The sequence below is a fragment of the Eleginops maclovinus genome, chromosome 2 (genome assembly GCF_036324505.1).
Source record: "Eleginops maclovinus isolate JMC-PN-2008 ecotype Puerto Natales chromosome 2, JC_Emac_rtc_rv5, whole genome shotgun sequence".
Taxonomy (NCBI): domain Eukaryota; kingdom Metazoa; phylum Chordata; class Actinopteri; order Perciformes; family Eleginopidae; genus Eleginops; species Eleginops maclovinus.
This window is the reverse complement of record NC_086350.1, coordinates 12,732,298-12,794,529: the sequence shown is the minus strand read 5'-3', so window position 1 is coordinate 12,794,529 and position 62,232 is coordinate 12,732,298. Positions and strand designations below refer to the sequence as shown.

General features: G+C 38.7%; 2 protein-coding genes across 2 annotated transcripts; one reads left to right on the top strand and one right to left on the bottom strand.

Annotated features, from left to right (window-relative positions):
* Nucleotides 1-3,379: 3,379 nt before the first annotated feature.
* On the bottom strand, nt 3,380-33,859 carry slco3a1a (solute carrier organic anion transporter family member 3A1a). The gene is made up of 10 exons (XM_063907706.1): nt 33,230-33,859; nt 27,674-28,130; nt 9,846-9,944; nt 9,483-9,755; nt 8,791-8,955; nt 8,502-8,700; nt 6,388-6,556; nt 5,722-5,894; nt 5,548-5,612; nt 3,380-5,181 (listed from the first exon to the last, which is right to left on the bottom strand). The coding sequence occupies exons 1-10, from the start codon at nt 33,386-33,388 to the stop codon at nt 4,829-4,831; spliced, it is 2,112 nt and encodes a 703-aa protein (XP_063763776.1). The 5' UTR covers nt 33,389-33,859; the 3' UTR covers nt 3,380-4,828.
* A 15,223-nt stretch (nt 33,860-49,082) lies between these two features.
* On the top strand, nt 49,083-50,870 carry si:dkeyp-59c12.1 (Ras-related and estrogen-regulated growth inhibitor-like protein). Its single transcript, XM_063899326.1, has 4 exons — nt 49,083-49,217; nt 49,309-49,362; nt 49,447-49,523; nt 49,869-50,870. The coding sequence occupies exons 1-4, from the start codon at nt 49,169-49,171 to the stop codon at nt 50,292-50,294; spliced, it is 606 nt and encodes a 201-aa protein (XP_063755396.1). The 5' UTR covers nt 49,083-49,168; the 3' UTR covers nt 50,295-50,870.
* Nucleotides 50,871-62,232: the final 11,362 nt, after the last annotated feature.

The following is a 62,232-nucleotide window of genomic DNA, read 5'->3' as shown; positions in this document are numbered from 1 at the left end:
ATTATTCAAGATTAAATCATTAAGTCCCAATGGTTTTTGCATGTAAAAACTTGTCTGCAGTTGTTAGGTCCACCCAAAACTAATTTCCCATCCAAACTTCTTATATGATTTCATTTTAAAGAACCATTGAAGACCCAAATAAGTCAATTAGTTAATCATTACAAAAGAGCAACAAGTAGAGAAAAGCCAATAGCAATTTGTGTTTCAGAACTTTTTATTCTTTTGTTTTTCCTCCAACCTTTCCAACCACTCATTAATCATCCCACAACCCCCTGACATTTATTTTGTGACCCTTTAGAGGCGGTCGCACTACTTCATTGGGAACCACAGGACTGGATATAATGTGTTTAAAACTAGCTCTGCCTTGACCAGCTACAACAACACGTTATTTTGGCTGATGGCACTTTCTTTGGTTCAGGATTATTTTTTAAATATTGGTTTTAGTATTTTCGTCCATCCCTGGAGCAGGATTTCTGAGCAGTGGTTAAACTACTTTCTAGTAAAACTACACTTGAAAAGTCATACATATTGGACAGCACCTTAATTTAGAAACATTTTTTTAGCTTTCATTTTTCAGTTGTGTTTCATCACTCATCATATTTCAGTTCTTTTCTGGCAGAACTGCTGATCTGGGAAAAGGAAATGGATCACACCATCTTTGTATTACTACCACCGGCTCTGCTGTGTCTACCATTTCTTTGATTATATATTTTCAAAGGCTAACGTTTTTCCGGAAAAAGCTGGCTGGGCATGATTGCTTTTTCTTGCAGTTTCCGTCAAAAATGTCTGCTACTCCTCTAATACATGAATGTAAATGTTGGAGTGATAACAAAAACACATTTCTCTCAAACATAAAATATACATTAGAATTCACTAATTGCTGCTTAATTAACTCGTGCTCAAGCAGTGCGTAAACATTGCTTCGCAAGTTATTTTGCACAATGACAGTTTTAATTACAACAGCTAAATAACTACACTTGAAGCCATTTCTATAATTATCTAAAATGTTTGAGAACATTGTTGTACCACATTACAGTGATTATTGTGTCAGTAGCCTATCTATATGATGCAGTTCTTACAGTATTTCATAATTAGAGTTTCCAGATTATATAATAGATTTGCAAATAATGATCCTCATCCTTCAGGACTTTTCCCTAGTCCTGCGAATCCTCATCCAAATATAGCACAAATATGTCTCTTGTCAAAATTAGTATCAAACCTTTAGCTATACTGTATTAAACTTTATTTGTTTCTATTTGCTGATAATAATTAAAAATACTAGTGGTGCACTAGCACATGTTTGGATTTGGTTTAGTTTTAGGCATCAATTAGTGAAAGCAACTATAAAGTGTCAGCTCTATCTGATTTCAAATATCATGCATATATCATCTACACAATTGCATTTCACAGACATGGGTAAAGGCCAGATTAACATAAAGTGAAAGGTGCAGCTGGAGCCTTAAGATAATTATGAGCCATAATGACAAGACTCATAATCAAATTCATCCTTGCAATAATATCTAAAGCTGAAATGTATATTCTTCATTTATATACAAGTGATGTGATACTTAATGTATATTGTAAAATCTGTCAGGCATCTCACATTTGCATTCATCTCCTAGTGTGTGATGTCGCTTTTGTCACTCTCTCTCACTCACTCACTCACTCACTCACTCACTCACTCACTCACTCACTCACTCACTCACTCACTCACTCACTCACTCACTCACTCACTCACTCACTCACTCACTCACTCACTCACTCACTCACTTCACTAGATTAATATTCATTGGATCATTGACAGTACATCCCTCAACAGTCACAGCTCTGGGTGGAGGATTTATTGCTTTATTTTTTCCACTGGAGTTGTTGTGCAACAGTTTGACTAGAGCACCCATTAAGCTAATTGAACCTGCTTGACACTCTCATTTTTTCACTTTTGCACTCACATGAGCTTAGAAATCATAGTTACTTCGACATGCTGTTTTCATAAGAGGCTGCTTCTTTGACTGCTTCAGTACACAAGCCAAAGATTTTAAATAAAGTTGTGATTTATTATTTATTGTTTACCCGGTTTGAGTAATTTATTTAATCACAATGATATCTTTGATTAACTGAAACGGTACTATTCATTACAACCCAGCAGACTGTTTTGTTGTATTTGATAATGTTAGGATCTGACTTTTTGGCACTAAAAGAAAAGCTTCATTTTTGGCTCAGTTTTCAGAGCTGCTGAGGGACTTCACTGTGGTAATTTTTAATCATTTAAACATTTCAAGTGCAAGCTTCTTTTATCAGTCTTCACAGCAAATATTCACAGCACATACAATGTGCACTGTGTAAGAGCAACATCGCTACACACAATAAACCAACACCCCCCCCCCCCCAAACTCTGCAGCTGTGACAGACAGAGGTCAGCCTCTAATGGGCGGTGTGCAGGTGTGACAGGTTATTTATTGAAACGTAGAGGGCGGCCTTTTGAAACCCTTTGGAAGTCTGGTTGTTGGCTACAAAGAAATGTTATCTTTTATATCTCTCACAAAAATGCAGTCAACATTTTGATGAAACAGTATTTGTTTGCTTCTTTGCTCAACGGCAGTCTCATGCTCATGTTTCCATAAAAAGTTCAGATTCACATCAGTCCAATTATTGGATCTGTGAGTTATTGCAAAAAATGATTTTCAATCACTGTTGGTAAATAAAGCACTGAAAATGCGATTGAATTACTTAAGGTAGTTTTACATATTTCTTTCTTTCTTTTACCTATTGTCCCAATACCCTACAAATTCACTTTTTAGGCTGCTTCCTCTTTTGTCCTTCCCTCAGCAGTGTTTGCAAAATTGGTGCTATAGTAATAAATGCACTCTTGTATACTTTAGAGGCTCATGAAAGTCCTGCAGCTTTTTAGAGACAATTAAAATATGAATAGCAGATTGTAGATGACAGGCATCTTTGTTTAGTTAAGAATTTGTATAGTTAGATATTTAAAAATTGAGCTATTTTTTTTACAGCCTCTCAAAGTGTCAATGGCTCCCTGATGAATAGTGACTGAATGATTAAAGATAATAGCTGAAATACAGGCTGTAAATCTGCTGTGCAAATAAAAATGTCATAAGTCTGTGTGCTTATGTGGTCCATTAATGTTTTGGGTCAATACTTCACATCTTACTGAGTTATCACTCTATTGGGGAAATATGAGCCGTGAATTTTGTTCTTCCATGTCCATGTCCCTTTTTAATAGATTCGCCCCCACCCATCTTGTTTAGCTAAAGTGCATTTTTGTTTGTCAGTGTGTAGTGTGAAGGTTGGGTACGATAGAATAAAACCAAACCAAACACTTTACAGAGCAACTCTTTAATTATTCTCGTAGAAAGAATGAAAAAGTCAAATTTTCATTTATTTTCTGAAAAATAATTTATTTCCAGAGTAAAATAAACAATATGTTGCCATACAAAAAGTGTAAGAAAAGGGACAAAGTCAAAACTGTAATTGCAGGGAAATCAGTAAAGAAACAAGTCGTACAGTGTGTGCCGCGGTGCCTTAAAGACTTCAAATTCATGTCCAGGAATATATTCAGTGTGTTCTATGCTTGCAGAGTTGTTTGCTTTATTTGACCAAGGCACACACAAACTCCTGAACATTTCTATTTTATTCCATTCATAACAGGCTGTTTTATATACCCAATAATGCACCATACATCTTCCCATTTCTATGAATTGTCCCAAATCTAATGTGACATCACACAAACGCATCTCAGACAATTAGATCATATATAATTTATACTGTCCTTTCAAATACAACCTAATAAAACATCCTGGGCTTAATGACACCGATATATATTACTTCTTATCTGTTTTTACCAAACATAGAAATATTACTCTTGATCTTTGTAATTGCTTCCACTAGGTGAAAGTCAAAAGAAAATATAATTAACATTCTGATGAATCCCTTATTAAGACGCGTTAGGCTGAATAAAGTCTGCAAATGTAAATACAAATGTGGATATGGAACAAACTGCTATAATGAAAAACAAACCTGCAGTCTGACACAAAGCTAGTAATAAACATCGATGTATCAGATATGAATTGCACCTATGAGACATGACTTCACAGCCTAGTCTAAACAGTATCAAAAACAGTGCCTGTGATCCAGCAAGATATAACTGAACAGTGCATGATGACATGAAAACACTACCTTGTTTTAAGTTATTAGACTTAATATTCTGACAGTTAACACATCTAATAGGCATAACCATCTGGGTGTTTCTGTTCTCTTTTTAGAAGAAACTTTCCTGCATTGAAACAAAATGCATTAACTAATGAACTATTAGTTTGTAAACACTTGGCAACTTTTTAAATATGAATAACTGAAGATCACCCAAACTTTTAGCATAACAATCTCATTTTTGAGAGAGTGACAGACAGAACACACAGTGCACTGACTGAAAGGAAACTGTCATTTTCCACACTGCTCACTGGAGTCATGACAGACCTAAAACGAAATGGCAACTAGTTGTAATAGCTTCAAGTCGGCTCACTAATAATCAACTAGGACTGAGCCAGACAGTTCTGTAGTCGTCTTCTACCATCGAGTCAACACAGGAATTCACCGGCAACACTGGACAACACCTCGCCGATATGTAAACAACTAAAATGGACCCCTTGAAAGTTTGGTGGAGGTCAGTGAAGGGCAATGTCTTCTTAGACTTTAACGGGCCGTTAAATAGATTGCCTTTTATCAAAAAACGTTATCCTTTCAAGAAAAGAAGAAAAAAATATTCCTATGAGAGAATATGAATGTCCATATTATCTGTTTCTTGCATAACAAACTATAAAACTGACTCCATATTTTCACAAACCTCGTGGTCCTCCAGGTTATATATAAACTTTGTCCTGTCGACTAGTTTGGGGCCCTCTGTGAGAGAGGGGTAAAACTCGGTCGCCGTCATGTAGCCCTCATTGCTCTTGATGTACTTCTTGTAGTTCCTGCGCAAGCAATACCATGTGGTGGCATAGAGTAGGAAGGCGATGCCCTTGAGGATGATGGCGAGGCTCACGTACAGATGCCTGTAAGCTACGTTGTCGTACAGCAGGCAAGCTCCTCTATCCCCGCAGTCTGAGCTCCAGAAAAGGCAAGTTGAGTCGATCCCCGCACCAAAGATCAGAGGAGGGGGGATGAATCCTGTAAAACAAAAACACTGACTGAGCCCACAAACTCTTTCTGTTCCTCAAAAGAAACGTGTGTAGAAAATGTGTTCCTCAACACAAAGAATAAAAAGAATCCTCATTTATGATCTGTAAGAGTAGACATGCATGCTTCTAGATAACCTGTTTTGAGCTTTCTTATTTACACTCCCTACACGTCCTGAATGTGCGTTTCTTTCCCAATGTAGTTAACTGTACTGCTGTACAGATGATCTGATTTGTCTCCATGTGGAAAAACAAACAAAGCCTCTCAGGTTGATCGAGGCATGTATTTGTGTGAGTGACTGTGGTAAATGTTAGTATTGAGACAGAAACAAAGAATCAGAAATCAATGATCTCTTACCGAGGAGTCGTAACAGAAGAAACAACACTCCCAGAGCGTACGACTTCAGCTCAGGGCTCACAGTCCTTCACGAGAAAATGATAATTTTTTTAAGCTTATTGATTTTGTGCAAGAACATACCGATTCACAAACACTTCACACACACTCACACTCGTACATATAAATCATACATACCTGATGAGAATAATAACAGAAGGTGTCTGGGCCATGGCTCCGACCAGGCTGCAGGCGCAGATCACACACAGGAAGATGAGGAAAGCTTCTTGGCAGCCCGGCATCGGACATTTCCCTGGGGTCGCTGTGGCTAATTCACTCTCAGAGGACACACATGCACATCCCGTCAGGTTCTGTTGAGAGAAAAGGTGAGAGGCTTCATCCAGGAACCACTTTAAAAATAACAGATTAAATTTCATGGAAGACGTGTTATAACTGTAACTCACACTACTCTCACATTTGGATGAACGCCTGGTATCAAAACATGTGATCTGTACTTGATATACTTGCGGTTTAAAAAAAGTACTGCTAAAGCAGTGATAGTGTTATTTCATGCCTCTGAGCTGAGAGAAATTCTTTCTGCATGTGATTTGAATATAAAAGTCACTAATCTGCAGTCAGCATCTGATCTGAGAACAACCACAGCACCACTTAAATGCCCGGCATGTTATAGCTGACGACAGGGCTGTGAAATACTGGGACCTTTTTTCTAAAGTATGTAGGGCATTCTAAGAACTTCAATGAAAAGTTAGCATTATCTGAAATGTATTTATTGGAGATCCAGCGGCACAGTCAGAAAATGTATGTTAGTAATTGCTGCGACAAAACAAAGAGAGGGGTAAAGACCTGAGAGATGTTGGACCCGATGCGAGTGCTCCCTTTCCGGGTGCAGCCGGCAAAGCAGGCGGATAGGTAGGTGACACCGTTGGAGCCGCACACAGGGCTGATGGAGGAGGTGAAGCAGTTGCACTGACTGATGCACTGAGCTTCTGGTTTCTCGCCCACCCGCAGCGTCCTGGACAGAGAGAAAGAGGGAAACCTGAGCAACAGAAGCACTCAGTGACTCTATGGCTCACTTTTAACATCTCCATGGAAACTGCACTGCACAGATAACCTGCTCGGAGAAAGCTGGGCACAGGGTACCAGATATAAAAGTAGCAAAGCCATTAAGTCAGATTTACCACAAGACCACCATACGGACAAAAATACTCCTGAAACTAACAAGAATTAAAGACAACTGAACCACTTAGTATCAATCTGCTTTTTCAACATCAGAATCAGTCATGTATGGTTTTACAGGGCATCTGTTTAAAGAAATGAATCTTGGATTGGATCTTAACTCCTGGACAAAATCTTCCTAAAAAATCTATACTATTCAACATGGGTGCACGAAGACCTCCAATTAACTAAATAGAAAAGAGACATTTGATACATTTTTTAAAGCTTAAACATAAAGTAAACTCTACAACAGAATGTGATTAGGTTGCAGTGTTAAACGCTATGTCAAACACGTCTTTTTGTTGTGTTGCAGAGATATCTACAGAAGTAAAACATTCACATCTGTAACCCACAAAACAAACACACACTCTTTCACTAATGCACACTGTTACAATTGATTGTACTGACATTCACAATCAGTCTCTAAAAATCCCTGCTTAGCATTTAAATTGAATTAATTGGGTTCAAACGTGTTTAGTAAAATACCTTTATGTTAAAACGTTATTATGATGTATTTCCTGTTGTTGTGGCCTAAGAGCGGGTTCATAACATTCATCATTCTAAAAGTGAATGAAATGTCCTGTTACTTAAAAATGAGCGCTACAACTCTTTCATTGGACCGGTGACTGATTCAGTGAAGTCTGTCGCATCTGTATTCAGTGTGAGCAGCAAAGAGGAGCACGAGGCCACTTTCTGAATAGAAAACCTTTTTTATAGACTCCATGAGATGACACAGAGTTGTTAATAATAAAAAAGTATTCCCACAGTGCCCCAGTGACTGGCAGTGATAAGATTTTTTTTATTTGCACATTTAGACCCTCCAATAAAGTCCTCCAACCTTGGCAGCAGTGTTACCTTTCAGTGCTGTAATGTTGTTTACGGCTCATGTTTATTTATTAGAATATAATATATTTATGATACGACACAAATGGACAAACTATGGTATAAAAAAGCACTGAAGCTTCCAAGAGTATATAATAATATACACATTATCTAGAGTTAACGGTTTTAATCTATAGTCTAGCTTTCTCTGCTGAATCTAAATACCTATGTTGGTTTTTTAATTTAACTCTATTTTAATTTACTCCTGGTGATTTCCTGTTTAATCCCATTTTACATACAATATCATTATTGATCTGCTGAACAAGATTGTGGCTTTTGAGCAATAAAAAGCTAAGGTGTCAGGCTATGTCTTGAATATTGGCGAAACAGAGCCCGTTGTTAGACCAGTTTTCCAGGAAGTTAAACCTTTTGAAATCAGATGTATTTACAGACAGCCTGACCTGTTTCAGCCCAAAGGTGTCATGAAGTCACTTTAACCCTTTATATCAGACGAATTATCCTCTAATTCAGTGGTATCTATACATTATTTGGCTTTTAATCCCCTTGAAACCCAAAAATGTCATGATGAATTATTTTTCCCTAATTGTATTTGAATATATTTTTAGATTTCTAATTACATAAGTAAATCAGTAAATTAGAAGAAATAAAAAAAACAAAAAACAGCAGTGGGCTTTTTAGTGTCCTGAAATAATAAGATAATGCAGAACATTTTTAAGAGAATCAGTGGGGGGATTAAGAAAGGCTAGAACCTTAGTAAAGTAGTAGTTTAGTTTAGGAAAGTCTGTCTTTTTATAAAAATACTTAGTTCTTTTCCACTTTCCTCATCTCATAATCCCTCAGAATTATCTCAGTTCTGCCTGTTCCATTATTCAACCATTAATACAAAGCTTCTCTCTTACTCATTGACATATGGGACGGTCACTCCTGCGACGGGACCGGTGTCGCAGCCGAGGAACAGGATGCAGACGTAGCAGGCGGTGGAAATCAGGTTGACCAGCATGGCCATGCGGATGGCTCCCAGTGCTGACAGGTTCAGCTTCTTCACCAGCAGACCGCCCATGAAGATCCCCAGGCATGCACAAGGAATCGCTGTCATACCTTTGACATAAAAGTTGAAAAACCCTGTTTATCATACTGATAAACTGTATATAGTGTGCGTGCTTGTGCATGTTTGCTGTAAATACAGACCTAACAGCTGGTTCGCAGAGGTTGTGGTGAGGTTGAACTGCTGCTCGAGATATTTCCCCAGAAAAGCTGCAAAGCCAGCCACGACCGCGATCTCCATACAGGCCGCCAGGATGATGCAGGTGAACACCGGGTTGGACAGGAGGTGCTTGGTCACCTTAGGGATTACTATTTGTAAAGAAATAAGGAAAGATGATCATTAATATCTGAGCATGTTGGTTAGCAGGACAGACAGGACTCTCTTATTGTCTGTTTTGGCTTCCTCTGATCTCATTTGATTGAATGTGTTGTAGCAATTAAACAACATAACATTAACGTATCATGAGTCAATTACAGTAAATATATCATATAATCATAAAATAAACCAATTATTTGGTGGATACTAAATGGTTAAAATGCAGGCATTAAAGGTTTTATACGATTTACTTTGACTTTTTTTTAAGTACTTTTACTCAGATGTCTTAAGTTTTTGTTGTTGAATATTTTTGTGAGCTGAATACTTATAACTAAACACTGTTTAAGTTGTATCCATTTTAGAACATTTTCCGCTGTAACTAACTGTTTAATATGTGACTCCTATTTACATGACAAATATAAAAACGTAATTAATCAATAGAATGGATACATTTCAAAAGACTGTGTATTTTTTCTTGCATCTCAACACTGCAGTGCCACTTTGGAGGGTGCACACTCACCCCTGAGTTGCTGACAGCAGGTGGGGCTGTTGGCAGGCTCGTGGTTGCATACAACACCATTGCTTGGCTTTGGAGTCTCATAGTCTGCACTCAGAGAGGGAGGCAGCATAACCTGCTCACTGTCTGCCCCCTCCTCTCTCTCCTTGATCGGCAGAGACTGAGGGAAACCAAACATGAAGAGAGCCGAGATAAAGAGTAAGGCACCACACAGGAGGAAGCCGGCCCACCAGGCCCCGATCCACCGCGGGTCCTCTGGAGTGATGCCCAGCTTATCTGTGGAGAGGCACAGCAGAGGTCAATACATCACAGAGCGAGAGACAGAAGCGGGGAAATAATTCAACACTGGAGAAATATTGAACTCACCGGTGTTGATGAAGATAGCATCCACGTAGAACTTAGTGCAGAGGGAGCCGAGGATAAAGCCACAGGCAGGCCCGAACACGAGAGTAGAAAAGAGGATTCCTGCATAGAAACAAATATCTAGTTAACTGCGTTGTTTGGTTTCATTTAACTCACCCCGCGCTTTCACAAATATGTTTATAGTGATACAAAACAAGCCCAAAAACAGAGGCGGCAAGTTTTATTAGAATAGCTGTGAATAATATACTCTGGGTACTCAGTAGTCATATATGTAGTCACAATATGGTCTTTGTAACACAGTTATTGCGTTCTGGGTAAGCTATAAAACACCTTTACTACTCTAACAAGTTCTTATGTTCTCAATGGCAATAAATGTTGGGAGATTAGTGAACTAGATATTCCAACCTCATATAGTTTATTACAGATGAACTGTAACGCTTTTGTTTATTATTGCTGTTTATTGCGCTTATTGTTGAGACAAAGAGAATAATGTTCTGCTCTGATTGGAAAATAAAGTGCAAATGTTGGCATACAGTGACAAGAGAATTTGGGAATGATGATAAAAAGTGAACATTTTACTTTACATGCAGCATTGAGACACATCAAGAAATGCTAATCATCCATTACCTAATAAAATGTCAAAAAGTCTTTCAACGGTTTTCTTTGTCAAAAGCAAAAACATTGAAAGATATTTAATTTAAAATGATATAAAATACAAAAAATATGAATAATTGAGAGGCCAGAACCAGAGAATATTGTCAATTTCAGCTCTACTTTCATGTGGCCTTTCCAGCAGTTACAGTATGAAGCAAGACAGCAAACAGTAAAACATTTTGGCTGTCATGACAGATCAAATCATCCAGTTAAAAACCACACGGCAAGTACAGCAGCGGCAAGTGTACTCTTTATAATCAGATGGCCCATCCTTCTCAGGGAAACGCAATGAACAAAGAGACACACTGTGAGGACGACACCTGACAACAGAAACAGTTTGTTTTGTCCTAATCTGTTCTGACGGCCAGCTTGAAGTGAAATGTGGAGCTATATCCAAAATCCTCATTAGCGCACTGTCAGCGGAGTGAGAGCCTGGCGCTGTGACTCAGACTGCAGGCCAATAATGAAGACTCAAAGCTCTATTTGGGAGACAAATTTCTCCATGATGTTATATCCTGTGATCTGATGTATTATTAGACTCTTGGACTGTATCTGGCACACACGGACAAACCAAAACCTGCTCTAAGTTTGGTTTCCACAAAAACAGGCGATGATAACTACAAATAGCATCGAGACAAGACACCGTCATCTCTGCGGCTCCACTTCCTCCTCCGGTCCAGCAGCATTTCACTCCCCCCCCTTTTACTGGCTGCAAGTTGGCCTGTAGTTTGCTGCTATCAGCATGCAGCCTCCAGTAAGATGTTGTTTGGATGCCAGGAGCAGCCACTTAATGAACAAGCGTGGAAACTGTGACTAAGCTCTGTACGTCTGTGCTAGTCTGTTTCCCATGTTGACCACCCACATAAAGTAGGAAGGGAGTCAACACATTCACATAATTGTAAACTCATTCACATCATAGTTTATTCTTCACATAAAGGAAATGGCTCACAGACTTGTTAGGTGCGGCTACAATGTGGTATAAACAGCTTCATGTATGCAAGGCGACGAGTGAAACAAAAGAAAAAGGGGCTTTCATGTTGGAGTAGTAACATGCTTACATGCACACAGCCGAAACATCTCTGTGGTCAGACAGTCAGACAAGCATGAAAATGAACAGAGTATAGATGTGTGTCCATGAGGTGCCAGAGCATGAGAGGCATTTACCTCTTGCTTCTGAAACCTCTGAGGCATTATAAAATGAAAAAAAAGTTCCTCTGCTGACGGTGTGGATGCAAGACTAAAATCAAAGTTTGAAAATGAAATCACAAACAATACCATTTAACCTCATCTATATACAGAGAGGAAGAGGGATTCAAACACAGGAACAAGCTTTAGAATTTCATCAGTCTTTCTTTAGCATACTAACGAAACTGAGCAGTTTAAAAGCACTTTCACAACAGAGGGCTGCAGTCGCTATGTGACATGCGAGTTTGCCTGTGGTGCTGCAAACGAGGCATGTACACTCTCTGTTTCCTTAGAAACTGAATGTTGTTTTCCCATAGCAACAAAATCACCATTGCTTTGCCAACAGCAAAGAGGAAGAGGAAATTGTGTTGGTGAAATCACCTTGCAAGAAATGACTGCTCAGTTAGACCACAAGTCAACCGACCACAGAGACGATAAATGTTTCCCCAGAGATCCGTGCCTACCCCTTGTTGCTTTAAGAGCGCTGTCTCCTTGATGATAACATTGTGACACAGTGTGAGCCTCACATGTGGAAGAGATCACTAATCTATGAGGGACCGTGCCTTCTTATCAAACTGCAGCTTCTGCATGAGAAATAGGGCCAACGCTATTTGGAAGTTGGTGATAATCTTCACATGAAAGATTAGGATATTTTTGATTTTTTTTCTTCTTCTTAAGGTCAAAGCAAACAGAGGAAAAGCATGCAGCAAGTTGAGTCTCCCACAATAGGATTAAGCTGGCATGAGCCTGAACTGGAACTCTTAGTCACAACATAGGCAAAGTCCGACGTTGCTTCACTTCTTCAGCATTTTTCTCCCCAAGAACCAGAGCCTAATCTACTTATTGCGAGGTGCTCCAAATAAAAAGCATTCTGTTTACCTCTTATGGAGCTGCTATGCGGACACATGTTAGTTAATTCTGTATTACAATCTCCAGTGTGGCTTAATGGAATTATTTTGGGACTCAATTGATGCTGCTGCTCTTGCTGAGAGAGGTATTAATCTACTATCAGCAAAAAAATTGAATAAATAACAATATTTCACAACTGTAAAACTATTCTTTTAAGTTCTGCTGTGCACGAAAAACAAAGCAGAGCAAAGAACATACATTTAATGATCACAATTGTACTATATAAGACCTGGGCACACACTGACAAGCTTGGTGTAGTTATTATAGACATGTTAAACCCATCTACCTTAGTGTTACTGTTATCTTTTCTACGAATCAGATTTCAAATAATTGACCTTTGTTCTCAGGTCATACACATATGAGGAACATAACTGTATTGAGAAGTATTTCATGTTGGTCACAACAGCAGAAGAGAAACAAAAAATCTAAGTCAGGCACATTACATTTCCATGGAGGACAATACAGTACCACAGCCGTGTGTAATCTTTGTAATACACCACTTTCATAAACGGCCTTGAAATCCCTTTTCCCTTCCAGTGGTCCTGTTATGAGATAAGCACAAAACAGCTAATTTGTTCATGTTGTAGGTCACCCGAGCCTTTTAGTATCCTGTGAATTATACTCTCAGGGGAGCATGTCAGACGTAATTCAATAACAAAGCTGGGCTCTATTGTTTCTTGCCTCGCTACTGTCCATGAGGCTGTTCCTTTTGCAGATAATTATTAAGCCACAAATGCACCCCATATCCTAAGATCTACATTTGACTTGTAATAAATGTTAAATATACAAGTGCCCAAGCATTCCCTTCAAAGAACACAGCAGGATATTTGATATTGTTTATGGTGAAAACTTTAGGTCTGACTATTTCACATGTAGCATTTGTGGTTTAGCAAAAACCGGAAAGTTATTGACGTCATGCTTACCTTCTTGGCACTTCTTTATAAATTGTGCAACCACATACACGCCCCTCCATACTGTGGACTTTCTTAAATGCTCAGCCAAGCACTATGCAAAGATGAAGCCATGTCTGACAAGATTATAACTGTGACAGGATGGGCGGCACTCTTCATACAATCACGTCTGAGATTAATGTGGAGCCAGGTGAAACACAACAGGGTCCTTCACGAAATATAATTGGGATTTAAAAAAATACAGAGTTTCGTTTTATTTAGAAAATTCCCAGTCAAGGAGTCGAGATTGAAAGCCAACAAAGCACAAAGTTAAACACAAAAGCCCATGGTAATCGAAAGGTCTGATTCATTACGCCTGCATAGTCCTCAGTTTGTTTCAGGCTCTCACTGTACAAAGGGAATTCCTCCATTAATCTGGCTCCATAATCCCCTGAGCTAAATAAGAGCAGAGGGACAGTGTGATGTTTTAGGCCAAACAACAGCTTGTGACACTTTCATGGGGGTCCAGACTGAAACTGAGAAGGAGCTAAATGATTACTAAAGACAAAAACAAGAGCCAAAGTCTCAGCTTTCCAATCTCTAGCAACTAAACATGAGTTATGTGTCAGTGGGTTAATATAGAGCAGGCACAAGAAGAGTCTTGGGATGGAAAAAGCGCCTAAAGCAGACACAAGAAGTGACTATAAACTTTTAAGAGCCCACGATTTAAAGAGCTTTCAAACAAAAGCCCAGTCTTCCTTCTCTGCCATTCACAGGCCATTACATCCTCTGTGTTTTAAGAAATGTTTAAGGTTGAGGAGACTCTGGAGAACCTCTCAAACTGACCAAAGAAGTCAGACTGTACAAAGATTACTTCCTGTACGTCCATTGAATTAAGGTGGCATCACTGACATTCAGTTACAAAAAAGATTTTGACACACCTAAACTCACACACCACACCCAATAACCACCCGCTTCATCCTGGCAACATGCTTCCTCTCTCATGACCTGCAAAAAACAAGCATGCAGCTGTTGTTAAAAACTGCTACATGTTTTCTGGACTGGGCTCTAATAAGTCTATCCCCCATTTGTATCAGGTTTTCCTTGGTAAAAGAAATGCATATTCACACACTTGCTGGAATAAGGGTTTTAGTGTCCAGTTTTTATAATACATCCTTAGTGGTTAGCTGGAGATGTTTATAGAAACAGAGTACGCTTTGCAAGCTTGCTAAGGAGCGGTGGCTGAGGAATAAAGTTTGATCGATGCTAGGCTGCATGCTGCTGATGACAGCCATTTTAACTAAAAATGTTATTGATATGAGAAACAAATATGGATATTACTTTGGATGCCTGTACTGAGTAAGTCACCCAACTTTAGGCAGATTTTTTGTATTGCTAACTGGTTACATTTCTGTCCCACCTTTCAAAATTTCTCACAAATGCGTCAGCCTCATTTTCACCATGCCACTTAGCTACACTATTGACTCTCTATTTAACAGCTATGCGGTTAATATGGTTAATATTGGTTAATATGCAATATGCACTTCGGCAAAGTCTTCCAAACATCCAGGATTTACAATTTCCACATGCAGTGAGAGTGATTGGTGGTCATCAACTTGTCAGTCAATGCTCTGTTGTTAATGGGAAGGACACGGTTGAGTTATCAGCTTTGATGTTACATGTAGTGAGGCCAAACTAGCCTGTTACCTTCATGAAGGTAACAGCTATGAGCACAGAGATCAATGTATCACTGTGCTATACAAATGTATCTATACAAATTCAAATATACCACTATTTCTCACTCTGTCGAAGTAACGTCTAACTCCCTCACCCTTATAGGCCCCTGTACAGTATTCCTCTACTGATGTGAAAGTGTAAACAAAGGCAAATTTGACTTGCAGAGAGGAAATAAAATAATCTAAATTTATAACAATTAAATACAATAATAAGATTAAATTCAGTTCTGTATCCAATTATTTAATCAGAGTTTGACATCAGTTTTTGCAGAGAGCTGTTATGTAAACTTAGCCCTCCTTATGCTTGTTGGATTATTAATACAAATGTAAAAGTGTCTCTTAGGTAAAGTCTATTTTGATAAAGGTAGAGGGGATATTACCGGCTACCAAATCTTCAATGATCCATAAGTAAGTACTAAAGTCATTAGACAGCAGCTTTGACCCTGGGCAGTAAAGCATCACCCACCTGAGTGGCTTTTAGTATCAACGTCAACATTATTCACACCAGGCAAGGAGGTCTCACCGGATGTTGTCAATGTTTGTACCACTGTTCATTTAATACAATTAATATATCTTCTCTGACCTATGAAAACCAAGGAATATGGAATCATCAGTGTAATAGCCCGAAAATATTGGGTTGACTCTGATGTTTAAAGAAACAGATCTTCACAATTCTGAGGCTGGAAACAGCAGGCATTTGAAAAAATGCCAGTTTTTATAATATTTCGCTAAACAATTTTTTTTGTGATGAACTAATTCAATGTCAATTTTTTTGTTAAAGGGTGGGATAAAGACACTGTGATGGTTTGATGGTCAGCCATATCCTACAGTTACCCTGTTGGCTCTACACAACCATGGCCTAAATAAATATAAAGCCAAAGCTTAAAGTAGGCTCTCAACTCACATTCAAATGCCATTACATCAGGATCATCATGCTTCTACTTCCGCTGACGTCAAATCATCTAAAACTTGAAACCAGCCTGCCGCAAATGTTGCGCAGCGATCTGATGTCAAAACAGTGTCTTAACATCTAGTCAACTTCTAACTGTCATTGAAGCGGGCGAGTGTTTCACTGATGCCAAATAGATTCGCTATATAAAGTGCAGCCTAAGGACACGATTGAAACTATTACCATCTGACCCAGAGGATGAATCAGTCGGGTTTTCTGCGTCAATCCAGCCGACAAACCTCTTCTCAGCGGCTCTTTCCCCTCGACACCCTGTCGCGCTAAGCTGATCTTTGGCTCAATATAAGCCTCCGAGAGGTCGTGCCTGAAATGAGAGGGCAACGCCAGGGCTCTCGGAAGGCTTCACTACTCCTGATATACGTCTAGACTGCTGATAAAAACATTAATTATAAATAGCACAACAATGCACTCACTTTCACTGATCCTACTGCACATGAAGTTTTTTACTACGTCATCCTCAGTTATTTCACACATTATTGTGTTTAGCAGACCCCAGCATCACCAAACGTTTCTTTTTTAATGTCAGATGACACAAGTCTTGTTACTACCATACATATTAGCTTGAAATTCTATGTGAAGTAATATTTTGGTTAAAGTTTCAACCACCAATATTTCATTTAGGCTACTATCTTTTTCTACAGATCAGGATACTTTCAAGCTCAATAAATACACTGACTATACGTTTTGTAGTTCCCCATCTTAATTGATGTAAATGTTATATTCTTAAAAATGTAGTATATAGGCCGTCGTATAGCTCAGTGGGTAGAGCAGGCGGCCATTTACTGGGGTTAGATCCCTTTGCTGCGTGTCTTCCCCTCAGACTCCCCGTTTCTGAAATGCACTATATTAAAGGCACTGGTTGCACAAAAAAATGTTAAAAAAATAAAATAAAAATGTAGTATATAAATATATTCAGAAACCTTCTTATATTAAAACACTGAAAACCTAATAAAATAATAGAAAAAATGTAAAGTAAAAAGCAAAACAAGTATCAGTTTTATTACAGATAAAAAATATGTCTTAATTATCCAATTACTCAAACTGAAATTCATCGTCAAATACTTTCATTATTGTCAGTCTTAGTTCCTCAAACCTGAGTTTTGGCAGCATTTTTCATTTCATTGTAAATTGAATGTCTTTGGGTATAGACCAGCGGTGTCCAAACCTTTTTCACCGAGGGCCACATACATAAAAACATACGAAGGGCTGGGCCACTCAGTAGAGGAGAGGGACATTGCCTCATAAGTTCAGTACAAAGTCAATCAAATGTAGGTAAATTATTCTTGATACTTGAATATGTTCTAAGCAAAAAACAGCCTACATCACAGCTCTCCATAGGGTTTCATTTATCTGGTTAGCAGCTCATCCCTTAATACAGGTGCCTCATATTGCTGATAATTAGGGGAAATATGAAGGGTCTTTTTCATGCTTGTTACGCAAATAAGTTATCTGGGTTTTTTCTTATGAACTTTGATTTGTTAGAAAATGTTTTCAACTTTAATTGTCTGAATTTATTAGAAAAATGGGTATGATATATTTTAACTTATTTAAGAAGTACAATACAAGACAAGCACAAGTTTCATTTGTGGGCCATATTCAATTATACTTGTTGAAATAGTTGAGGGCCGATTCAAAATGGTCCGCAGGCCCAATTTGGCCCCCAGGCCGTAGTTTTGGACACCCCTGGTATAGACCATTGGTTGGATAAACCAAGTGTTGTTTAAAGACGTTGCCTTTGTCTTATGAGTCATGGACTCATGGATTAATCAATACAATCACTGATTGTATTTTGCATTGTTGTGTTATATTCATACTAGCTGTGTTATCTAAGAGGTAAAAAAAAGTAAATGTTGACTGAATATCTGCTGTGCCTGACGGATTTCTATCCTCTTTTATAATTCAGTAGCTGTGACTACCAAGCTGCCACATCCCATGACTCTGTGGATGACAATACAGAGAAAAATCACTTAAGTAAAACACAGTGGAGCGAGATGGGAAAGGAAAAAGGTTTTTATCCAGTGAGAAATACGTCAGAGCTGGAACTGAAAAACCCTGTTATGGAATTTTTTTTTTTGTGTGTGTTCTCTGAAAATATCAACATCCGGCCTTCTTGAAGACAAATTAAAGCCATCATATTAAACTTTGGGAAAATAACAAACTATACATGTGTGCGTTCATATCCTGTGTGTGTCTCATTACAGACAAACATTGGAGGGTAACACTTGTTAATAAAAGCAATGGAAAGTCAACAAACAGATGCTAGGGAAATAAAATAAATTGGGAATGATGGTTTTATAAGCATCTATATCCATATTGAGTTTTGCCTAAATCCACATGGATATGTGAGGTTCATACACATGTGGAGGTGTCCCTGCCTTGCACTGAGTTAAACTCTCCTTATGTTACTCGACTCCTTGTACTAATAAGGATGAGAAATGTGTGTAAAAAAGTTGCTTAAGCCAAAAGAGAATCGTTGAGATGATAGTCTGTAAATGTAACATAGTCTAGAGAAAATGTCATTAAGATTGTATCAAGCTATTTCAGTTTCAGGGTCTTGCTAGTTTGCATGCTGTTATATACACAATATAATACAATTTTATAATGAATGCAATTAGTAACTAAAACACTAGTTAGCTGTGTAAAAAGGCCCACATATTCCAAATCCCTATGCGGGTATATCACAGGTTTACCTCTGTGCCTTCATAACACGCATGCTAATTTTGTCGGAATTTCTACTTGTAATTTTTAGTGTTTAATTGTTATTTTTTTGCTGAAAACACTGCTGTAAACCGTTGATATACAGTGTTCTTCCTTTTCTTTCTTTGTCTATTCAAATAAACTAAGCTAATCAGAACATGTCAGTAGCATTAGGCTTCTTCAACCTGACATGCAGTAACTTAATCTTCGAGTCCAATTAACCTTGTGTCATCCCACTCGCACTATTCCAGGAAGCAGTAAAAGCCCTCATTAACCTAAATGGCATCAGTGCTAGTTAGCTCTAAATGAGTGTCCATTTGTTTTTGTTTCAAGTCCTACAGCTTTGAATCCACACTCCTAATGAATGACATGATCTTGGTTTTTAGTGACCAGACAGAAAACTGCACACGTATTTAAAATAATCTGATTAGAATGCTAATTAATGTTGTCAGTTCTTTTTCTGTACAGGGTTCAAGTTTTAAAGTGATGCAAGCTTTGACTGTTGTTACAATAATAATGATGGCCTTTCAGTGCCATAAGATTACATAAAGAGAGCAGGCATGTTTTCAAAAATGACAGTGATGTGATGCTGGAAACAATCTGCCAGCTCTGGGAACACAGGGTCAGCAGAGGGGGAAGTCGGAGACGGAGGGGAGAGACGCACGGCTGGAGTGGGAGTTAATGTAACAGAGCCGAGCCTTGTTGTCCTGCCTGCTACAGTGATCTGTTTGTAATCCTGCATCAGATGTTTGCTCTGAGCCGAGAGGGAGCGACCCACAGTCTCCATTGTTGGGAAGTTGGGTGGTAGGATGAAGGCATGGAGGAGAAAGGGCAAAAGACCAGAGAGTATAGGTCTCACGGATGGAGAGTCGCAGCTGCTCTATTGAAGACGAGGATCTCAGAGAGGTTTGGGACTCATCGACAGCAGCTGCTAACAGCTTCTTCAGCAGGTGGCTTGGCCTAATTATCAGGATAGAGATGCCAATTGCCTGTTTCCCCCCTTTCCCCAAGAACATGTGAGAAGCAGGCTCACAATATACAGACAACTGTACAACAACAAGTCTTCCGCCAATTATAATTGGGCACTAATTGTGCCACATCCTGAGGAAGAGGAGAATCGATGGGGAAGGACACATGTGAGAGGTGTTATAGGGATTTTTGACAAGTTGACATAGAAGTAAAGGGGCTTGAGGTTCAATAACAATGTATCAAATCTGTGTCTCATATCTTTTTATATCATCAGACTTCTTTTAGAGCCTATTTTAAAGAGTCTAACTAGGTTGAGTAACTAAAACACTAGCAGTCAGATAAGTAACACCTGAAAATCAAGTGTGCCTTGTAACATATAGTGTGACAAGGTGTTGATTGAATTGACAGCCTCAATAAACAGCTGGGGCATATTTGCATTAGAGAATATAACCTTCTTTTATTTTGATGCTATGCATAAACTGGGATTTTCTGACAGCTGAAAATAAAAGGACATTATGGGCTACAGTGTTAATTCTGAGTCTTGATATTTGACTCGAGCTGAATAGCAGCTTAAAGAGAGCAAATTCACATAAACCAAAACTTTCATTTTTAACTAGAAATTGCAAGCCGCTGATTGTCGTTATTTCTAATATTGAAAACGACTAAGGTCGACGATTTGTGCATTGAACTTTGCCAATTTCTTCTTTTTTTTTAACTATATGTTTTTGGGCAACCAGTGCCTATGTTGAAGTGATAGTGTTGGGAGGGGGAGGCAAGAGGGATGTGGCAAATGGTCCCGGCCAAGATTCGAACCCTGGTCCTCTGCATGGGGACCAAGCCATAGTACATGGGCTGCCAGCTCTACCAACTGAGCTACAAGAAGACCCTTCATACTTTAAAAAAATATCGAAGCCAATCATAATAGTAACAAGCATGTGTCACCCAAGAACTCAAAAATCCAGCCTGACAAACCTGCTGTTTGATTTACAATTTCAGGTATTGTTGCAGGAATAAGTTGACTTGAGTGAAGCCAGAGAGAAAACAAAGAAAAAAACTCACCTCTGAGTCTGACTAAATATTAGTTGACTAAATCAAATGGTTAATTATAATTACAGCCCACCTATTGATCAGAGTCCATTTAATTAGGCACTGTTATCCCTCACTCTCCACCATCAGTGATACAGGGATTAAGTGCTGAACATGCTTCTGAGTAATCCTAGCAGCCCAGAGAGCAACCACTTACACACCACTCAATCAATGAGGCTTGGGATTTGTGGTAAAGCCACAAGCACAGCATGAATTTGTATTTCCTGAGCAAAGTCCTTGTCCAAGGTTAGGTCTTGCTGTACACTTCAGTTGCTCATTTTTCAGAGCAGCTATGTGCACGGCAAGTCAGCGACAGGAGCTGCGCAGCAGCCATGTGTTTGTTTTTTAAATCGCTAAGTCTGAGCTGCACCCTCCACAGCAGGTCTGAGCATCTCAATCCAATAGCAACAAAAAAATAAACAACCAGCCTAAAAACTGTCTGTTTCTGTGGCAACAGCTTGATGATACTGCTGTGTTTAGGATATGTCTCCTCCCACCTCTTATCCCTATGCTCCTCCCCCAATGGATGACACACAAAAAAAATCCGCTTTTTAATCAGCAGTGACAGAGCCTGACCCAATTTAACTCGAGACGGCTGCATGGTGGCATGGCAAGGTTTACTCAAGTCACAGGGGTTCATGATGGAGAGGGAAAGGTGGCACAGGCATGTCTTGACTAAAATACCAGCTATAATGCAGCAGCTTGCCACATGGGGCACAGTTCAGCCAGAAGAGCCGGGCTCCACTACTGCAGATGGTGATCTGGTAGGAGAAAAGAAACATGCACATGCCAATAGCAAGAAGCTTCAACATACGGCAAAGCAGGCTCTGCTGAGATGGCCTGAGGGTTTCATATCTGTTATCCAATACTGATCCATTTCCTGCAGAGGTCTGACCTATTTACTGGCTTCCAAACTGACACTTTCTCCCTCCTGTTCTAGCTCAGGGATGAAAGGTTCATCATCAGTCCTGAAAAGTTGGCCTATCATCAGTGAAACTTTCCTATGTGCATGCTGAGGCCAGTTTCATAGTTATTTTAGACTGCTCTGTGTTAAACTGCTCTCAGGTTAGCTTACTTCAAGAGGCAGAAAAAAGTACTTATTTTAAGTTATCCTGTCCAACCCCAGGCTAACTCTCCTTAGTTCTGGTCTTGTAGCTTTGATTCATGGGACAGTTTTGGAAATTGGTTCCCATATGTTTCCTTCTATTTTTGTCAGTAAGCTTTCAAAAACAAAACAGGGGATTTTGTAAAACGATTTAGATGTTTATCTGATCTGCTCTGCCCAGCCAGACGTCCAACAGACAGAACTGTACAGTCTGTAGCAAAACATACACTGCCATAATTACAGCGTCGATGCATTACCATCTCACAAAAACAGCAGATTGACTGGGGGAGTTAATTCACCTCAGACAAGCAGCCAGATAACGAGTCCGTATGAGGCTACTACACGGCCTGATACACAGCACAAATGTAATAATACTAGTCCACACCCTTCTGAGGTTAATTTAACACAATTAGATAGGTTTGCAAACCCGCTCTCTCTGATTCATATCAGAATGATGTCTAAATAAACAACTCTTCAAACTGCTTTTGTCATTTACAAAAAGGCGGCTACTAAAAACCTAAAATTATTAACAGTGGACCGATTCGGTTGGTATGTTTTGTAGAAGGAAGGACTATGAGATAATGTAATTTGATTAGGCCTAAAGGAAGGACCATTTACTAAAAGGGGAGCACTGATGTGTTGCGTCTCCCTCTACTCGTTTAAAAAAAAAATTGACATGATACTTTTGGGATAATTACTGATTGGCTTCAAGACAGCAGCAGCATGTTGTTGATAATTCGGATACAAGATTATATCCTGCTCAGTGCTCTCTCTACACACTAGGAATGAGTACAGTACTAGAGCAGGGGATGGTCGCTGTGTGCGGGCCTGCAGCATAACGTACAGTAAACGTCACTGGGTCACTCAGCTTGTAGCACAGCAGACTGCTGAGCGTCCTGTCACAGAGAGCGGAAATACAGGCCCACACAGTTCATTATGGTGATGCAGAGGAGCAGTGGCTGGCTGATGAACATTGACTGCAACGCCGTTTATCATCTTGAGATAAAACAAACCGGTGTTGCTAGGCAAACGCAGCATGCAGCTTATGGCAGGGACGGAAAAACCCATTTAGAATCTAATCCTTCAAGATGACATTAACATGCGCCGAGTTTAAGTAGCTTATATAAACGCCCTGCTGCAGCAACTGTGTGGAGTCAGAGCATTTTAGCAGGAATGTTGACAAGTCTCTCGAGGATCCCTCTGAGACCTTTGTCACTGCGACGACTGCAATTGGCAAACCTGAAGCTAAATGTATCACTGCAAAGCTAAAATGAACACAACGTGAAGAACCATACTATTATGAAAATTGCTGGAAAATGTAAAAACAAATAGCCTACAAAGCAGCTGTACAGTAGCTACACAGAGCACCTGGAAATAAAATACAAACTAGTGGTTGGCAGCAAAATACTGAGATATGAGAAGCAAATGTTTTATGATTTCACTTTCCAGGTAGAGGCAGCTATCTGGTCTAAGCTCAAACCCTGAATAGAAGGACCATTGTGTTTCACCACAGCTAGTCTGTCATTCCAAGTTTGGTAGTTTGGCTGAGAGAGAGACAAGAGTGAGAGAGAGTGCCAGCTGCTGTATGAAGTTAACTCAAATCACAATGAGTCATCCTCTCTTTGCACTTAAAATCCTGTGAAGGCCTTTATAAATTCTACTGTTAACATCATTGATAATTGAAATGAAGAAAGAAGTTTTTTGGGCAAAATTAGGTCCATGGTGTCTGGTCAACCGTTTTACAGACTTGCATTTTAAGACGTGGTTTATGTGAAAAATGCCTTTTGGGCCACAGGAGGATTTGTGTTGCTGCAATACCACGACTGGCCACTGGAGACACAACACTTTAGCACAACTCAGTGGCTCTTTTTGTGTTGTGTAAATAGCTGCGGCTAATATGATTGGGTTTATGGAAAGATGTATTCTTACTATGTAGACTGAAGACATTAACACCCAACAACATTGTTTTGTGCTAATTAGCAAATGGTAGCATGTTTACTTTAAATCAGCATGTTAGAGTTGTTAGCACGCTACATTAGCATTTAGATTAAGTTGAGCTTTTTAAGGTAAAGGTTAAAGGTTTAAAGGTATTTTTGTGTCATAGAGTGCTTTATTTTATTAGAGATGGAGAGATGAAAGGGGGAGGTCGAGGGGGAGAACGTTGCCTGAAAGGCTTGCCGGGCTGTGGAGTCGAACTCACTAACTTGGCTGCAGACACTGCATATGGGCCCCCAGTTCTAACACAGTTCCTATGTTAAGGCTTGCAGAGCTGCTAGCAGTAATGAGTGCAGGATGTAACTTACTTATAACACATTCGGTATGAATGCCTTAGCTCAAATAAAAACCTGCTTCTTCAACAACTTCAAGACTCATTGTAGCCAGTAATGTAAGCTGCATTAGAAAATTGCACTTTAAGCCTCTCCTCCATCAGCACTTTAAATCTGTTAAGAATTTATACAACAAGCAAAGGCCACATGTCCAAATCTGTGAGATTTTGCTTAAAGGGCAAGGCATCAATGAATTAATTAATGTCATCCTTTCAGTCCCCCCCATATATGCAGTGTTCCAGAGGCGGTACATACTGTACATTATAGTTGCATGAAGCAATCTCAGGCTGTTTAAAAGCTTCTGAAACCTGAAGAGGCAGCGGGTGGAGTCTGTGCTTTACGATTCATGACACCAGCTCTAGACCCTTCTCTGTGTGTCCTGTACAGTATATTTGTCTGGGGTCCTGTGGGAAGAGCCAGAATTAGCAGTGGATAGTGAAAGGCCATAGAGCAGTGGGAATAAAGACCCTGTTGACGCAATCTGTCCAATATTTATTTGCTTTGGCCAGACGTCTAGACTCAGGGAAACAAATCAAAACAACACACTGACATAACACACATTTGTTAGTGTTAAACCCTGCTTGTTGATGGCATTCAGACCCGTTTCTGACAAAATTCCTTTTAAGATGAAAATAAACCACACGTAAGCAGCACAAGCTTTTAAAAAAGGAAATGACAGTGAACATATTTTAACCCGACAGAGAGAAAAAGCTTCCTAAAGAGTAACAACCAACTTTGCTGGAGTGTTTTACAGCTGTTTAAACAGTAAGCCTATCTGCCGCAGTATACACTGTCAGATCCACTGGAGGAGTTGTTTTTCACAGGCCTGTGTGGTATGCATGTGCGTCCCGGCCCACTCAGACCCACCTCATGGCTGGCTGGTTGGCATTCCTGCCTGACTCTGTAATTATGGCTCTTCTCCAGGCCTCTCTGCTCTGCTCTCTCTGCACCGCCATACTCTTAAAAGGGTGGGGCTTGCCTCGCACTTTCCAGCTGGCCAGTTGGCTCAGGCTCTAATTTTAACAATAACACATCACCAGGAGAAGATGTGCACAGCCAACAGAAGCATACAACAGTTGCCTGCAGTGGTACACATATCAGTTTCAATTACACTTGGTGTCATGTATCATGAACCATGGATAATGAATTTCAACTTGCATTGAACCTAAAAACCATAATTACTACAGAATTTAAGTGAACTGAATACTTTGCATTCAACCCTGCCTCCCATGGAGTGTGAAAAGGTTTTTACACTTAAAGTTGTGAAAGAGTCTGCAATTTCCAACACCACAGACAGTAGATACACACTTGTAATCCGGCAGTGTGAAAATGAGAGCCTAGGGGAAGTTTGACTTTACGTGCTCATACAGCACATCTGTCTGCAGCTGTTAGGAGACACGTGGTAGGTCGAGGTTTCTGGTCTCAGATTCACAAGGTGTTTTTTGCTCTAATTTCTCTGCTTCCTCAAAAGACTCCAACACATTGTAAGTGGTGGTGTGAATTGAACAAAAATGAATATTAGATGCCAAAGCCTACAGAACTTTGCATAAAATTCAGGAAATAAACAAATATTTGGCCAGGACAAAGTCTTTCGAAAGAGACTTTCAATCGCTGCTGTAACAATGTGCACTTGTTGACGTACACTGATGAATAATCCAAATACATTATCAGTATGTGAAAGGAAATCTCACAGCACTTCAGACAATCTACTCCATTCATGCAGCTGGGGGCACATGACATGCCTGCAGCAGAAGGATTAGGACGATCAGCTGAGCGCGACTCAATACCACATTGTTCCTCGCTGCTCACCGCTTGTTTTTCCTCCAACTCTCTTTGCAGCTTATCAGAGGAGGACAGAACTAAATCTCGCCTCCCTCACGCGTGCCAAACTTCAATCACTCGTAGACCACTTCCCACCATAAACTGCTTACAAGCTACGATGGTGGTGCCAAAATGTGAAAGCGTTTTGTGGCCCTTTTTCATGCTCTAAATTGTTTTAAAACAAAGCTTAGGGAGCTATTTGTAAAAACTCATGTTCAGAAAATAAAAACAATGAACGGCAATTAAGAAAATCGAGATTACAGTGCACACTGCTGCCTTTGTTTGCAGGTCACATCTGTATTTGAGGGACAAAAGGCAGCCACACAACATACTGCTGTGCGAATGTATCAGAAAAGGGTGCCAGCCTGAACTCATCTTCTATTCAGGCTCCCATTGTCTCTGTACCACACTGATAACAAACAGCACACATCTCATCTACTCCATCAAAGGCTAATGTGACAGTCTGGACAACAAACAGCAAGTCTCCCATCAAAAAAGAGAAACCTACTATTACATGGATTAGTGGCCTGGATTTTGCAGGTAACTTCTCCGCTCTTGACCAACAACATTTGCAAAATGTGCCGAAAGCAAATGAGAAAACTGCTATAAGGCTGGTCCCGGGTCAGGGAAGTGTCCAGCACATAAAAAAAAGTATTCTTTAAAACAGATTTTAAAAATTTGCAAGCGTATTTCCCAAAATGCTAAAACTTCCCTTAAACATATGCTCTTCTGTATGCAGACTATATGATTGTAGGCACTTTTTTGCTGGAAGATTAAACTGTAAAATATCGGACATCCACAGAAAAATCTACAGATGTGAAAATCCTCCATGGCTTAATGAGCCAAGCATTAAAGCTACCTTCTGCACACAGATATAGCAAAAATATACGTATCACAGCAAATACATATCCCTAAACAGCCATTGTGTATTCAAAACTTTGCACAGAAAGCACTTTGAATGCACCTTTAAACCTCAAAGAAGCCACATCAGCAGCATCTTCCCTTTGAGAGAAGATTGAGCGAAGCAAAGACATTTAACCCGCATCTGGCCTCTACGCCACTGAAATGGATGTAATGGAGATTAAAAAGCTCCAAGATCTGCTCACCTGGCACTCGCATGAACAGGCCTGTGTGTTAGCAAATGGATATGGTGTAAAGTAGAAGAGCACACATACAGTATATTCTGTGTTGACTCAAAGTGTGCAAACATCGCACCTGATGAACAAACACATAGATGTCTGTCTTTCCGCTGTACCAGTTTTAGTTGCCTTGGGAAATCAGTGTGCTGCAGCAAATAGATTTTTAATTTCCACTGTGATAATCACCTCCTTGAACACCGCTTATATTGGACACCAATATAATTCAGCCAAAGATTCTGAAACCTTCCTACGGCAATGTAATTTGGATTTGTACCACATTTCCAACAGATTAGGTATTATCTTGATTGTAACATTATGTTCTCAGGAAAATATGGATGTGGCTCACCTATATAGAGTGATGAGTCTTTCTTCTTCACGTGATCATCGATGTAGGACACCCCCAGGGGCTGCACCGGCGTGGCCCCAATCCCCAGTAGGACCTGGGCTCCAATCAGCAGCAGGTACATCATGTTGGTGTTGGCCCTGTTGCCGCATATAATGTCCTCAGCCTTCTGAACATCCGTGCGGCTGGTGTTTGAGCAAACATCCCGACCCTCTGCTGTCCACCTTGTCTCCACTATCTCATACTGCTTAGTCAGAAACTCAGGCAGAGCTGAGAGGAGGGCGCCAAGAGCCATGACGATGCCCCCGCAGCCGATCAGACGGGGCCGATGTGCTTTGGCCCCAAAGTAGCTGACAAACAGGATCAGAGCCAGGTTGCCTATCTCGAAACTGCTGGCTATCACCCCCACGTCAGCGCTCTGCAGGTTGAACCGCCGCTCCAGGGTGGTCAGCACACTCACCTGAAAGCAACAGGAGACAAAAATCAAAACAGGGTGAAGGCAATGATTAAGAGTGAAGGGACACACAAGGATGTGTGAATCTGATGCCGAAATGTATTGCTTGATTTATCAAAGATAATTATTATTAGCATTTGAACTCTATGACTTTATTTATACATGCTACCTGTATCAGGTAGCATGTATATAGAAATCCGTACCATCCGTATATAGAAAAAAGTGTGTTAATGTAAGGTGACAGTGCAGAATACATGATGATGATCCAAAATAAACCAGGTGTAAATGGGGACTATATTCTTGAAGTTTTTTTTCGTCATCAGTTTTAGAATGTGCCTTTCCATGAAATATCCTGAATAACAAGCTGTTCAGAAGTTCCACGCTGTGGCTCCTCCCTGGAAACATGCCTCTGGTTTTGATTAGCTGGGCTCAGCTACATTTAGCTTTAGTGAAAAGAAATCATCACAAGCTTCCCTCTCTTAAACAGCTGTCATCTCGCAAGAGCTGGAGTTTACCAGTATATACCAGTTGAAGACAACCTAGCAAAACTGGTTGTTTAGCCCAGTTTGGTGTGTTAACTGTAGTTGTCGCATTCTAAATAACGTAATACAATATGTATTTTCGGTGTGTGTGCATACAACATTTCTGCTGTTATCTCAAAGTCCAAAACATTTTGATAAGGGATCTGTTGTGAAGCAGTGCAGGGCTGTGTTTGCTTGTGATATGTGGGAACAGTCTCTCTCTGCCATGTGAACCACAGCCGCATTCAAACGGTTATGAAGCTATTTTGAGATCTGTCCCAAACTGTCCTTGAAAGGGCATCACAATTTTCCATTTCCCCAACGGGCTAGGGAGTTTTGACTGAACTCTAAACAAACCAAAAAAAGGATCAACACAAACATCCCTTTTGGAAAAAAGGGATTTCACTGCATGATGAATCCACTTGTGGTTTGGTTTTCAGAAAATGTTCAATTCTGTAGATGTAATGTACACAGTTGATGTGCAGAAGAGCAGCATGTTTTAACAGGCAAATGACCTTTGAGTTTCCCAGTATGTCTCTTTAACAACCACAACCTTTCTATCTGCGCACCAAAACTGGTGCTGAATCAGTAAAGAACAGTTAAGTAATTTCCAAGAGTTTTAGTTTTTTTGCCAGTTGGTTCTATTTTGTGATACTACAATATTTCCAGAAGCAGAAATGAAGCCCCACTGATACCAAAAATACGATCTGTTTCTTTAAAACTATCCAAACATTTAGCTTTTTTTCACTGTTCTCTACACTCTGTCCACTTCAAGACCATAATGCACAGCAGTCGAGTAAATGACAAGTCATTGGCAACTTAAACTAACACCAGACAGCCCGTTTGCTTTGTCATTAGGGTTAAAAAAAAAAGAAGAAAAGAAAGATGTGGTCCTCTGTGACGTTTATAAAGCAGAAGTGACAGCAGGTCGTTGCAGCTGCTTGTGAACACACAAGCTGCACTGACCTTCACTCCACATCAAAGCGTTGGGAGGATGATTGTTGGGAGCGCTTTGTGCTGGAGTCCTTCTGGTGGCATTGAGTTGATGGAAAACTTCAGAATGAGTCACAGCTCTCTGCTCTTTTTCACTAAATGTGAATACTCTGGACAGGATGTTTTTATCCAACTGGCTCTGCTTAAAAGGGATGTGATCTCAACATTGTCTCAACCACCTCTTAGAAATTATGCCAAGTCCAAACAACCAGTAGACAATGTAGCTTTAGCTCTTCACAGATAGTGACACTTCAACAGAGTATAGCAGAGCAAGTGAAGCCGTCAACAAATCCAATCACATCCCATCCCGTTGCAGGAGGTCTGTGCGAGTGACTGAGAGCTGCTGTTCCTCGCAGTGGAAACACTGATGAGTTGAGCCCTTGTGTCTAGGTTCAACATGATTATGCATTTTCACTCTGACTTAAACAGGCGGCCTTCCAGGAAGATTACAGTCTGAATAAATTATATAGGAAAATGTTAGTGGATTTCATACTAGTCAGTGGTCACAGCCACGTTTTCTCCAAAATACTCCAACTGTGGAAAGGTTTTATCTGTTGCATGGCAACAAAACAAACTTTGTCAAGTTGTGCGACACCTCATCACCAAACAGAAAATCAAGTCTTGTCTGAGCATAAGAATCCGGACTGTCCAAAGGCTTTTTTTCACCATGATTTACTGACGGTGTGTATTATCAAAAAGGCAGCTCAACGTTGACATTCACTTCGACACATTAAGGTTTAGCTCTGATGGTGAAAGTGCTGAAATGGTACTATTTGTGATGGCACAGCAGCTGTTTATATCTGAAGTTAAAGCTATTTAGAAGCATTTATATTCAGCTTTAAGAAGTGTAACCTCCTGAATGGTGGACTGAAGGTCCACCAGAGGTACTTGATCTGCTCTGAATGAGCCATTTAAAAAAGTTGTTTTGTCGGGTGTCAAAAATGAGCTACACCAACAGTGTTACCCATGTGAATGCTGTGTATTTTATTCCTTTTTTCAAGTTTCTTTATCTTTCATCCATATTTTTTGAGCACGAGTGAGGTTTACACATTTACCATTTTTTTCATTTTGTGCAACAAAAAAAAGCACTGGTCAGTTTGGATATTAAACATTTACCACCTTTTTAAGGGCACCTGAGGTCAGGTACTCTGTTAATGACCACACCTGAGTACTATTAGAGGAAAAAGGCCCAAGGCTGACAAAGCAGTAATTAATGACCTGGATGATGTATGTTTTGATTTGTCTGTATATTAACCCTTTCATGTTTAAGCTTTAAAAAATACATAAAATTACTCAATTGGTGCATAGCCTAGCTGTTCAGACTGAAATGTAATATGGTTTTAAAATGGCAATTATTTTCTGTTAAAATATTTTGACTTGTCACTCCTTCCTACGCTCAGCTGATTCAGAGCGTCCGCAGTTTGACAGGTTTGCTCAGCTGAGACGAAAACAGCCAGGTTCAGGTGTTGGTTGCACCTTGCAGATCAAGCTCTGAAATGTAAGACATTATTCTTATAAGGAAGTCTTTATAAAAACAAACCTTAAAGTCACACACAGCTTCCCAGGGCTTAATATCTAGTATCAACTCAAGCAATTAAAATGTGATGGTGACTGCAGAAAAGTAACAACATTATATGTGTCCCTGTAGCTTTTCTATATTGTAAAATGAGACGGACTGTATATTGTGTAAAACCAGATCAAATTATCTCATATAATACGGGGATCTTACTAATGTTTGTTTCTGTAACACTTGATCTCCAACCAACATTTTTTTACACCGTTGACGCAAGGTTTTGTCATTTCAGATTTGAAATCAGTTAAAAAATGCTCATTATCCAGAGACTGTTTGCTTATTTGGCTTGAAAATACAAACAAACAACTCTCAAATTAGTTTTTCTGTCGCTTGCCTGATATTTTCAGCCCTACTCTTTTATAACAAGAAGGAAAATTATGAAATGGATAAAAGTCCTGCAGTCCATAAGACATAGTCACCAACTGCTGAAACATTGTGCTTCAGATGCAGATTTTTTAATCACAGGATGCCATTATTTGAATATCATATACAAAAAAAAAAGATTATTTCTAAAAACTGAGAAAACCCCAAAATCAATCAGGAAACAATGATAAACAAATCTGTGCTTCTTTGACATTTGCCTGTGCAGGCCACAGTGTGTTCTCTTGCAGTCGGGCGGCTAAATCAGGACACCCAGCATGCTGCTAAGTGTCTTGTACAGTAAGCAGCTCAGAGAAAGCAAAGATGGCCATGATAGTTGAGTTTTGTCCCTTCACTGCCAGCAAGCTCTCTTAAATCCCATCATCCAATCAGAGATACCACAGTAGCTCATGTAGGTCGACACCAGTTCACCAGATTGTAACCGAACCAGTTACATAAAGTCCTGGCCGAAGAAGGTAAATAAGTCTCAATGTAAATAAACTCTGTTGTGTTGACGAATAAAGGCAGGCCTGAAAGCATCATGTGCTGGAGTAAATTATTCCTAACCTCACCTGGTTTATTGTTCAAACTGTTTGAACAGGTGTGCAAAACTATAAAAGCAAAACCAATATGTGTCTGTTTATCAGAAACACACAATAAAGAGGAAGGCCTGTTTAGGAAATCGTCCTGACTGAATCCGAGTTGCACCACCGTGCTGTCGCTGTTCTCTTGCTATGATGCTCAGCAGGTCCACTTAGAGAGAAGATAAGATGTTCCACTCCAAATATGGCCAAGGCATTCAGGGTTTAGTCTATTAATTGCAAGTAAGAAACGGTGTGAATATTGGAGAATAAAACATTGTTTTTGATTTGATGATTGATTGATGTCAAAACTCAATGTTCATAGTGTTTGCCTGAGGCTGTTGGGCTCCTCTGAGACTTTTTAAGGAATATTTGGAGCACTTCAAGGAGATTTGAACCACAAATTGTATATGAGTCTCTGCACTAGTTCAGATCATTATGGGTTTTGATGTTTTGATTGCAATAGCGTCATAAAGATACAAATTTAAAGGTGTTTTAGAAAGAGATGATAAAAAAGGTTGACTCGTGACACCAGATTACTTGTTGGATCCCTGTTAATAGTAAAAGTGAAAGAGTGCGTACACAGGAAGTAAGAGGGATGGGAGGGGGGTCCTTGACCTTGAATGACATTTTGGATAAAATATTCCAACTACTGCCTTCTTAAACATGATTATCAATCATAATCAATGCTAAGCAAAGCTGTAATGTTACCATTTGATTACTACTGTATGGCTAACCTAAAGGGGCTCTGTTTTGATTGTTGTACTTTAAAGTTAAAATGGACATCATGGCACACAAGCAGCTTTATATGTTCTCAAACGGTAACAAATAAGGGATAGTTTAGCAGCATGACATCTGCCCTGCAGGCTGCGGGCTACTTCAACGGGCTGGATAGAGGTCTATATGTCCCGTCATTGCCCTGCTACGTGTTACTAGTCCAAAGCATGCAGAGCAGCAGAAATAAACCCCCAAATTCAGAGCACAGACCCGGTGAAGATACATTTGAATCTGACCCACAGTAGCAGAGTCGCAGTAACAGTGCTAGTCCCGCAGGAGCACGCCTTGTGTTGCACTTACCAGGTATGCTCCTACGGTGCCCTGAGCCAACATGAGGGCGCATTCCGATATCAAAAATATCTTGATATTTGAGAAGCATGAGGTGTTTTTTCGGAGGCCGTCTCTTTCCAGCATTTCGCCACTGCTCTGGTCCGAGTCCCGGGGCTTCTTTACCTGCATCCTCCCCTCACTTTACCCACACAGCACTGCGAGAAAACGAGACACACAGGAGCAGGATGACCGCAGCAGGAAGACACTGCAGGTAGAGTGTTTCGCTTTTTCCCCTTCTGAAGACTACATTCGCTGTGCTTCTTATCGCTGTTTTCCAATAATCTCTCTTGATATACAAGCTACAAAACACACATCCAAAACTCCATGCAGTTCTGCCGGTACTCTGCGTCTAAACATTGCCTCGTCGTCGACGCGCAGGAACATGTAAACTCCCTGAAGGTGTTTGGAAAGGCACAAGTGAACTACGGGCGCTGAAATCTCTGTCAAATCGCATGTGTCCGTAGCCGGCGTGTTGAGGGTTACAGCTGCAGGTGAATGTCCCGGTTAAAAGGCTCCTTCTTGTTTCTTTCCCCCTCTAACTCCTGCCTCTCCGGACTGTCATGGTCCTTCACGCACAATGACTGCCTGCTGTCTGCGCTCCCTCCCTCTCTCCTCCTCAGCACATGCACCGCCCTAGAGGCGCTGTGTAGCAGCATCAGTCTGCACAACTTGAAGTGAGAAACCACTACAGTAGTCCTGTGGGGCCCCGTGTGTGTGTGTGTGGTGCTTAAAGTGACTCACTGCCATTTTATGATGCATAATTTTCCACAGTATAAACCTACAGGGATTATAAATATGTGGTGCAGATTGAGATGATCGTTAAATCTCATGGGTGCAATTTAGGATTTGTTTTAAAACTGAAACTAGCTTTGGATATTTCGTCAATAATCATTCATCATTACACAATGATTACACAACTATTTTAATTACCCATAAAAAGGGTTCAAATGTTAATTCGGACATAAATGGTAAATATTCTCTTGTTAAGGCTTCTGTAATGCAATAAGTAGCTTCTTCTCCTGTGTGGTATATACCTGTATAATATTGGATTATCTATATCCATGTAATTGTTCTTGCTGGAGATAGTATTTTAAAATAAATTGAATTACACATGAGTATCTCTATTTAAAAAGTCAAACATGACAATGAATGACAAAAATTACAACATCAGGCAACATCTTCAAATGTATAGCCCCTAAATTGTATACAGGAATTTAATGTAATTGTAGGTCAAGGAAAAACCCATTTGAGAATCTTGAGCTATCAAATGTTTGGAATTCTCAAGGCCTAGTTTGACATTTTGGGAAAGATTTATTTTTTGCCAGGAGTTTGAAGATTTAATAAAGACTGGAAAGCCTGGCTCTGTCCAAATGATCTTTCAAACCAAATATAATCCATCATAGTAAACAGTATAGTATAGTATAGTATAGCATAGTATAGTATAGTAGACCTTGTTTTGGATGAGACAAACAAGCAAAAACAAGTTATTTAATGTATTCGGAGGTACTGGTATGCAGATTTGGTTAGCATTGTCTTCAGTCTTTATGCTAAGCTAAGCTAACTAGCAGCCGACTGTAGCTTTATATTGATCATACAACACCATCATCTGCCAAATAAGTGAATGACAGTGTTTCCCAACACATTTCCTTCAATAAATCAACTTCCAAATATTTGCACGAGTCATTGATTTATCTACAAATCATTGCAGCTCTTCTCTATCAGCACTTTGGCGAAGTTGTGGCAGAGACTGTGACGTTTGCAGTTTTTCCAACATTAATTATTGGATTATCGTGTTGTCAGCATGTCTGGGATGATGTATTGTGGCGGTTATGATGTAATGTAACCACATAATGTGATGATGATGGGGTGGTACTGCACAGGATGAAAAACATCTTGTGTAAAGCTGTGAATTTTTTCTGCACAGCTGTTTCCTCAGTTATGCAAACAGCAGCAGCCTTTTAGGACATGCAAAGGTCAAGGAGATGAGCTGGTAATTGATGAACTGTGAAATATGTTTTGAACTGAACTGACAATTTAAGAAGTGGTTCAAATACCACAGTGACAGGCAAGATGTTTTCAAAGTGATATATTTGAGCGCCAATGCTATTGGAGGGCCATAGCTGGTCAACTGCTCAGTCGACTGACAGAATATTAAGTTGAAACCCTTTATGTCATTTTACAAGTAAAGGCAAAAATATTTCCTGAGTATCAGTCACTACAATGTAAGGTTTTGCTGTTTTCATTTTTATATCATCCAACCAATTCTTGTTCACCATTATCTTTTTTTAATAGACTAATATATTAATTGAATCCATGGTTGTCAAATCAATTGATGAGGAAAATAATAATGCCCTACATGCTTTTACTGCCTGAACATGAACTATTTATTGATTCATTTATTTTTTCTGGACGAGTTGGCCATTGAGATACTCAAGTTTATTATGAAATTCAATGAGGATGATACACGTCATCATCTCCATTAGTTCTGCTTGCATATAAAATATTATTATATAATACTATTTATTTCCTATTTAAGTCTCACTTCCTTGGAACAACAGATGAACCCACAATAAAAACGATATATGTTTGCAGCTGGATTTACAAGTCGACTGTGATTCAGGTCGGTTTTTTGGCAAGTGTCCAATGCAAAGTAGTCATCATCAATCGTAAACGCTCCCTCCCTCTCGCCCAGCACTCCCACACAAAAATCCTTTCCACACTTCCACATGTTGCTCACTACGGTCAGCCTGTTGGGAGAAGCACAGTGTTTACTGTAAAGCTGACAGGATTAGAGACAGATGCTTTCATCTGACAAACTGTGCCTGACCATAGTGAAATCCCACCAAGCTAATGTGCCAAAACTGAGACAAGTATATAAATATCAAAAGCTGAATGAAAATTATTATGTGTGTGTGTGTGTGTGTGTGTGTGTGTGTGTGTGTGTGTGTGTGTGTGTGTGTGTGTGTGTGTGTGTGTGTGTGTGTGTGTGTGTGTGTGTGTGTGTGTGTGTGTGTGTGTGTGTGTGTGTGTGTGTGTGTGTGTGTGTGTGTGTGTGTGTGTGTGTGTGTGTGTGTGTGTGTGTGTGTGTGTGTGTGTGTGCTTTAAGTGCACAAGGCAAAGCACTCCTACACACTTTTAACACCTTAAACATGGAGCTATTTGGAATCTGGGTGGAGTCTTTTAACTAATAACTGTAGTGGTCTTAAGACTCAGCCACAAAAGGATTTAAAACATCACCAACATTGGAGCTAGCTCGATTGCTCAGAACACCACTGTGACCAAGATTCTTACAGACAAGGGTCGAATTTTCTCTTTAAAAAGGGACGTCCTTTGTCTTTCCTAACTATTTTTCTTGGCCTCAATGGAAAACATCATGAGGTCAAGTAATGATCTAAAGAACAGTACATAAGGGCTCTAGAAAAGCCAACCATGGAGCTAAGTCAATCACACTGCACTTACACTTAGTGGTCAGATGTGTTTGAGAGTCATTACATACAACTGAAACAGCCACAGTACGATTCCAGTTGTGGAACTTGATGGATTTTCTAGATGTCTTTCTTACATTATGTTTTCTTTCTATGTCTTTACGACCTATCTGTCTGTATCTTATTATACTACCTGTCCTACCTATCGCAACAATGATTACATTTAAAAAAAATCTCTGATCTTCATCTCTCTGATCTCTTCATCCATCTTGTTACACCAAAGATTAATTTTGGTTGTGTGTGTGCTGAATATAAGTCTAAAAACAGTGCTATGTATACACAAACTATGTTCAGTGTTTGCTACATGTTTGCATGAACCATCCATAAATATTTTATATAAAATACATTTATACAGTGTGTGTGTGTGTGTGTGTGTGTGTGTGTGTGTGTGTGTGTGTGTGTGTGTGTGTGTGTGTGTGTGTGTGTGTGTGTGTGTGTGTGTGTGTGTGTGTGTGTGTGTGTGTGTGTGTGTGTGTGTGTGTGTGTGTGTGTGTGTGTGTGTGTGTGTGTGTGTGTGTGTGTGGTCAAAAAATTGTGTGTGTGTGTTAGCAGCACTGTTTATATACAGTAGACAAGCAGGGACATGAGTCAGGTAGTAACAAGCAGTGGGTGGATACGGTCCGGACCGGTGCCAGGAATGTTGGAGCGGAAAAGCCTGCAGACTATTGTTTGCCCTATGAAACAGCTGCTATTTATAGGAATTGGAAAAGGGTGGACTCTGGAAAAAGAAGCCCAGCCCGTCTGCTGGGAGAAACTGGGAAATGGGAGAAGCCTGAGGAATAACTGCAAGTATAAACACGCTTCTTTAAAGGGACTTTCCTGTTAAAACTTCTGAGGAAAACATTCCTGCACAACCTGTTTTTCCGTTATGTCTGACCAAATGAAATTTCAAGTTCTTAAAAATATCACTTTTTCAGCACATGCAATATAAATGACCACTGGAAAACCCATCATAAAGCACATTGGTTTAGGTATGCAGTCAAATTGTATCTTCTGTATTATTATTGAGTGAAAGATGTCACTGCACCTATGATCTAATTAATGTGTTAACATGTAGATATGGAAAATGATGTCACATCTGGTTTTGTAAGATACAATCAAAAGTGAAACTTAAAATACTATACATTGTGGATAAATAAAACCTGACTGCAATCAATTCAATAATGTAGTATAAAAGCACCAAAGGGTTAAAACTTGTTTTCTATTTTGGTCCATGTTAGAAAGGTAAAAGTTAAACGTAGGAAAACATCATCTGTTTATTTATATACTTTTACCAGTCCTGAAATATCTGGATGCATAAATCCACAACCAAACCTAAAAGAGGTAAGAAGCACATTTCTGTTATTTGGAATGGATGTTGTTAGTATTTATAACATATTTAACTTCCTCACATGAACAGTATTGGAATTCTTTCTGTGTAATTATTGACTTTATGAGCAGTATGTTTCTTGCACAGTCACAGTGTGTGGAAAGAGCCATAAACCATTGCTTTCACAGAGCCATGATGTCTCTGACTCTTCATAGTTCACTGCACCTTTGGTCCCACACGGTTTCACCTGCAGTAAAAAGAATCAGGACATGCTGTCCTCCTCTTTCCTGCAGCTGTCAAGAGTAGTTTTTGTCTCTGTCTAAAACTTCTGAATCCTTAAATTTAAACATGACCTGGAGAAGGAACATCTGCAGCTTTTTCTTTTTTTCTTTTCAACTCACCTACTCCACAGCAAATCCTTTTCTTAGAGAGTTCAATTTTTTTTCTAGGAAAGTCTAATTATTGTTTCAGGGTTGTCTTTGCCTCATTAGATGTCATTAGATTAGATGTCATGTCATTAGATCCCGGCATCCATCCCAAAAAGCTTCAGACTTTCCGTTACGCCACAGCGGTTGATGAATGTGTGAGGTTTTGGAAAAAAAAACGTTGGTCATCGTGGGTAATTGCTGAAGCTGTGTCTCCATCATGAAGACGTCAGCTGATGTTTGATAATTGTATTTTTGTCTTTTTAGCCTTTATTTGATAGAACAGTCGAATACAGATCCAAAGGTCGAGAGAGATGGAGGACCTTCAGCAGGGCCACGAGCCCGGAGATGAACAAACCTGGGTCACTGTGGAATTGTAAGGACTGAGCCTTGGGACATGGGGCATCAACTCTATCAGGTAGCTAACAGGGTGCCTTGATAAAAGTTATTTTTCTATCATGTTATCCAAGCGTTATTGAACAAATAGGTACTACCATCCACCAAATTTATTGTAGACTAGTCAGAATGTGCTTTGCAAAGTGAGGACTATCAAAAATGTATAAAAATGCTTCCTAATATAATGTCCTATTTTATGGTGTTTATTTCTACCTACACTACATGTTTATTACATCAAACCTTTGTAGTAATACTAACTGCTGCCTGTCTTATTCTTTAATTTCTTTAACTGAATAAACTGAAGTTCCCTAATTAATGTTTATTTATTCAAACTTTGTACATTTTTTATAATTTCTAACAATCTAAGACTGAAACCAGTCCTCTTTGAATTCCTGTGCATGTTCAGACAGTGAGCCTGTCCTCCTTCACTCTGAGTCCACAGCTGTCAGAGCGATGCACAGCCAATCTGTCCTCAGGCGCTGCATCACTTAGCCATGCAGTGCAGCTCAGCTGGAATTTCACCTGAAGAGAGTGGCCTCTACAGAGGGCTGCACTTACTTCTAAGTCACACATACTGCAAGAAAATTTTAGTTGGGAAACTCCAAACATGTTGCCTTGTGGTGTCAAGTCTCCCTCAGATAACACACATGCATGGTATTCAGTTTCATTCTGTGCCAAGCAACACACCAAAGGCACTGTTTTCTACCTCTGCTGGGACTAAGCCATGTGAGAAGAAGCCATCTGTGTTTAGTGTTTGATATACCTTTTACTGGATACATATTGTGGTACTTTATCACCCGCAGTTCTTCTCTCAATAACAGATCAGAGGTTTCATCTCTCGGTGCTTACAACCGTGACAAGAGAAAAACTAATTGAGAGGTTGGACTCAAAGATTTTGCAAAGAGATTTGTCCCCCAACATTTTGTGCTATAGTCCATTTGCTTGCCGTGACAAGAAGTGAAGTAACACCATAAAGTCAATGTTCTCCACAGACAACAGCAGAGATCTTCAGGGCTCATAAATACTGCATGAACATAAGCACAGTGAAATGGCATTTGCCGCTTCAATGGGGAGTTACTAAAATATCTCATGGCACTTTTTTCTGATTGTGTCCTGTCTAAATATAGCGTGCGTAAACCATTTCTAGCTGCTGCTCTGCTTTCTATTTTTACACTAATATCAATGGAGAGGGCAGCATGTGGTTTTTAAAATAGAGTAATACCGTCTGCGCTGCAGAGGAGAAGGTTTTAAACATAGCATGTAAAAAGCAGCATGGTCCAGTTACCTCCCAGGGGTAAATAAAGCCAAGAGGAACATGTGCTTATTTTCAGACTCAACCTGGCCTCGAGAAGCTTCTATTCACTTAGCTTCTATCCAAAAAATATATTTTCTGGAACTTGAGAATCTAAAAACATTTAGGAAATTAGAGTCACAAAAAAGGTTACTCCACTCAGCAGGGGCGGCAGAAATCGACATATTTAAAATAACACCAACCTGCATGAGGATGAATGGAGAAAATTGGAAAGCTGCTAAAGTCAGAAATCCGAGTCTGATGGCATAACAACAAAGAAGGGGCGAAAATAGAATCACAATGGGCTAGATGGCATGGGATTACACATTTTTGGGATACATGTAAACAATGGCAGGACAGAATAGATCTCCCCTGGTAGCCGTCGAGACGGTCAGCGTTTTTGACTCTCACATTAGGCTTCATTTGTCTGTCAAAACAATATTTGCAAACAGGAACAACTTGTTCCAAGCAATAAACCACGGAGCTGAGCCACCATGATGTCATCAACATTTACATCCTGGAGAGAAAGCACTTGCACTTTGTTGACTGATGTTGAAGCATTTATTAAATTATGAGCCTCATTCTAGAGCTTCATAATGATATGAACCAGAAAAATGCAAATGTCCCCTTAAAAAAACATAAAGTACTTTTTTTATTGTCACAGGATAATATCCATGTTTGCTTTACAAATTAAGTCTGAAACAACATCAAGCAGTGACACAGCTAATCATAAGAGTGATTGTATATCTTGCGAAGCTTTCGTAAAACTTATATGGGCTTAAGGAGCAGCCACAGGTTTCTGGATCATTTCTTGCCACAATTTGCTACAGTTAATGTTTAAGATCATTGTTTACTCATTTGTTATTGTTTGTTTGTCTGATTGCAACTTTTCTTTTGTTGTTCATTCTTACTGTTCTCATAGATTAGTTTTTTTGACACAAGAGCTCTAAAAACCCCACAGTTCTCCACCTGCTCAGCACCAAACATCAGACAGATACAGTAAATGACTACCTAGCGGACATATCATTTAACTATAGCAGGCGAAAAGAGAACAGCTCTCACCAGCTGCTTCAGAGGAGACAGTTAAAGGTAGAAAGCTTTGAGTGCAAGAAATAAATGTTTTGTCATTTGACTTCTTTGAAAATTTGAGTGACATCAAAACCCTTAAATGAAAGCTTTCTTCAATGGCTCAGCTAAAACTGGAAACTATGGATGAACAGACTCATAAATTAAACACGCCTTTCTGTACTTACAGGGGAAGTTAAAGCAAAGCTTTGTTTAGGATGGGTGGGGTTATCCACATGGTGGGATTAGACAGCCACCCTCATGAGAAGCACACCCCCCTGCAGCAAAGCATGAAACATAACATAGTAACAGCGAAGCAGTTTCTTTGGCTTCATCCCTTCACTCAGCAGGTTTCATCGCTCCTTTTGCAAGGAAGATATTTTAGTCGTTGACATTTTGATTGTCAATGTTTGGCATGTGGTGGGCTGATAATTCACGTTGAAAAGCTGACTAATTGGGTACCACATCCAAAAGGCTCTCTGTCACTGGAGGCTGTCCAGAGTTAAGATGATTTCATGCAACGGAAGAGATAATTCACTTGCACATTTTGCTCAGCACAGCACAAGATATTCATGTGACTTTCCAGGGCTCAGTGGTATTCCTAGTGTCTATGCAGTCCCACAAGAGTTATACAACATTTTTACATTTCACATGGTTGTATCACTATTCAGCACATCTTTTAAGATTAAATAAGACTATACTGACATTTATTTTCTGAAATGTTTATTCAAAACATGACAAAGAGACCTCGAGTAGATGGAGTCATGTACATAGGGATTGTTGCTCCAGTTTATCTCAAGCACATTTACATGCAGCAAATGTATGCAAATAAACTTGAAGCTATTAAGTGAGCATGAACCTCCCTGTGCACCATCACAGGAGTAGTGAGAATCTTTCCTGATCTGCAAAAATGTTACGCTTTAATGAAGATTTTATTGTGGCACATCGGAGTCCAATATTTATTTGGAGTTGTGTTTCTGGCCACTAAATAATAATGTCACATTTTTGCTCTTCTTTTAGCTCTGTTTTGGTCTCCATCAACTTCCTAGAGGAAAAAAACACCACTATGTTCACAAGTTGCTGTGTCTGTTTGCAGTTTGGTGCTGAGCAAGTAGTGCACATTTGTTTATCAGAACATTTTTGCCAAAGAACACTAAGCTAATGAGACTCTTGAGAGTGATTAAGATAGTCAAGATGTTGGCTGCAAAACATAACAAAAAACAATGAGTTAAAAGCTGTGTCAATTTTATGTGGACTGTGTATCATCACATGAGAGTTCATCCCTACAAGCGCCCTGCTCCTGGAGAGGATGTTTTGGAGAACTGGAGAACTGCTATACGTTACATTGAGGTTAAACTTGTTTTTTTGCTAAACATTGAGCTGCTCCATCTATAATTATTTTCACAAAAAGCTGTTAAGGTGTGGAGAACATTCAGCAGCTTTCCTGCCCAGGGGCACAAGCAGAGAGGAAACATGGGAGAGAGGACATAATGTGGAACTCTGAAGAGTCTTCGGGGACCATTACAAACCACTTACCATATTTATTGCATGAAATATTTAGGCAGCACTATTCCCAGTGAGCACAAAAGCCATTCTTAAAGTCAAATGCAACCAAATTGAAAGCAACATGTGAACATATGTCGCTTGACAAACTCAGTCGCAGTGGGACAGCAGGCTTGAAAACATGAGTTTTCATTGAGGATGTTGGCAAAGCGGAGTCAGTACTGTACTGTGTTCCATTTTAATCACAGCTTTTATATGATGAAGGGGGAATCAATTTGATATACAGTGGTATGCAAAAGTTTGGGCACCCCTCTGAGATTTCATGACAATTTGCTTTTCCTTTATAATAGAAGATCACAGCAACAACATTTGTTTTCCTACAAAGATGTAGACGTTTTAGTGTTTTCCAGACCAAAATTCTTAGGGTAGCATTACATAGTTTTATTATAATAAAATAAAATGCAAAAAATGGGATGTGCAAAAGTTTGGGCACCCTTATAAATAGCATTCATTTCAACACCTGTACGGATTTATAGCTGACAGGTTGCTGCACAAAATTGCTTTGATTAGCTCATTAGACCTTCAATTACAAAGACAGGTGGAACCAATCATGAAAAAGGCTATTTAACATAGGTAATAGCTGGCTGTGCCTGGCCTAGGTTCTTTCTTAGGGAGTGGCAAGATGGGGACCTCAAAACAACTCTCCACTGACCTGAAAGCTAAGATAATCCAACATTATAAATTAGGAGAAGGGTACAAAAAATTATCTGACAGGTTTAAACTGTCTGTCTCCACAGTCAGAAACGTAGTTGTGAAATGGAAGGCCACAGGAACAGTCCGTGTGAAGGAAAGATGTGGTAGGCCGACAAAAATAGGGGAAAGGCACAGGCGAAGGATGGTGAAAATGGTCACAGAGAAGCCACAGACCACCTCCAGAGAACTACAACAACATCTGGCTGCTGATGGTGTAGTTGTTCACCGTTCCACAATCCAGCGTACTTTGCACCAGGAAGAGCTCATTGGAAGGGTGATGTGCAAAAAGCCTTTCCTGAGTGTTAATCACAAGAAGAGTCGCATGAGGTATGCAAAAGCACATCTGGACAAGCCAGAAGCATTTTGGAACAAAATACTGTGGTCAGATGAGACCAAGATTGAGTTATTTGGTCATAACATGAACAGGTATGCATGGCGAAAAAAACACACTGCATTCAATGAAAAGAACTTGTTGCCCACTGTAAAATTTGGTGGAGGATCTATCATGTTATGGGGCTGTGTGGCTAGCACAGGTACTGGAAAACTTGTTAAAGTTGAGGGCCACATGAATTCCTTACAGTACCAGGAGATTCTTGACAAGAATGTTCTAGAGTCAGTCACAAAGTTGAAGCTACGCCGGGGTTGGATTTTTCAGCAGGACAATGATCCTAAGCACCGATCAAAATCCACCAAGGAATTCATGCAGAAGCACAGGTACAATGTTCTGGAATGGCCATCCCAGTCCCCAGACCTTAACATCATTGAAAATGTATGGATTTATTTGAAGAAGGCTGTCCATGCACGGAGGCCAAGAAACCTGACTGAACTGGAGACGTTTTGTGTGGAAGAATGGGCCAAAATACCACCTGCCAGGCTTAAGGGACTTGTCTGTGGCTACAGGAGGCGTCTACAGGCCGTTATTGCAGCAAAAGGAGGCAATACTAAATATTAATGGAATTATTTCTTAGGGGTGCCCAAATTTATGCACATGCCTATTTTTGTTTGAATGCACATAAACATGTTTCTGTTTGACCAATAAAAGTTATTTCACTACTGAGATGTTTCTGTTACCATAAGGTATAACATATGTTAAAATGAAGTTGCTGCTTCAAAAGCTCAGCAAGTGACAAACTGATGCAGTGGTTTTCCTAAGGGGTGCCCAAACTTTTGCATACCACTGTATATGTAGGGACAACAACTCAAACTTGTAATAGTTGTCATCAGATGCAAGCTAAAAACAGATTTGAGGATATTGTTAAGGCTTTAAGTCATTTAATAACCACTCATCTTTGCTAGTATTAGATTAGAGAGTTCTCTTTCCTCCTCTTTCTCTGCCAATGCTTGCAGGAGGAGAGGAATAATTATTTCAGTCTCTGTATATAAAAACTAGTGTGCCCTTTTTCCTCTTATCCTGTAATTCTAACAGTGCGAGTCTGAAAGCTTCCTTCCTGTCTAGGAAATGACATGCTAATGGCTCTTCCCTCTTCACTGGTCCTGTATCACAGCTGTCTAATGAGAGCATCAGTGTATAAGTGACTTATGATGATGGATGCCTTTAGCTTTATCAGCTGCAAGCAACTGATTAGTTCTAAATAATTATCCTTTTGCTTTGGACTGAAATCTTAATCTGTCTGCAGATGTCCAAATATGGATTTATGTTCTGCATCCATTTAGGTAGTCAAAATAACAAAGTTTTACAAAATGCAGAACAGGAATGCACTTTGAATCTAAAGATTTCTGTTCAGTCAGCACAGATCTAAAGCTGCTCTTACTTAAGCTAGTGGTGCACCCTTTTCGAATGTTATCATCCTATTGAATGTCTGTTTTCAACCAATATCCTTACATTACAATGGTTAAGACAGGGTAAAATGGGCCAACTGCACCTGCAACAGTTACTGTTTTAAAAGCTTAACATTATGAATCTTAACGACTGAAATAACTGCCTTATTGAATCAAAATGTCTTATTGCAATGACACATTTTACATTCATGGTTTTGCAGAAGATGAATCCTGACATAGAGTGTAATGTCTCTACTTGGTGGACTGAAATTTAGATATTCATATTCCTGTAATCCATGATGAATGCCAAGCCTTAAAAGAGAATTATGATTCAACTTGGAAGTTCCTCTTTGCTTTACAAACTATTTTAATGCCTTTTAGCTTTTTGTTTTGCTTTCATGGCCTGCTATTTTATGGTTATGCAGGCATTTGTTTTTAAGCCATAAAGCCAATGCAGCGTCCCTGCTTTGCAACAAACTATTGACTGACACAGTTAGCGACTCGCTGATAAACATTGTGGAGCAGTTTAGCGGGTTGTTGGAGACCAAAGCAGAGCTAAAAAGAGAGTGAATACTGAACTTACTCGTCAGGTGACCAGAAACATGACTCCGAATAAAAGCTCATGTTTTGTCCATTACAGTTTGCTGAACAGAAATTTTAACTGACTGCTGTAGCAACTGTTTGCTGACACAATCTGAAGACTTTATGAAATGACAAAATGTTAATTTGCAAATGTTGTGAAACAGCTTGCTCCTCTGCTGCTCAAATAACCTGACTTTATTTCAGATGACCACAGAAAACTGTTACTCACTATTGCTTTCTACTTTTGGCCTGTATCTGCATAAGTATTTATGGCATGAACAGATACTTAGCGGCAAGCAATTGTTTATTGGTTGCAAAAATATCTGTTTGTGGGGACAAGAAAATGCAAAAATTCATTACTGTTGAGTAAATATATACAGGAGCTATTTCCGCCTAGGCCGATACAGGTAAGAAACCCTGAGCATCATGTATCTTCCCAGAGGTGAAACATATCTTCGTTTGAATCATCAATTCAATGTTCACATATCTCTAACAAGGTGAGCATCATACTGCTGCCTTACTTTGGTTCAGTTTAAAGTGACACATTTTAAACGGAATTCCAAAGCAAGTGTACATTTAAATAAGGCCTGCCATTTGACGTCTTTAATCGAGAGGATAGTTTTCTTTTTTTTGTAATCGCAGCCATGAAACAGGGAAAAATGGAATCATCACACACATACAATGAGTGTTAGTTAAGTCCGTAAGAAGATTTATTTGCATAAGCACACACAGCTGAAGCAGCTTTCTGTGAAACAGCTTTTGAGGGAAAGGAATTTGTTAAGTATATAACTACTGTACCTCTGAATAATGCAGAGGTTGTCTTATTCCTTTAATTTATTATAAAAAATGAATTTTACTGTACTTATAAATGTGTTTGCTAATCACCTCAATAATTTTGCTCTTTTAATATGATTTAACCCCAAAATGCCTCTACTTTCAAATTCACTGAGGGATGTAAATGAATTATGAAACAGGCAAGATAGAAATGTTTTGCCTCATTAAATCTTTAAAAGTCCACTTTTGGAATAGTCTTTGATGCTTCATCATTCACTGCACATTAATTTATGAATCACTTGCTGGCAACAGTCATTCAGTATGATGAAATTAAAGTTCAGTTTGTTAACTGTAACAGAGCCATGTGATTGACCCCACTTTAGCTCCGGGGCACATTTCAATAAGTGACTGAAAGCAATGAGAATTACAGAAGCACTATACTGAAGTAAATAGTGCTATTCTAGCTCAAGCTAAACTCTATTGTGTTGTTGTGCATCTATAAAGAAAAAGCAGGTTTATTGGAGACACACAGAATTAAACAGTTTAATAGACATTTGGTTGCATTTGTTTTGGGATTGTTTCCCTCTCAGCTGTATGCCTTGGGACCAATAAATTTCATCACCACTGTAATAGCTATGCAGCTGGGCACTATGCATTTTCATGAATGTGGCACCTTTTCTGGCCAAGAAACGTAATGTGCTTCTGATGTTTGTGATACATTTCACACGAACGGGTCATGATGATAAAGGATGTTGAATCAGTATAATGTGCCAGCGCTTCGTGACTTCATGATAGAACAACTTATGCAATCAACTGAGAATAGTTTAACACAAGTGAATCTTTAGGATTATGTATATCAGGCTTTTTATGAACATGATATTAATAAATAATGCATTTGTTTATAATAAAAACTAAACTTGCGTTTCACAAATTGGATTTACTATAATATGGCCTTTTGTATCTTGTTGTTATGAGCCAGTACTACACATTTTTACATCACACTTAATGTTAAAAAACAGCTTTTCCATTATATTGGCTTCCCTTTTTGCATTCCCAGTAAGTGCACCAATAAATGAAGATAAAGGATGATTACAATACATGTCTAATTTACATACATGCCCAATAAGTAATGAGAACCTTTAGATTAAGAGTTTACAATGTCCTCAAGCAAACCTCAAGGGAAACTTCCAATTGTTCCCACTATTCCACATTATTTAATGTGTGTCAGGAAGAACACCATACATTAAATAGGAACGGCCATATAATTTAATCACTTTGGAGCTGCCAGTCTGAAAATAATCTTATTTACATGAAATAAGAGCGAGGAAATGTCTATATCAGACATGATATGAAGGGTTTCTGTGGTCTGAGTTTATTGCTGCAGCTTGAAGTAAATGAGTGTCTGTCACAGAACAGCTTTTTATACTACAACAAGACTATGAAATTTGAGTAAATGAGGTGAATTGTTTTTAGTATAGGTGTTTCTTAAAATGATACCTACTTGATCTTCATTGATACACAGTAGTATTTACTTTTGTGCACAACATTGACATGCATTTGAGAAACCAGGTTACCAGGAGGAATCAGATTAAAACAAGTAAGGGTTGCCCACAGAGGAGTTAGTAAAGCTGAAAAAGATAAAGACAAATCTCTCTCTAATTCCAGTCAAACCGATATTACCTGAGGGTCTGTTTTTGTTCTGCCAATCTTTGTAGAGCCGGCCCCCTCTGCCTTTTCTGGCTCCAGGTAACAAAACATACTCACTACTTTGCTGAAGACATTCATTAAAACCTGCCTCCCCCTTGTGGTTGCTGTCGATATTGCAGTAAGGATATATTATTTTATATTTTTTCTGGTGCCATTTAAGGTATGTTTACCTAACTTAGAAAAATGCAGTTCAAAGGTATAATGCATCTACAAAACAAACAAATTTGTTTTATATGTGATTTATCCAGTAATTAATACAGTATATTGTCTGTTAGTGTAGTTGTAGAGGTAGTATTTAGGTAAAAGGTTATCAGCACAGTGTTCACAATGAAAATATGTTACCCCTTTTCATCAGAATTCGAATTGGAGCTTGTTCAGAATAATATACGATTGTGTAATCTATAAATGAACCTCAGTTATTAAGGTTATGTCATTATGTGTGTTATCATAATCATCACGTCACATACATGTAGGACAACGTGCAATATTTTCCTTTGACATTGGATTAGAGTTACAAGGTGTCATGAAATGAAAAGGTCTTCTTGAGAAAAAGGTAGTAAATGAATACATTTTACCTGCTGATTTCCGTGAAACGTGATAAGATAATCTCATACAATCTTATAACAACATGTGTGAAAAATAGCAACACACAGTCATTCATTCATTCATTCACCTGTAGAGGGTTCCCTTCACAAACATACGCGTGCGCGGGACCACGTGAGTGAATGATTTCTGCTGTTGTTATGGGTGATTTGTTTACCCCGCCCACCTGTGTGTGCTATAATAAAGGCCACATGAGGCTCAGCGGCTCCACACAGCTGATTCACTGAAAAAGTGAACATGGATGCTAACATTGTGGTTATGGGCACAGAAAGCGTTGGAAAATCAGGTAACAAGATTTCTGTAGCTGAAAGATAGTTAAACACACACGTTTCTGTGGCACATGTGTTTTAAGGTTGTTGTTTTTCATTTGTTTTTAGCGGTCACAGTGCGTCTCTTAACTCGGAGATTCATTGGAGAGTACGGAGATATCGGTAACTGTCTGTTTTAATAACATCGTTACATTGCAGCCTTTCAACTTCATCTAATTTCACATTAACTTAACCTTTGTCTTGTAGAGTCCATCTACAGTCACAGTTTCATGGTAGATGGGAGGAGAACCACTCTCAATATTTGGGATTCACCTTGTTCTGAGGTAAGGAAAAGTTGTGCTGTTACTAGTCTTAAATGAAGTGGCAACTCTGAAAAAAGAAACTCATATTAAATAGATAACACAATGAACAAATCACCAAAATAGGCCTGAAGTAACAGATGTATAACATTGAAGTCCATTACATTCAGATGTATTATGATCTTAGTATTTGAAGGTTGATCATATTTTTATGTATAACATAATAAAGTAGCTAGTCATTATTGAGCCTTAGTTGAGTAAACCTTTTTGAATGGTAAATACAGTACAGAGGTTGTTTTTTTCTTAAAAAAGATTTGAATAAATGTATTTTTACTTGCGTCATTAAAATGTATACTTTTTTTCCCACAGGATTTGTCTGTCGAAACGTCACTGTATGAGAAGAAAGTCCACTGGGCTGACGGCTTCGTTCTCGTCTACAGCATCTGTGACAGGGCCAGTTTCAACACCGTCAGCAGGCTCATTCAGACCATCAAGTCCACCAAAGACTACCTGAACGCAGACAAAGCGCCCATAGTGGTTGTGGGTAACAAGAGGGACCTGCACCACAGGCGGACAGTGCTGAGCGAGGAGGGTCGTCTCCTGGCTCTCAACACGGGCTGCCACTTCTACGAGGTGTCAGCGGCTGAGAACTACCACAGTGTGCTCATGATGTTTCACGGTCTGGTGGGCAGGATAAAGGGTGCAAAGCTGACCACCAAGAGACCTCTGCGGTTCAAGGGCATCGTGAAGAGCATGTCTGCGGTGTTTGCAAGGAGACGGACAGACTCCTTTTAGTAACACCATAACGGAAGAAGGAGTTGTCTGCGAACTGCATGAGAGAGGTTACACATAATGAGGGTTTTATCTGATGGATATCACAGTCTGTCAGTGAAATATTGCCAGTGACTGTGCCAAAGATCACAATGAAATCCCCTGAATCAATCCAACCTTCAAGGTTGGACTGATGAAATAAAGTTATTAGTTATACAGATACTCTATTTAATATTCTACAGCCAAAAGGTATGCAACGTTTAAGAAGGGCTTTATATTGGAACAAACACTGTAAAATCTCAATGTGCCTTTATTCATGATAATGACCAAAGAAAAATGCTCTTCAATTTACAACAAAAAAAACTTTTGCATCACAAAAAAAAGTGACTGAAAACGTGTCTTTCCTAATTATTTTTCTAATTCGTGAAAGTTTAACATGCATATACAGTATGTATTTATTCAACAATATGTTACCCTTATTTATGAGCTGTATTTTAATCCCTCTACTACGGACCATGTGCTGAGAAGTATTTTTTATATAAACCTTGTTTTATGTCTTATGAGGATTTTAAATAAAGCAATAAAAGTGATTTTCATTTATGTTGACTCTAAAAATCCAATGTTGTTTTTCCAGTAACATGATTATATATTGATCCAAATTAAGGAAAAGCCTCACGCCTTTTAATGAGTGACAGGACCGGGTCAACTTCAGTATTTGTAGTGTTTATGGTGAAAACTCTGTGGCTTGCCAAGAGCACTTAAGCAGGATTGATGCAAATTGACTCTTTACTGATTACAGCATCGGTTATCATTCATTACTTAAAGCAATAGCCTAATGCCATGAGAGCTGTCTTTATGTTTGTGATTTTGCTCAAGAGTTATACAATCAATAAGACAGTAAGATAGCTCTCTTGGTGCTTTGTGGCACATAGTTTGAAAACTGCAAGTTCCATTGATTCAAGGGCACGTTACCTAAAGAAAATCTGAGAAAAATGTTATTTTGATGTAAGTTTTGATGTATGTGTATGCTTACAACATACCATAAGATGAGATATACTTTATTGGTCCTAAAATGGGATTTTAGTTTTGTTTCAGCGGCATGTAAAACAAAGTTTAAAAAATGTTATGCTCCAAACAGATGAATAAATGATCTTCCTCCTGCCCCAGTCAAACTTAAATCAAGACTTCAAGCTCTTTTTATCAGGAATTTCTCTGCATAACTGGGAGAAAATATTCCCCATGAAAAATCCCTCTAATTTGTGGCTGGCCTGCCAGAACAAACTTGGTCTGACCCCCAACATTAGGCGGCAGACATTTCAATTCTTCTTTTCCTGTCTTTGACCTCTGTCATTTGGTATCAGTAACATGTCATCCACCATGTGCGGCTATAAAGGCAGCTCCAAGGGAGGGCAAATGGCAGGTAAGCTGGTGCCAGCTCCCCCTCTTTCTATTCTCCAGTGTGAGGAATCTGACAGGAACAAGGCACAGGTTAACACAGTAAGACTAGGGCAGTCTGGACCATGCAGCTCCCTGTAACAGCCTCTGGTCCCTTCACAGCAAGACAAAGAATCAACTGCAACCCCTAAAAGAGCTGCTTTCATGTGTCTCCCTTTACTGCCACAATGATAACAACATTAACAGAAGAAAAACAGATTCAATAATATATTTGTCTTTTTGCAAATAAAGTCTATTTTTAAAGATTTCTGATCATTGAATTATGGCATGTTAGAGATGCTGGAAGTAAGATTTAAGACCTTACAATTGAAAAAGCATCCGCTCACTTGGAATTATGAAATACATATTTATGATGAAGGAAATTTTCCATCATTTACGCATCGATGCTTGAAGAAAATCTCTGACTGAAAATTCCTTTTGAAACAGCCTGTTTAAACTAGAGAGACGGCGTAAGTCAAAAAGACTCATAACAAATCATTTTATTACACAATTTGAAAATGCTTTAGGTATCTGATTGTTTCCTGCGCATGCTGTAACTGAAGCTGTGTTTAGTCATATCGAACCACTCCTCCTTTAAGGTTTGTATCACTGCAGGAGAGCAAGCAAGCAAAGTCTGCAGAGGAGCAATTGTTTCGAGCCTAACACTAAGTTACGTTTCAAATAAATATGTACTGTTTGTTATTTCAAAAAGAAAGTTTAATAATTAAATAAATCATATCCAAAACAAATTTTCCACCCATTTTTGTTTACAACACCAACACTATGACACATTCAAAATAGCATATTGGGACTCTCACATCTAGTCAAACATTAACCAGACCACTACACCTGGACTGGATGCTTTAAGCCAAAGTAACTTTAAACAAGGAAGTACAGTATCCCAGAAAAAGTATACACAACAATTTACCCACGAAATGACAATTTGTTTATCAACTGTCCCCCTATGCATATGAAGATTATTTTCTTGATTTGGAATAAAAAATGAAAACAAACGTTTGATAATATGGAGTCAAAACGTTTGACAACATCACAACTATATTAAAAAGTATTTCAACAAAACATTTCCGGTTTGCTCATTAAAAACTCAACTTTAGAATTTTGATAAATGTGACATCTGATATTAAACATAAATATCCCCAAATTCAAGTTTTTGGGGTAGAAATAAGCTACCGATAAAACAATCTTAGACGTGCATCATCATCAGTCACAATTTAAACTTCAACTGAATGCAGTTTTCCCAGTCAGTTCCTAACTTTATTTTTGAACACATTTTGTAATAGGTTTGTAGAAAATTTACATTTTTTGGTAGCTCACTATTTTGTATTGGAAGAAAATTACCACAATGTGTAATATAACAAACACATAATGTCTCCTGTTTCAGCTGAGGCAGGCTCACACCTAGATTCTTACCTTGTGGCATTACAGACTTTGTCAACCTGACAATGACTTTCAATTTCCTAATGCAAGATTTAAACAGGGGGTCAGGAATGTGAGCACTGTGAAATACTAAGGTGCTCAATGAGCCTTTTCGTTTACGAGATTTAATAAGAAATGTGTTAACTGTTGAAGAATGCCAACTATCCTGCATATGCCCTTTTGCCTTCACTAAGCTCCCCTGCAAAGACTTAAGGACCCCCTGCAGCGCTCTACAGTTTTCCAAATAAAGTCCTGGTGTGTGCACACAGTAATGATAATTCAACCCCCAGCACTGAAAGTTGTGAAGGTGCAAAGTTCAATAGCACTTTGTACTTTTTAATGGCTTATCTTACTGGTGCTTGGTTTATTGAATGGCACACTTGCAAACAGCAAGGAGGCCTAGAACACAACTACCATTATCAAGATTGCTTTTGAGCAACTATTTTATTTGTCATTCTTCCATTCTCTATTTGTCACTGAAGCAAGACAGGCAGAGGTTTATATTGGCATGTTGTGAAGTGCTCCTTGATGTGTATAATATGTGTATGAGAACAGTTAAAATCACAGGCCCAACAGTGAGTCAGCTGTCAGCTGTCAGCTGTCTGTTTTCACAACAGAAAGCTTTTGTGACATTTATCATAGAGAAACTTGTCAGACTTCTTTTCTGTCTTATACCCACCACGATTTATCTCCGAGGCTTTCCATTTTCACAATCAATGAAGGATTAGAAAATCACAACACTCTGGCATTGGTGATGAATGAATAGTGGAATAGTAGAAGCACTATATATACATCAGGTTCAGCATCTGAATGCTTCATAACTGACATGATCCAGCAGATCAGGAGATAATTTGCTTGTTTAAGCCTTTAATAAGCAGTTCCACCACTGAGTGCAGGGTAGTCGTGTCTGGAGGGCTGAGTCGAAGATAATGCTTTGATCTAATATTAAATGGATGATTGACTTGGGAAAACATTTCTTCTTACAGGAAGGGTTAATGTGAAACCGAGCTTTGCAAGTTAGCTGGTAAATAAAATCCGTCATGGTGTTGAATAATTTGAGGATGGGATATTTACTCCATGCAGCAGGCAGTATCTGGCTAGCAGGTGTCAAACAGAGGCACACATAACACTGGGCGTACTGATGTTTTAATTGATTAAATGATTAAACTGGTGTAAATGTGTATTGAGTGGGTGTTTTTCTAAGAAATAATTAGGTCTCCTTTATTATGCACTTCTGACACCTTCTGAATAATTCACATTGGTAAAAATAAATCACATTTAACATTTTAAAAACACAAAATTAAAAGATTTATTAAAACAAATTACTGTAAGGCCTTAACTTTGTCAAACTACTAAAACAGTTAACAAAAAAATGTTGTGGTACTCACGCTTTTCACTTCAAAGCAGTCCATTCAGATTAACTTAATGATGAAGTTTATTAACTGACACCAATAACAACATAACCCCTGACCCTTGACCCTTAATAGTTTGGGTACAATGTGCGTTACATGCCTCCCTTATAGACTCCCACTACACCTTATAGATGTTGGTTTTAGTTAAACCCTAATAGAATGTTAAATCAAATGTGTGAAAATAAACAGAACACGTGTTATCCTGATGTTCAGCAGTTATACATTTCAAATGGATATACATTTACACAATATATTGGTCTAATGTAAATGAATTCCAAATGACTAATAAAAGAAATTCCTCTGATCGGGCGTATGCAATCTCTTTAGAGCATATTTAAAACATTTTGTTGGATTTTGCAAAGACAGATAAAATATAAGGAACACAAATCCTTTTCCAACCAGTTATCGATAAAAATGGCCTGTTTTACATAATATCCAGTTTACATGCAACATGCTTCACACAGCGTGATCTTAGCATGTCCTCTCTCTATGCAAATACACCTCGACAGCTTTGGCTGACTGCCAGGCTGAACTCACTGCAGGGGTCCCATGTTGCGTAACAGCCCCTTTGTCTGATATTTATCCTCTGAATTATGCTGAGAAAGGGGAGTTGTAGGTAATGTGTACTGAATGTGTACTGAATGTGTACTGAATGTGTACTGAATGTGAAGAATGCCGCTGCTTACATTTTCAAAGAATTTCTCTTGGAGCGACAAACAAGTACACAAAGGACGTCAGGTTATGAGTAAAATATCAGAACTTCAGACAGGAATAATAGTTTCCTTTATATTTGTATTCATCAGTTATGTGTCCTTTGTCGCTAAATGAATCTTCAGAGCAAATTTATCTTGTATTTCTACCAAAGGTAGGAAAATACATTGGATTGGTTGCAATGCTAAGACTCCCTTGTCACACCTAGAAAATGTGGAGAATTTATTTGATGCTGCATGTCTTTGGAAAAAAGAGTAGCATGAGGAACTTAAACTCTATGTATGTATATAGGGCCTTTCGTGCAGCGTAAATTGCAAGGTGCTAAACACAACCCTCAAAATACAACAGTACAATAAACGCTGCACAGTAGAAAAAAGAACAGTATTTATTGGTTGATTAAGATTAAGAAAATACTAGAGAAGGCAAAACAGTGACTGGAAAAAGGAGAATACTGTATGTTAACTTCACTGCACCATTTTTCTCTGCCTCATGGATAAGAATGAGTCGAACTTTGATCCTACACATAACTCTATTACATGCCCTGGTTACAAATAAAGGTCCCTTACAAGTGAATTTCTCAGCATGTGTGATTAAATCAATTCAGGACTTTTTTAGGAGGAAAAACAATTTTCCAAGTGAATGAGGAGAATGCAGTCAACGATGTCAAAATACCCAAAACAGAAATTCATCAATCATCATAAGCATTGTTCAGTAAACCCTGAATGAAAATGTTTGATAAAGTATTTGGAATTTGTTCAGAAAAGCTTCTGAAATGAAACATGTTTTTCAACCACCATGGGCAGTTTGGATCTTGGCCACAGCCACAATCTCTATTACTCACAACAACTGGGGTCTTTAATATCACTTTTTTTGTTTGTAGTTTCATGAAGTTAACACTGACATCCTTATTAAGCTTTTTTTTTGTGATCAAGTTAGGTAGAAAGAATAAGGAATATGATTTTTTATGAATTTAGACGGCTGCTTTGCAGATGTGATATATATCATATTAATAATTGATGTATAATATGAATGTACAGATATGATATTGCTATAGGTATACCTCCCAGACTCTTTGCAAAAATGTACATAGTTTTATATATTTAAAGGTTTCCAGTTGATGTTGATCTTGAAACGTTATTTCTACAGTATAAGAAACCTTTCTTAAGCAATGAAACATTGTTTTCTTGCACGTCAATAGTTACCTCCAGTATTTTGATCAGAGGTCAGAACGCCTACTGTCTCGTGATATAATTACACACAGCACAGGTGTAAGACCTGCTCCCATGATTCATGTTTGTGTGTTTGAGCAAGCTGATAGTTATCTGATTGTAAGCATCACTGAACAGTGCTTTCCAGTGTCCTGAGCCTGCTGGATCTGGGCAGCAGGCCATTAGCAGAACCAGAGAGGAACGAGGAAAGGACTCAACTAGTGTACAAGAAAATAACAAGTACTGCATATCTGACAATCTACCTCCCATCATCATTTAATGTCACTAGCTGAACATCTGATGATTGATAAATAAAACAGGGCATCAGATAACCACAACAAAACCAAGGTCATGCAAGGGATTTACAAAAGTTTTCTTACATTTAGTCCAGTTTTCCACATTTACACTGTGAATAAGGATCCAGTCCAATGAGCTGATTTCTAAATACGTCTAGAGTGCCAAAGCAGTGTTGGCCATCTGAATAAATGTAATTTTGAATTTCAAAATTGGTCACTAATACTCACAAGGTGCTGCTGCAGCGCCCTGCGCCTTAGATGAACAGAGGGGTTTCAGTAGGAAGAATATAAAGAGCAACATTTTAATTTGAATCTGTTAAAACTTTTTCGGCTTGGAATTCCTGGTCATTCAATTTCCTTTTTATTTTAAGTACTCCTAAGCACACTACATAACTTTTTAAATAAAACATTTCACATTCAAGACTTCAAAGAAAAGAAGAGAGAAAGGAAAGATCAATAAACTGTATATTTTATCACAACAACAAAAGTTAAAATGCATAATGTATTTTAATATGTTCTCCTTCAATGTCATATGCAAGCTGTTGTTATGGAAGTTAAATATTGGTCTGTTTTGAAGCACACAAACATTTTTGAGAATGACCACAGGAGGGCAGCTGTACTAAAGAAAAACCTAGACTCATAATTGGTGTACTCTGTGTGACTCTTTGTTTTTCATGCCTGTCAGACTGTTATTATTTGTGTCTGCTTTTTGAAGTTGTCTCTCTGTTTGCATGTCTATTTGTGCAATTGTCTTTTAGCACTTCTCTGTCCATCGGTCTCGCAGTAATCCAAATCATGAATATATAATAAAATAAACACCAGCTATACATTTTAATGTAGACATTTCCGCATTTCTAAATGCAATCTTCATAATGATAATAATAATAATAATAATAATAATAATGATAATAATAATAATAATAATAATAATAATAATAATAATAATAATAATAATAATAATAATAATAATAATAATAATAATAATAATAATAATAATAATAATAGTGTATTTGTTTTGAATTAAATGGTATAATGTTTGTTGGCCTGGTTTGTTGAAGTGAACAGAAGTTGTGCACAAATTTACATTTTGGGCTCAGGCTGAAGCACAGCAAATTAATCTGTTTCTGGATCAAGTGTCAGAGTATCAGTCCAGAGCCAAGGTGCCACATGGTGGTGAAGAATACTGCCGTGCTGATTACTGCACTGCATTGGGAGGCTGACAGCAATGCACAAGTGAGGATGCAGTGTAATTGGACAGAAAAATATTGCTTCTGCATTTATATTTGGATACTGGTCTACTACACTGTTTACATACATATCTCCCTTCCTATTATGTAAGCAATATGCGTTTCAATGCGATCTCAGATTCAAGTGATGCAGCAAACATGTATAGATATACATGTAAGTATGCAGTAGATGAGCCTTTAAAACCCTTTCCTTTGACACCCCCATCCTAGTCATACATCCTTTTAAATGTTTCACTCGTATACATAAGCTGTATGATTCCAGAGATGCCAATGTTGGTCGGTTGGTCCAGATTTGGACCAGATTTGGAGCATTACAGAAGTTTATGGTCCCCAGAGGATGAACCATACTGGCGGTTATCATTTCCTGACTTCAGTAAAATGTCTCAACAACCATTGAATGCTATAACTTTTGACAGACACTTTGTCTGCATCACCTGAAGAATCAGCATGTTCATCAATCGATGCTAGTAATGAAGGAAGATCCAATTAAAAATGATCACTTTGAACATTTTTCAAATAATATAAAGATGTTTCTCATTCTTATGAAGATTCTTCTAAATGAAGAGAGAACAGAGAATATACAATATACAGTACAAATATACACAGCCCCGGGAAAACTACATGTGACAAATAGGCATTTTCCCATGACTCATGAGATTATTACAAAATGCATAACATACTTTAGAACTCGAAACATCCAATCAATGCTTTTTATAATGTATAAAACGAGATGCCTAACGCATTCAGCCACCTAAAGTCATTCACTACTTCAAGTTACAGGACAAAATGCGGTTTAATACAAGTTTCAGAATACTCTCCTTCAAAACATCAATTTCAACAAAGGAGTCATGTTTGAGACCAATTCATCATTATAAGTTTCTCCGGTTTTACTACATAAAGGTATGTCTTTGAGTTAAATTATCATTTTTTATAAACTTTATTCTCTAAACTACTGACAACATTTTTCTGTGGTGGAATTCAACAGACACTGAAATTGCAGCCATACATGAAGAGATTGAGATTTAAGAAAAATGTGGAGTCGTCTCTTAATTTTTTCCGGATCTGTTTATACGTATACATGTTTGGACTATTAAATAATAAGGTTCCTGAGTATAACTGTGAAAGACAATGTTAATCATTTATAATGTATACAATTTGATTATATGTGCTCATTGCAGTACATGACCGTTGTACCTGAACACGCTGAAATAAACTGCACTACAGGTTCAAAACTGACTTTCTGTCACTTAAACTTCAAAAACTAATTTAGGAAGACAAAGTCTAATGTCAAATCTAGTTTTATCTCTAAGTTGGGTTCTCTTTTGCCTCAATTTCCAAGCATCAAGCAACAATTTACTCAAAAGCGCTGAGCGTTGCAGGTAGAAAATGAGCAAAGTGCAGAATGTTGTGCGGAATTGGCATCCCTGTCACAATGAAGGCTTTGACTGGTTAAAAGAATACTTGAGAAAGACACTTTTACTTGTGGTTGGCAATGTGTTTCAGCTTCACATCTGCGGATACAGGACAGTAATTGCTCCCTCTCTTTGAAAGTGCTGTTTACAGAAGAAATAAGAAGAAAAAAAAAATATATATATATATGTATATTTTGCTCCATGAGAAATGCAGTCATGAACATCGTGTGGCTACTTGATGCATGAGAGCAAAAAAAACCTTTGAAGTTACACTGAAATGCACTGACATATTAAACACAATAAAGGTAGCAATTACAAGTGCGGCTGGATGAAAAGTGTAAGTTCTAGACACAAAATTGACTTAAGAAAGAGTTAAAAGAGTAAAAACAAAGTAGTGTTTATTAAACAGTTAATTACTTAAGTTCTTGATATATATACCTGTATGTAGATTGGGTTTGCAGCAAAAGGACAAGGTATCTTTCATGACAGACAGACAATAGATAAACAGGATGAAAGTACTCCAGGCTTCAGTAAACCCTAAAAACGAAAAGAGTAAATATTGTATGACTAAATAAAAAAAATTAAGAGTTTCTTCTATTGCACACACACAGCTTTCATGTGTGGGCATGTTTTTTTAATCACAGCTTTGGTTTTACATATGAAAGCACTCTTCACACCACATGTGATCGATTACTTGGCTCGTGGCTGGCCTTATTGTCCTGGATGTACATCATTCAGGTACTTAAAGGATCCCACAATGTCGCTCTTTCAGTCAATCCACCCCTTTGGTCCAGATGGAAATACGTCAACTGCTGTATGGATTGAGCTGATTGTAATGAATACAAACAATACGTTTCATTTTAGTGCCACAATGAGGTTCACGTTTGTGTTTAGAGTAAACTATCTTAACAAATATTGGACTATTACATTGGCTTCATACATTGATGGCCCACCCCTAGAATAGATGTAATTAAGTTGGCAATCCCTTATTTTTTCCTTTAGTGTCATCAAAATCTTTGTCATCTTGGTTAGGTCTTTTAATAGAATGTGTTGAAGACAAGAAAAATATACTAGCAGAAAATCACCCGATTCCTAAAGCATAGCCCTTAGTGATGAAGACTTTGTCAAACAGAGCTGCTGATGCAAAACTCAGTGTCTCAGAGTTTCTGTACTACAGTTATTTCATCTTTAAGCTTGATCACACCACACCCAGGATTCCCAATCTTTTATAATGATCACTCAACAGGATATTTCTTGAGAAATTAAGTGATGATCCCTGTGAGGTTACACTACACTTTTCAATTATTCTAATAATTGAGCAAATAACACATTTTCTTGATTTCTTCTTTTGCCCAACATAAGGAAGAATACTGTCCTTCACTAAGGCTGATATGTCCAATTCTGCCAGAGACATGGACCTTTTGAAGGGAAGCTATTTGAGGGCGTTTGCTCTCCCTGAGGCTGACCACTTTTGCTTAATTTCTACCATGTTTTTTTTTACTACAGTAAATTGCATGTGAATGACTAATTCATATTCAGACTGTTTTTCTTTGGATATCTGGTGATTTCATTGGAACTGCCTGGATGCTGTCAACTATACATCTACTAGTTAATCTGCAGCTGAAGAAAACCATTCTTCTGCAAAAGAAAGACCAATTTAACTTTATTTAAAAACTGATGAAATCTTTTTTCAACTTTAACTGAAGTATTTCACCTCCCCGTGAAATCCAGATGTGAAGCTCTGTCCCCATATTAAGCTTCTGCCCAAAACATTTTCCAGGACAACAATCCCACTGACTATAATCCCTGCAGAAATTACATATCTAACCTAACCTAAAAATCTAGCCTGTTTTGCCTTTTTCGCTCTCTTTTCTAAAAACTGCCAAACTATTTAGGTCAAAAACCATCATTCTTTCAAAAAGGGATTAGGGTTGCAGTCCATGACTTCTTTCCAACCAAACGTATTAAGTACAGACTAAGTAACAACCCGAGCACCTGAACATCTTCTGAGGACAAAAAAAAAAAAAAAAGGCCTTGTCCTTTCTAGAAGTTTCTAGCTGAAATAAGTGACCCAATACAATCTGACTCCACTTTCACTGCTTTAAAGGGATAGTCTGGCGAAAATTGACCCCAGGGTCTTTTTCTGCATGACAACTGATCAAGTAAGCCCTCCAGAGAGGTTTTTTTGTTCATCAACCAGTATAGAGCTTGCCCGGAACAACCAGGAGCAACACTAATAGCCCAAATGGCTTACAGTGCATTAGATCAGGGCAGTGCGCAGAACGCTTCCAAAACGGCATTTTTTAACCACTAACATTGCTCGAAATAGCACCAAACCTCTGCAGTAGCATGACTAGGGTCCCTACACATAAAACGGAGCACCAACAACGTATTTGCAAAGCCGAAGTTTATTAAAAGGAACTATTTTACGAGACTCGCCAACTGCCCCCCATACCAGCTCCTCTCCTAGGAAAGTCCACACAAGTCGATTATCGAATGCAGTGCAAAAGGAAGGAGCCCATTGAAGATTTGTTCCAGAAAAACACGTTTACTTTTTTGTTTGTTTATAATTCATTAAAAAAATGTTTTGCCTGTAACTTACATGCAACTCCTTTCATTTCCGTGTCAACATTCACTAGATATTCCTAGAATTTCCATGGAATTATACATTCCAAAACTTTTCCTCCTTGAACTGAACTCCGGTGCATTCGATAATTGACTTGTGTGGACTTTCTTAGGAGAGGAGCTGGTATGGGGGCAGTTGGTGAGTCTTGTAAAACAGTTCCTTTTAATAAACTTCGGGTT

Bases quoted from the DNA above. Each gene is read 5' to 3' on its own strand.
- slco3a1a (XM_063907706.1), bottom strand. From the start codon at position 33,388: ATGCAGGTAAAGAAGCCCCGGGACTCGGACCAGAGCAGTGGCGAAATG. The intron at 6,557-8,501 runs GTAAGAGAGAAG...CTCTCTGTCCAG, and splicing joins ACCGTCCCATATGTCAATGA to GACGCTGCGGGTGGGCGAGA. The intron at 5,613-5,721 runs GTATGTATGATT...TTTCTCGTGAAG, and splicing joins TCTGTTATTATTCTCATCAG to GACTGTGAGCCCTGAGCTGA.
- si:dkeyp-59c12.1 (XM_063899326.1), top strand. From the start codon at position 49,169: ATGGATGCTAACATTGTGGTTATGGGCACAGAAAGCGTTGGAAAATCA. The intron at 49,218-49,308 runs GTAACAAGATTT...ATTTGTTTTTAG, and splicing joins AGAAAGCGTTGGAAAATCAG to CGGTCACAGTGCGTCTCTTA. The intron at 49,524-49,868 runs GTAAGGAAAAGT...TTTTTCCCACAG, and splicing joins GGGATTCACCTTGTTCTGAG to GATTTGTCTGTCGAAACGTC.